The sequence below is a fragment of the Lepeophtheirus salmonis genome, chromosome 10, assembly GCF_016086655.4.
Source record: "Lepeophtheirus salmonis chromosome 10, UVic_Lsal_1.4, whole genome shotgun sequence".
In the NCBI taxonomy this organism is placed as follows: Eukaryota; Metazoa; Arthropoda; class Copepoda; order Siphonostomatoida; family Caligidae; genus Lepeophtheirus; species Lepeophtheirus salmonis.
In genome coordinates this window covers 21,043,310-21,115,398 of record NC_052140.2, presented here as the reverse complement: position 1 = coordinate 21,115,398, position 72,089 = coordinate 21,043,310, and the positions used below count along the sequence as shown (strand labels likewise).

The 72,089-nt window shown below is 32.9% G+C and overlaps 3 protein-coding genes across 6 annotated transcripts; 1 reads left to right on the top strand and 2 right to left on the bottom strand.

The window, feature by feature from the left end:
• Window positions 1-30,297: 30,297 nt before the first annotated feature.
• On the bottom strand, window positions 30,298-41,321 carry LOC121125139 (putative ferric-chelate reductase 1 homolog). 4 transcript variants are annotated; one of them, XM_040720268.2, is made up of 2 exons: window positions 41,082-41,321; window positions 30,298-32,450 (listed from the first exon to the last, which is right to left on the bottom strand). In XM_040720268.2, the coding sequence occupies exon 2, from the start codon at window positions 32,311-32,313 to the stop codon at window positions 30,421-30,423; it is 1,893 nt and encodes a 630-aa protein (XP_040576202.1). In that variant the 5' UTR covers window positions 32,314-32,450; window positions 41,082-41,321; the 3' UTR covers window positions 30,298-30,420. The 4 variants fall into 4 exon arrangements, with proteins under 4 accessions (XP_040576202.1, XP_040576203.1, XP_040576204.1 ...); XM_040720269.2 differs by lacking the exon at window positions 41,082-41,321 and adding an exon at window positions 34,098-34,397; XM_040720270.2 differs by lacking the exon at window positions 41,082-41,321 and adding an exon at window positions 34,048-34,242.
• Window positions 41,322-44,737: 3,416 nt separating this feature from the next.
• LOC121125459 (E3 ubiquitin-protein ligase UBR2) lies at window positions 44,738-51,248 on the bottom strand. The gene is made up of 3 exons (XM_040720660.2): window positions 50,723-51,248; window positions 45,449-50,663; window positions 44,738-45,363 (listed from the first exon to the last, which is right to left on the bottom strand). Exons 1-2 carry the CDS (start codon window positions 50,846-50,848, stop codon window positions 45,456-45,458), a joined length of 5,334 nt encoding a protein of 1,777 aa, XP_040576594.1. The 5' UTR covers window positions 50,849-51,248; the 3' UTR covers window positions 44,738-45,363; window positions 45,449-45,455.
• A 92-nt stretch (window positions 51,249-51,340) lies between these two features.
• LOC121125460 (serine incorporator 1) lies at window positions 51,341-53,462 on the top strand. Its single transcript, XM_040720661.2, has 4 exons — window positions 51,341-51,363; window positions 51,451-52,148; window positions 52,228-52,837; window positions 52,896-53,462. Exons 2-4 carry the CDS (start codon window positions 51,731-51,733, stop codon window positions 53,203-53,205), a joined length of 1,338 nt encoding a protein of 445 aa, XP_040576595.1. The 5' UTR covers window positions 51,341-51,363; window positions 51,451-51,730; the 3' UTR covers window positions 53,206-53,462.
• The last annotated feature ends 18,627 nt before the right edge of the window (window positions 53,463-72,089 follow it).

The window sequence follows — 72,089 nt, the reverse complement described above, 5'->3', positions numbered from 1 at the left end:
TTTTTTATATTAAAGTTTAAAAGATTCTTAATTGTAATTATCAGTAATTACCGACTGCGCCATCATATGTTATTAATTGCAGTGATTAGGTTTTTGCACTTAAGAATAATTCTTCACTTCTCGATTTACTTATTTATTGTGTCACATAAATAAGATTAACATATATATACGAAAATGAATGACTATGCATAAAATGTAAGGCAACTTAATATACATAAACAATCAAAAAAACTCCTGAGTAATCCATTTATCGGCTGGAATAAATCTGTTAAATGTCGTTGGAAAGACTTTGTCATTTTGCTGGTTGAATTTCCGACTTAAACTAAATGACTATTCATCACAATAAATTATGATGAAATTCTCATGTTCTGCATGAGAATTGAGCAAAACTTAGCTTTTATCCTTTGTCTTTGCAATGGCGCCCTTTGACAAAGATGGCGATACTTAATTTTAGTAAGGTTTGACCCCAATGCCATCTTTAACCATCTTGTTCATAGTGGTTCTGCTTACATTGTGATCCTGGGCTAGCTTTTATATGTTTCTTTGTGGATATCGTCGATTTGTTTCACCGCCAGCTTTGAACAACCTTGAAGTTCGCACAGTTGTGTTTGTTCAATTCCCTGACTTCCTATCAGACTTAATTTCATTCTCCAATTACTTTTTGAACTTGGCAATCTTCTGGGTTGACTTTTATGAAATAGAAGTGTTTAAAATGTGCGATATTTTTAAAAAGCAACCTTCTATATATTTATATTGGCCATCTCATTATATCAATGAATATATTTTGACTCTTATATACAAATTTATAGCTACACTTTTAATAAAATACACCAAAGCCACTTTATAATACAGTATCGAATAAAATACTATGTAGTATTTTTATATTAAGAAATATAAAAGGGTTGTTTGGAAAGTTTTTTTCTTATCCCTACTTCTGATTCGTCTAAATATCGTATATGCGCTATTTTCATCTCCTGCGCAGTTCATTGTTATCACGTCTTTTGACTGTGATTCATCTATTGTAATTTAATACAAATCAAGAATATTTACATGTACCATAAGTAGCGTTGTGTCAGGACTTATTTCTTCGGTCAAGTCCAGTCTTAGTACCTGTTTTATCAGTCTTTGGGACTGCTCCTTATGTTTATCGGTCCTTTGGACTTTCGGTACTAAAACTGATTAAAAAAGAAGAAATAAAGTAGAGTTACGTTATCAAAGACTGAAATTGACTTAGGACTGATATGCAGAACCGAACTATACCGGACCGAGAGTGAACCGGATGGGAATGCAGTCTTCAGTCCTGAATAAGGACTGATACAACACTAACTATTGATAAAAACGGGTACATAATTATTCATTAATTAGCGAGGATCGGCAAAGCTGTGACACTTTTTGCTTTTGGCTGCATTACTCGGAGATTGACATTTGACTCAGGCATTCTAAAATTTAACGCAGCATGCCAACAAATGTGTGGTATTGATACAATATATTTAAGGAGTATATCTTTCCATAATTTTTCTAAAAGTTGCATTTGAATGAGACCTATCAAATTTTGCAACTTTCCTTGTTCCAGGGATGCGGACGGTTTAGTCAGTTTAAAAAACAAATTAGCTTACTAAATTAAAACAAGTAAATAAAAAATATTTTATTAGGAATTAATTGACCTTTCAATTTATTGAACTGTTGACTTTCAATGTATGTAATATGATTTTTTTTTAAATTGTTTTCTTTCTTCTTCTAGAAAAGTTGCATCATACATATTTAAATAAACATTTTAGTTTAAAATTACATTTCTAGAGAAAAAAAAAAGAACAATAAAATACTACAATGCACTCCACTAAACGCGTTATATACGATGACTAATCAATAAGCCATGAACAAGTGTCTGAAAACCAACCATAAAATTAACCAAAAATAACTAGAATAACATTAACTGCTAAAAGCAGTAAAGCAAGAATCTGCAGCAATGAGAATCCCTCTCAATTCCCCCACGTTCATACGCTTCCAATGTGTCCGTTTCTCCACCATAAGAGCTTAACCATTTAAAATGGCATACTCTATTGCTTTGGTCTTTTCTGGAGCATTAACTTTTCACCTCGATAATCCAAACAGTAGAATTGAAGGGAAAAAACCTCTATCTGTAAATCTCTTCAAATTGAACAAAACAAACTCTCTCAGTATCCGCAGAGCCTGACAATTACTAAAAGTAGTATGAACCACAGAGTTAAATAGCTTACCCCAGTCTTTACAGGGAGAATTGAAATAAATACATCCCGAGGATATTTGTAAAATTCATACCAGCTGCTATACTAGTAAGAGATTTTGAAATTCGACATTGCCAAGACTCCGATAGCACAAGGACATGTAAAAATCAGTGACATAATTTCTTCACCTCATCTACATCTGCCACTGGGTGTTCCATTATTTTCAAGCGCCTGGGCATTGGCAATCCATGAGATGTTGCTTTATACAAAACTTTAATTTATACATTATAAAAATAATGAAAATTACTCACGAGTCTATAACGAAGAAGTTCTTCAAATTCATCTTCCTCCAATATCCATTTTTGGTATTTTATAGCCTTTACACGATGTTACAATACGTAGTTCTTGATCAATAATTTTTCATCTCAGGCTGAATTAGTATGGTATTTTCTAATATGGGAAAACAGTTTTGGAGATACAAGATGAAAAAGATCTATATTTTTTAATAACTAAACGCCTTTAGAGTGCGTCGATGTGTTAGCCACCTCTCCCTAAGCCCCAAAATCGCCAATTTATTGCAGTAATTCGTGTAACACATACCCTGGGATATATTTTCATCAATTAAAATTCCATTTGTTACAATAAGTACCTCCTTATACTCTCCTGGGCATCACACTCTGCCCATAAATGAATGGGAGTCTCTGTTGTATCTCCACAGAGTCTGCCTGATGCATCTTCAACAATTCCCATGTTTTGTAAACTTCCACTTTATATGCTTTAAGCATGGTTATCTAATACTTGACAAGCACATCAGCTGTGTCATCCTAACAGCCTTTTATCCAAGTTATTGTCACCCTTTTTTTCAATCTCTTTATTATGAACCTTACATGTTGACCCCTGAAGAAGCCATCCGCATCTCCGCTGTCAAGGAATATTTTCATCGACATTTGAACGAAATTTTCTATATGATGGTGAGCTTTTGTAACGCCTTTAAACTACCCTCCAGTTCTGCTTAAAAGGAGGGGTGTTGCCATAGCCCTTCATAATATAAGTATCATCAAATGCATAGATGAATTAGCAGTTTTTATAAATGTCTTCAGTGTAAACAAATTAACCATCTGTATATTCAAAAAAAGTTTATCATTTTTTTTTTAAAGAAAAATAAGAAACTTACTAGTATTGGAAACATGACATTTTCCAATTGTAAGGGTAAATAAAGGTTTTGACTCCTTTAAGACATTAGGATTTGACTCCTTTTTTTTGCAAACTGATGAGTAGGTTAAATCTATATAAAAAAAAGCAAAGTCAAACTTTTGGCATGACTGAAGCACCGTTTTGATTTTATTATTTAGCAATAATTAATTTTCATGGTACTTTTTTGCCCAAGTTCTAACTTTTAATGAAAGTTACATTAAAGCACTTATTCTTGTGAGTATTTTGAAGCAAATATTTGTGAAATCATTTCACTGTGAGTGGAGCTACGTTTCACTGAAGTTCAATGATCCTTCGCAAAGAGCATACTTTGAGGGACTCATACACAGGCTCTCTTTCCAAAAAAGTGTTTACACTTGACAGTGAATGTTTCTTGTATTATACTCTTTCAAAAATTGACCTGAGTTGGTCAAAATAAGAGAAATAAAAAATATGTATGTGTTTTATTAATAGGAGGGTTACTTGAAAAGTCCGAGAGTTGGCACGACTGGCGCGTATAGCGGTTATTTTTAGTTAGTAGCATCTCTTGGAAGAACACACACCAACTTTCAGCTAGATCGATAGATTTCTTTCTCTTCGGCATTCGTTTGAACTGAGGAAGTGGGAGTGATTTTCAAAAAATTGACGAAAAAGAATTTCGAGTGTTGATTAAACATTACTTTGTAAAAGGCAAAACGCCACAGGAGACTAAAAAGAAGCTTAATCAACATTACGGGGACTCTGCACTTTAGAATATAAGAGTTTATAAGTGGTTTCAAAAGTTTTGGAGTGACCACATGGGCACAAGTGACGCTGAACGTTTTGTACGCTCTATTGGGGTGACTTTTCCAGAAATAATTGATAAAATCCATGATATGGTGATGAAGGATAGAGGAGTGAAGGTGCGTGAGATCGCTGGAGCTGGGGGATCTCGAGTTGGAACCCTATTTCCACTAGTTTTGCGACCACAACTGCTGAGGTGTGAGCTGGTGCATTGCCATGATGGAAAAGGACTTTTGTGTGGGCCAACCGTGGGCGTTCTTCTTGCAGCTTGGTTTTCAAACGGTCCAATAACGATGGATAATATGCACCTATAATAGTTTTTCCCTTTTCCAGATATTTGATAAGGGTTATTCCATGCAAATCCAAGAGACGGTCGCCATAATCTTTCCGACCGATTCCTCAATTCAAACGAATGCTAGACCGAAAGAAATAGACTGATCTGGCAACAAGCTAGTGTGTGTTCTTCCAAGAGATGCTACTAAATAAACATAACCCTTCATACCCACCAGCAGTGCCATCTACCGGACTTTGCACGCACTTTTCAAACGACCCTCATATATGAAGAGTATCCCTTGGACTAACTCAATACAACAAAAGTATATAGTACACATTTTTAGGTGATTGAGCTAACACAGTTAACCTTGAGACAATGGCTATTAATTGGAATAATGCAGCCTTTATATTAAAAATTATATTGATACTTATGTATCAAAGGTTACGCATGAGTTAATATCATATTTAAAGTCATTCAATGTTTCACGAATGAGGAAACTTAAATTGTATTTGTATTTAAAACTTTTATAATATGCACCATGTTGTTAATCATTGTGTCTCTCGTAACCTTTCCTCCATAAATAAACAAGCCTGAATTAATATGTTAGTTAGCAAAACGAATCAATGATATCAAGCTTTATATTTAATATGGGACTTAAATTCGGTCATATTCCAAGACTCTGAGTGACCCGTTATCAGTTCTTCAAAAGTATCCCAAATTTTTAGAACATCCTCTAAAAGGCATCAAATTTATGGTCAAGTAACGGTGCCCGGTACTTTGTCCTTAAATTATTTTACCTTAGGACATCTTGCCTGAAAGACATTGTGCCTCAAGGATATTAATGTATAAATAAATGAGGTTTCATTCATTGTTTATTTTTGGTCAGAATTAGTGTTCCCTTTCAATTTCAAAATTCATTGAACAATAGATCCCTAGGTTTGGAAGAATTTGTTAGCTATTAACTGATTTTTGTGTTCTTTTATGCTTCTTCCCATATGAATGATTGTGCGATATAATAACGACATGACTAGGGATCAGTGAGAAAATGGATTCTTGTCCTCTTGGAAACGGAGCGTAAGTAAGATGTAACTAAAGGAATATCAATCTTTATAAGACGATTGAGAACTACAATCCAGTTTAGTTGAGTCCCACTTTTAAAATCCATCCCCCTCGCGACGTTTTGAAGGTTAAATCAGTATGATTGATGCTGAAACTAGACTGGAAAGAAGAAATGGAGATAAACACTAGCTTGGCCGTGATTCTAGGACTCACACACACACAGACATTTGTATTTAATATATAGATAGCCAATTTTGAATTTCTTATTTCTGATAGAATTAAACTGAACAACATAACTATACTTTTTCACCGACTAATTTTTAGTTGAGAAAAACAATTTTTTTTTTCAGAATAAATACTTATAAATTAGATATTTCTTTATGCGTAGTAAATCCAAAGCATTTTTTATTGTGCGAGTTTTTTTGTAGTTGTGAATCTGAAAAGTGTTTTTCTTTTTCCTTATTTTTCAAAGCATTAATCTCTGTCTTTAAGCTCTTGAGGAGATAATATTCTGGGGCTAAGAGACTAATTTAGTCATTTGCAGATTATACAAAAATATTTTGTCTCTTCTAAAAAAGATATACCCTCCACCCCCCCAAAAAAAAATATATATATACTATATCTGTATATTTTTTGGTTTCTTTTTTTTTAACATGTGCATGCCTTTGTCCTATCTTATCATTTCCTGTTTCTCCCACCTCTGTTTTAGCTGCTGCTGATAGATAAATTTCTCTCCTCGGAAGCACTTTGGGCATGTTAAAAAAATAAACCTAAAAACAAAATGGTAAGCCTGACAATTTGAAGATTGTTTAGAGTAAACAGCTTAGCTGTCATGACGGTTCATTAGATCAGCTGTGTGAGGAGGAAGAGAAGGATATAAAGAAGGATATATGCAAGAATTAATTCCTCAATTCGACTCTGAGTCCAACAATGACTTACAATTATAACTCTGCAACATCTTCCCAGGGTTATGCTCCGTCTTTTATGTGTTCACACTAATATTAAATCAAGTTTTGAATATAATTTAATGTAGTAGGAAATGAAGTTAACTACTTAAGAGTTAAATAATAATGACGACAAGTGAAGATAATATAAATCATTCGTCCGATTACCAATTCCATAAAAACGGGAGAGTTAAAAAAATGCACCGAATTATCATCACTCTATACATAATGTATATTGTATCCCCCTAGGAGCAACTTAGGATCGAGCCTAGGCAAACTGAGTGTAATAGAATAATTCCTTGCGACTAAGTTGTCCATTGAGCTACGTTGCTCCATTAGGATGAGTAATTATAACTCCACAACAAATCCTGAGGGGCTCTCTCTATCTTTTATGAGTACACAAAAAAGTTCAATCCAATTTCAGATATGTATATCAATGATAGCTTGTACATAGTAAGACAGAAAACTCACTCCTATGGAATTAAATAATAATGATAAGAGTTTCTGAAAATAAAATTTCACTCTTCAGTTTGCCAGCGAAAAAAAAACAAAAAACAAAAAAAGGTGAGTTAAAAAAGGCTACCGATTAACATCACAACATATTAGGGTCTGTTGGATATATACAACACATTAGAGTGATCGTTTTTTGATAAATAATATAGGTTAAATTATTGGTCCCATTTTACATCCAAATAGACACCAATGGTTTACTATTTCTCTTAATATTTAAATATCTATATATATTAAATATAAATGTCTGTGTGTGTTTGTCCTTCAATCACAGCCAAACTAAAGGATGGATTTTGCTGAAATTTTTTACGTAGGTACTTAAGGCTCCAGAAACGATTCTGGTAACAATTTTTTTGGTCTTTGGGACCATGGGGGCTTAAAGTAGCATTTTTTATCACTTTGTCGGTACAACCTGAGGCCGGGGGTGTATTTTGGATATTAGAAAAGTGCTTTGATGCTCAGGGAAATGACGGTGGAAGAATTTCACACGCCTCTGATACCAACAGCTTTTATGCACAGCCCGTGGACGGTATTCTAGCATATTATAAGGGGTTCTCGGTGCTTAGAAATGCGGGGATAGTAGAGTTTAAATTGCATTGAGACCTATACAATCTCAGAACTGTGGCGTATTTTAGGATATTAAGAATATTCCTTGATACTCAGAGAAGGGGCGCCAGAGAAAATCTACTTGCTTTGAGCCCAGCAGTTCACCTGCATAACCTGTGGGCTGGGTTAGTTGTAAAATATTTGAAGGGTTTCTTGTTGTCTAGAAATATGGCGGAGGTAGAGTTAAAAATGTATTTGGGCCTAGCACTTCATTCATTAATTTCTTAATTTTTTTTTTTTTTTAATGTCCCAGGCAATGCCAGGCAAGCTTATTCTAGTTAGTGATTAAAATAGAGTTATTATTCTCATAAATCTTTGTTATTTAAGTACCCAAAATCGCCGACATCAATAATACTGACTTTATATGGAAACGCTCAATTGAGAGTTGTATTAATTTAATGTTGAAAATCGATTGATTGATTTATTATCATCGACTAATGACTTTGTGTATTATGTACACGTCTGTAGTAAACAAATGTTTTTTTTCTGGTTATCAGTAGTTTTAGTGAGAGTATAGGAAACAAGTCTTTGTATACAAAATGTTATGTACCTTTGAATCGTATGGACATGATTGTTTTATTTTTAACCCACTCCATGTACGTACGTACTACTTGGCATTTACAATCAATGCATGATCCGGCTACTTTAATTCCAACAAGTGGTTCTGGTTATGTAAATACGTAAAAAATATTCCTTTTGAAAGAAATAAATAATCAATTGTTGTTGTTTTTTTAATACAGAAAGATTAATAGTGATGAAGAACATTCAGTAATGCAATTAGCTCCTACAACACATCGTTACCTTTATTGTATCTCGTAACCTTTTCTTCTAAAAGAAATATAAAATAAAAAAATCCCTTGAATGCCCGTTTCTTCGAATTATTCTTCACTCACTATGGGTCTATCACGAGTGATCTTGTGTTTAAGAAGCATGAAATAAGAATGCATGAGAGAATAGATCCATGAAATGAAGTATTAAAACAATCTATATTGGCAAAACATACTATATTGTACAAATATGCTTTAAAATCAATTTCAAATGGGCTTAATTCATTATCCAAGTTGATGAAAAGTAAGATTATCTATACACTTTTGGAAAGAGGAATATTTTTATGGGGACCAAAGAGTTGGTTTAATCAGGAGTTGTTAATACAGATAGAAACATAAAGCTTCATGTAATTACAAATTGAATTATATATATTTTCATTTCATCAATTATACAGGGTGTCCACGATAAATTGGAACTATCTTAAAATTCAACCTGCTTGATAAAAATGGAATTTGGAGTGTATTTGTTAATATGAGAAAGTTAGACATGATATTAAACAGTAAATTTATTCAACATGTCCTCCCTCAGCAGCCACCATCTTCTCCATCCTGCCCCTTAAGGATTTACATACCCTGATGACTTCCGTGGAATCGACAGCATTCCACTCCCTCATAATGGAGCCCTTCAGGGCCGCGATGCTCTTGTGGCTGACCTTACGCACCTCCCTCTCCAACTTCCCAACCAGTAGTAATCACACGGATTTAGGTCGGGTGAGTTGGAGGGCCAAGTGTTGCGATCCCAGAAAGTGATGTCGTGGGAGTTGAAGAGGTTAGTGGTCCTCATGGCGATGTGTGCGGGCGCTGAGTCTTGTTGGAATATGAACTCCCTCCCAGCGCCCGTATCCTTCATCCAGGGGATGACGAACTCCTCCATGACTTTGCAGTACCTTATCGCGTTAACCCTTTCCTTGGGATTGAAGAAGAAAGGAGGCATCACCTCACCGGTGCGGCAGATGACACCCAGGGTCATCACGGAGGCCGGGAAATTTGTGGTGAAGACCTCTTCTCTCTCCTTGGCAAGCCACCTGTCATTCTGGACGTTGTAGCTTTTGTCGACAGTCCAGTTCTTATTGTCGAAGAAGAAGATGATTCTTCCTCCATGGCTCTTCAGGTCATTGAGGAGACGCTTACCGTTGGTGAGCCTGGTGGCCTTCATGGATGTCGTGAGGATGTGTTGTTTGGCCATTCGGTATGACCTGTACCCGAGGTCCTCATTCACAGCCTTGGAGACCAGGTGATTGCTCACTCCACGGTTCTTGGCCGACCTAGACAAGGAAGTCCCCTGCAAAGCCTTGATGGATTTCCGGAGGCCTTCAAAGAAGCGGGGAGTGCCGCTTCGGTCACTTCTCATGTTGTGGGCCTTGCAACAGACCTTCCCACCAACCTCCCAGGCATTGAAGACCCGGTACACCGTGGTCTTGGGGCAGTTAAGAAGCTTGTAGATAGCAGAGGGATTGTGTCCCGCGCACGCCAATTCGAGGATGGCGTCTCTCCTTGCTTGTTCCATGATGACTATTGTTTGTTGTCAAAACAATTGTGGTGGAAGTTATAGTGTATTGTTCACGCAACCTTTTATATTAGTATGATTTAACCCCGAATATCCACATTATGGATCTGGATGAAGTTTAAAGTAGTTCCAATTTATCGTGGACACCCTGTATACAAATTACAACTAAAAAAATCTTCATCATATACTAAACATATTTCTAAGTCAATGGCATCAAACATTACCCCATTTGTCATTAATAAAAAATAAATAAATTGATTGATTAATATCTTAATATCCCAATAATTAAAGTCATTTAAACAAAAGAGAAAATGAAAATTCCATGTAAAAAAATAACTTTTACACATTTGTGATTATTTTTGACTTTTTGTTCTCTCTTCAAAAATAAAAAAAATAATGATGACGGCTTTAGTAAAAAAAAGAGATCACATTTAGGGGTAATATATTTATCACATCCAGTTGTTGACGGAGGGAGAAGGGGGGTACCCATTAAATTAAATAAATAAATCTATGATGGGGGATGGAGGGGTATGAGATATTTGGGAGTTTGTACACGCATGGTAGATGGTGTAACCCACTCTTATTCTTTGAATGTTTGTTTCTTCTGTATTGAAACCCCCTCATACTGAGAAACAATACACGCTAAAGCCTTATTCGTCAAAATTATGGAATTCACGCTAATATAGTATTTATTACATACATATATACTGTAAAATGTTAAATGACGTAAAATAACAACTCTAACATTTAAAAAACACTGTTTATGGACTACATTATCTATTGTGTTGTTGTAGTCGTCTCTGTATAAACATTCAGGGGTAGGAGGAAAGCAGATATTATTTATTTATGTATACTTCCATAAATAACTGTTCCTACATATATATAAATCCGTTGTCCTTCATCAATCGATAATCATTTTTCAACTGGGTCGACGCACAAACAAACTCATTATTACGATACTATTTAAAGGGTCTTCGATGCGTTGGATTAATACTCTTTCCACACAATTAAGATTACCTACGAAGGGGCATTAGGGTCCACGCTCAGCCATAAGGATGTTTGTATCAATGTTATTGTAAGAATGATATACAACAAAGGAAGTCGTGGAGTAAACTAACTTTTTTTATCCACTCGACTGTTTAAAGGAATAGTACAATTTGGAAATAATTAAAAATATTGGTAGATGATAGCTTTCTGTATTTTACTTATTGCCAACTGATAATTATTATTGAGATTTCCCCTTTCTTTTTGTTTAAAAAATTTGTCTGAACAGGTCGTCTAGTCTAGCAGTTTTATTGATTTGTAACGGTCATTTTATCTCAAAAATGAGCTCAAATAAGTCATATTATCCGGGTAAATAATTATGGGTAGGTATCAGGTGAATCGACAGCATTGAAGCAATTCCCATAAATGATTCTGATACTTCAAAAAAGGCCGATTATTTCCGATTCCAATGCATCAGTACACCCCTCATTTTGACACTTTTTCGAAGATGGAATCTGGTTGGGAAGAGTAGGGTTAGAATTACTTATAAGTTTAAAAAATGACCTGTCAATCATTGATTCTTCGATTTCCATGGATTTCATGCTTCATGCTGTGTTCCTAATTAGAGAAATGTGTTGTTTTATTGATGTAAGGAGTATGCATTTGTAAAAAAAATATATTGGTTATCTGATATACTTAATATCGAAAAGGTTTTGTAGATGAGTGAAACTGTGATCAGTTCTCAATGTACTGGACTCCAAAACATCCATTAACCCCCCCCCCCCCCATTTTTTTTAAAATCAGTAATCCCCCTCTGTCAAACTAGATGTCATAAATATATGACGCCTAAACGTGTTCTCTTTTTATTTTTTTACTAAAGCTGTCATCCTTATTCTTTTATTTTAGAAGAGAGAACAATAAGTATAAAATAATCACTAGTGTTTGACAGACGAAGAGTAACTCTGAGGATTTGATGTGCAGTTATAAGTTTCAGTCCTTGTTGGACTCGGAGTAGTATTGTGGATCTACTGCTTATATCATTGCTAGGTACTACTGATGGGACGATTCGGATGCGAATTTTTTAAGTAAAAATTCCCTGTGCCATGCTGATTCTTTAACATTTGCAAAAATATAATTTTGCTCTAAATTTCTAAGAATTACAATAGCAAAAATAAATGACCTTCCTTTATTTAATGTAAAAATTATTTACATTAAAGAAAGTAAGGTGATTTATATTCCCGGCAAGCATTTTCCGAGGCGAATTTTCCTTAGGAGAGTAATTCTATGGCAAAATTTCCGGGGCAAATTTTCTCGAGGCGAGATTTCCTAGATCCAATAATAATACATAAGAATCAGAACCAGAAATTAAACATTATTTTCACGATGTCAATGCCGATTCCGATTACAGAAAAAGCACCCGATTCTACGATTCCTGACTCCGTGTAATTGTCCCATCACTAAGAAATACAGAGTGGGATTATTTTTATTTCTTTTCTAATAGCTGACTGTAGCTAATCTAATGAAATGGCATGACAGCTAAGCTGCTTTCTTCAAGAACATTTTTCAAATTGACAGCATTATTATGTTCATTTTTGGTTTCTTTTATTTTTACATACCGGTGTATAGTATTATTTGAATCTCTGGTTGAAAAATTCCATGACTCACATCCCGATTTAGGAATTTTCATTGTGAGCGAGACATAGTTGGCAGAAGCTGTCAAGATAATACCTCTCACTTCATCTTCCCGAATAGGCTGATAGTTAGTTATTCGGCTGGCGATGAGGGCTTTACAATGAAGAATAGCAAAGTCCAGAGCCCTTGTTACCTCAGAAGTTCCACCCTTCTTCTTTGAAATTCTAAACGGAACAATACATTTGCCATATTTTTCTTCCCAAACCATCAACCCTTTTAGATTTAGAGATACAAATATTTTAGGATATAGATGGCAGGGTAGTCCACAAACGCATGAAGTGTGTTATCATATATTTTTCCACAGTCCTTGCAGGGCCTAGGATATTTAATACAATCTGTGGAAATTTGTAACTGCACGGTAAACTTTTTATCGTCATTTATTCCCCTCAGAGAACATACGATTTTTCTTTTCCAACCCATAGGGAGGCCCAAATGCTTACTATGCAGCTTCCAGAGTCCATTCACAGCTGCATTAAAATGTAGAGGGGCCATCTTAACGTCCCACGGGCATGGCATTGAATAATATTTTGAAGAATTAACAAGTGGAAATTTTATTCAACCATCGTTGAGCAATTCTTCCGAATTTAAATTATGAACTGTTAAAATATCTCGTGTGATTGCGTCATCATTTAAAATTGAGGGGTACTTTAAAATTCTAAAAGAAAAAGTTTAATTTATATTTTGTCGAATTATATCAATGGTTGAGTCATTTCTAAATGCAGGGGCGAACATTCAAATTATTCTCTGAGCAGAGTCCCAAACTGGAGAGATTAAAGACGTAATTTTGTTGCTAAGATTAGTTCCCACCATAAGCCAAAAGTTCATATTTTTCAAGGTTTTACGTATTATGAGATTTCTACGAGTTTTGAACATATTAGGACAATATTGCTAAAAAATACTACTTTAAGTAAGAATGAGAAGTGGGTCACACTTAAACATTAGGTGGGCCGCTTAGTGGCCTGTGGTCCATAGGTCGGACATCCCTACACTAGATTAATCAGTTGCTTACAATAAAATTGTTCATCTTAATGATCAAAATTGCTTGCAATGAATTGTTTGAACATCAAATTACCCATAATCATTTCACCTGACAACGTAAATGAAGTTTAAATCACCATTTACCCCTCTATTAGAAATTTTATAGATTGCCTGGGCATATCGCAAAATGCCCAATTTTCCACATTGCCCGAAATATATGTATAAATAATCTTGCAGACACCCTTGTACCGAGAAAGTGTGGGCAACAACTTAGCATAGCCCTGAAAATGGGCTGTCTAGTAAATCTTGTAGAACTAAAATGACCCTAAATATTGATCCTAAGCAACAAAGGAGTGGCTCAAGAAAAAGCAAATTAAGTTGAAGGAGTTACTTAGCGAGTTGCCAGACCTCCAGTCCACAAAAAATCATTATTAGTAGCAAACATACAAAATCACCAAGGGATCAAATATTTTAATTAACTACGAACTGATTTTTTGTTCTTATTTTATGTTTCTTTTAGAAGAAAAGGTTACAAGAGATAACAATGTGTTGTAGGAGCTAATTGCTTTATTGAATTTTCTTCATTACTATTAATCTTTCTGTATTAAAAAACAAAAATAATTGATTATTTCTTTCTTTCAAAAGGAATATTTTTTACGTAATTACATAACCAGAACCACTTGTTGGAATTAAAGTAGCTGGTTATGTATTGATTGTTAATATCAAGTAGAATGTACTTACTTGAAGTGGCTTAAAAATAGAACAATACGACTCAAAGGTACTTAACATTATGTACACAAAGACTCGCTTCCTGTACTCAGACTAAGACCTCTCATAACAGGGAAAAACATTTATTTACTACAGACGTGTACATAATACACAAAGTCATTAGTCGATGATAATAAATCAATCAATCGATTTTCAACATTAAATTAATCCAACTCTCAATTGAGCGTTTTCATATAAGGTCAGTATTATTGATGTCGGGCATTTAGGTACTGAAATAACAAAGATTTATGAGAATACTAACTCAAATTTAATCACTAATTAGAATAAGCTTGCCTGGCATTGCTTGGGACATTAAGGAATTAAAATTAATTAAGAACTCTTCTACTTAATATATATGTATAAAAGACAATCAAATTTTAAGAATTATTTTAATGTTGTTTTTATAAGTATGAGGATGCTCATATATTGGCATTATATAAGCACTCTTCTTTCTTGCAATGATAAAGTAGTTATTTTATTCTGGGTCAAACGCCTAACATGGAGTCTCGCAGCCGCTTCTCTGAGCCTCAAGGAAACCTCTTAAGAATTCAAAAAACACCGCAGCTCTCAGATTGTACAGGTGAAGTGTTGTGCCAAAATACAGTTAAAATTCTGTTCCTAAACGACAAGAAACCCTTCAAATGTTCTATAATACAACCCAGCCCACAGGTTATGCAGGTGAACTGCTGGGCTCAAAGCAAGTAGATTTTCTCTGGCGAATCTTCTCTGAGTATCAAGGAATATTCTTAATATCCTAAAATACGCCACAGTTCTGAGATTGTATAGGTCTCAATGCAATTTAAACTCTACTATCCCCGCATTTCTAAGCACCGAGAACCCCTTATAATATGCTAGAATACACCCTGTCCACGGGCTGTGCATAAAAGCTACTGGTATCAGAGGCGTGTGAAATTCTTCCACCGTCATTTCCCTGAGCATCAAAGCACTTTTCTAATATCCAAAATACACCCCCGGCCTCAGGTTGTACCGACAAAGTGATAAAAAATGCTACTTTAAGCCCCCATGGTCCCAAAGACCAAAAAAATTGTTACCAGAATCGTTTCTGGAGCCTTAATTACCTACGTAAAAAATTCAGCAAAATCCATCCTTTCATTTGGCTGTGATTGAAGGACAAACACACACAGACATTCATATTTAATATATATAGATATTTAAATATTAAGAGAAATAGTAAACCATTGGTGTCTATTTGGATGTAAAAATGGGACCAATAATTTAACCTATATTATTTATCAAAAAACGATCACTCTAATGTGTTGTATATATCCAACAGACCCTAATATGTTGTGATGTTAATCGGTAGCCTTTTTTAACTCACCTGTTTTTTGTTTTTTTTTTTTTTTTCGCTGGCAAACTAAAGAATGAAATTTTATTTTCAGAAACTCTTATCATTATTATTTAATTCCATAAGAGTGAGTTTTCTTTCTTACTATGTACAAGCTATCATTGATATACATATCTGAAATTGGATTGAACTTTTTCGTGTACTCATAAAAGATAGAGAGAGCCCCTCAGGATTTGTTGTGGAGTTATAATTACTCATCCTAATGGAGCAACGTAGCTCAATGGACAACTTAGTCGCAAGGAATTATTCTATTACACTCAGTTTGTCTAGGCTCGATCCTAAGTTGCTCCTAGGGGGAAACAATATACATTATGTATAGAGTGATGATAATTCGGTGCATTTTTTTAGCTCTCCCGTTTTTATGGAATTGGTAATCGGACGAATGATTTATATTATCTTCACTTGTCGTCATTATTATCAAATTGCCCTTGTACTTAAAATATGTTGTTGCATCGTTATATAATCATATTTCCATAGAGTAGGCAATAAATGAACAATTAATGGTGATAATTATATATTTTTCTCTAATTATCCTACTTTATTCTTCATTAATTGTTCAAGAAAAAAAAAATTGTACGAATATTTCCCATTTAAAGGGATTTTCAATACACATGCTTTGATTTAATTCAATTATCACAGTTTATCATTGTCCCGAGGTTGTATTCTAGGCAAGTTTCAAGCCTTTTTTTTAATGTCAAAGTTGTTTGGTGAAGTTCCATGAAGATTTATTGGAAATTTGTTCATTTTATAAAGTAAAAATATCAACGATGAACCCTTAAGATGACGTTGCCTTTAATTATGATGCAATTTATGGCATCAGTAAAGACGTTCTATTAGTAGAACTTTTCATAAATCTCCCTATTTATGCTTATATCCTTATAATATGCAATTTCCCTAAAAATCCCCGGTTCTTGAAAAATAAGGGAAACCTGAAAATTTCCCGGTTCTAAATTATTGAACAACATTTAGAATTTTGCTGAAGTTATATTTTACTGATGAAAGATGTATGTTTTTTTGAATTTTAAAAACTCCTATATGATTGTTATTAGCCTAAAATACTGGAGAAGATTACACGTACAAAGACTTGGAAGCTCAACCGATTCCTCTATCTTAATTTCACCTTGAAATGTTAAGTAATCCATATTCAAACGGACTTATAATGTATAGTTTTGTACTAGTGAGGTAATCCCGTGGGATATAAGAAAAGGAAGCAAAAAATCGACGTCTGATAACAAAATTTCTTTGTTTTTGTATTTGGGTTTCTACACTAGTTTACATAAAACTATGTTGCCTTTTGATAAATAATCTATTTTTTTACTCAAAGATATATAACAATCATGTCAAAATCCACTTAGTTATAGAAGAAAATAATAATTAGAAAGCCAATTGCGTAGTTCATTTTTTCCTAATGAATACATACAACCACATAAATAGAGCTGGGGAATTGAATTTGAGTCATATGTAGGTCTTATTTGTCCTACGTTCTTTACCCATCAAATAATATCTGGAATATTTTTCTGAAGGTTGTAAATATGAGCATACCGCGCCAATTAGAGCTCCATAAAACAATCATTTCTTGCAATCGATGTTGAATTATGAATAACAAAATCTTTTAAATTTTATCAGCTTTCATACGCTCTATTATTATTGGTTACAATACGTCAACAAACAACGACAATGGAGGTAAAAAAGCAAGAGATTGAAGATCTTCTCTGAATTATTGAGCGGTGTGGCTTGAGGTGGCCCCCAGGAGTACCAAGAGGTAATGAAAGAGGTTGTGAAGCCCAGGTTTGATACCAACTACGCAAAAAGGGATTTCTAATTGCCAAAAGGAATCATCACCTCTTCATTAGGCCATAACAACTCAAGCTTGTTGCAGAGAAAACCTCACCAATTTCTGGCCACCAAACTTGTGGTCCCTCATCACCAAAATGTTCGCCAGTGCAATACAGAATATGGGGCTTTGTGGAGAGCAAGGATTGCAATGTCCCCTACCTCAAAATTCATTCCCTGACGGGATCCGTATAGAAAGAGTGGGCTGGTCCAATGACTACGTCATCAAGGTGTACAAGGCCTTCAGGCCCAGACTGGAGGCCATTGTAACCGCTGAAGGATATAATATTACCTTCATATCATAAGGTAAAATTATAATATAAAAAGATACTACGGGGTTAATCTTATCTTGCGTTACACATTTATTATTTTCAATCCAGAATGATATTCGTTTAAAATCACGGAAGACAACAAGACATTTTATCTCTGAACAGAGCAAGCTGAGAGGATTGGAAAAAGCAAAGAAGATTCCCAATTTTCCTTCAAATTCAATTTTTAATAATTTTTTTCAATATTAAAAAATTAGAGAGCATACCAAACAACGCTGTCCCCTTTCATCTTTCAAAAAAAAACTAATAATCCAAATGTTGTGGACAGGTGTACCAACAGAACAAATACAGTTGAAATCAAAATTGTCATGTTGCCTGAGAAGGTTTTGAAATTAAATATAATTAAGGCAATTATTTAACTATTTGTAAGAAGGAATGAATATTTGTAAGGGAGGAAAAGTTCAGAAATTAAATTAAAACCAAATCACGTATCAAACCAATTCATTCTTGCTGATCAAATTCTAAAGTTTCAAAGTCTGGTTCATTTCTTTTTTCAATGTATCCCAAATTTTCTGGAAAGGGATCATATGTTTATACCGTAATTTCATCAGATTGAGGGATGGGTCTTGTTACTGAAAACATATTTGGATTTGGTATTTCTTCTTACATTTATTTAAAATTTAACATAACTTACAACTGTGAAAATCAGATGATTTAGATGAAAAGAAAATACGATTCAACTCTTCAAATATATTCACAATGAGTTAAGGACCAAAGGCAGATAGAGGGAATCGAAGGAAAATTCATTTGAAGAAAACTACGAGGCTTCATAACAGAGTAGAGTCGACTCCTGCCTTGGGAAGAAGATTCCAGGATTGAAATAATGAAGAGATCCATTTACGATGAGTACTGAATTTCTATATCTCAAATATAATTATTTATTACTTTATTTGAATTTGTACGAAGCGCACGGTATTATATATTGACATTATCTTATTGTGATATTGTTTATTAATTATTATAATTTATTACAAGGTATGACGTCATTTAGGATACATTGAAAATTTTTATTAAGATAATGAATGCTGTATATTTGCTAGTACACCCCTCTCCCCTAAAAATTGATAGCTCAAAAAATACAAAATCGAACCAAAATCCTTGGATATGCATATTTTTAAAATAGGAATTTTTTTAAATAAAGCATGAAATATATTTCTATAACATAAGCTATCTTATTCCTTATCACTATGAATGATGAATAAGTTATAAGGGTCTAAAGAAGAGTGTCGTTTATCAACATTTCCCCGTCTAAAAAAGGAAATATGTCGAGTTCAGAACAAGATACAGAATCAATAAAAACATTTTTATAATAATAAACAACCCTTTTTCATCAGTTCTATTCCTTTTACTTCAATTCGGTAATGGTCTTAATGATGAAAAATGACTTTGCACAACAGTAATAGTCCCAAATTACGATAATCTCAGATATCTCAGGATTCATATAATAAAGAGAAAAAACAGAGATCAGTATTGGATTCTGTGCTCAGAGATAAATTAGATTATTGTCTTCGATTCATTAGTACAAAATTACTATAATCTCATATATTTCTGAGACCTGACGTACTAGATAAAAACTGAGGTCAGTCTTGGATTCTGCGTTAAAAGATAAATTATATTCTTGGCTTCATGTCATTGGTAGAAATTTCGTGTCACTTAGATCAATATTGAGTATAAAATATGTTTAAATTTTAATCCTTCCGCATCTAAAATATTAATTAATTATTACAATTAGTCAATTTTTTAATTTCGATATATTGAATTTCAAAACATTCTCACTCAACCTGACATCAAATATTTATTAAAGTTAAACCGAAAAAAATCAATCAAAACCGAACTTTTTTTTACGGCAAATCTTTTGTCTAAGTAATAGAAGACCTTTCTTTAGTTTTAGCTGTAATACTATGCAATATAAAGGTATATAAAAAAATATTAGCTTATAAATAAAAGCCTTCATTTTACGTAATTTTGTATGATTAGAGAAATTTTGTTGGAAATTTATTCAAGGTAACTTACTAAATATTCAATTTTTCGAATGCTGGAAAGTTTTTAATAGTTTTTATTTTCTTTAATTTTCATCTTTAGAGTCATTTTATTACAAGACATGGCTCTGAATCGAAATTATACTCAAAAACGTTATTTTTAAAACGTATAACAAACGGGGATTGAAAATTTTCATTGTACTTTTGGTGTTCTATACACTAAATAACTGTAGGAAATGTGGGTTTTAGGAGGTGGGGGAACGACATTTTTTAGGGACTTTTTTGCCGCGGATTTAGCTTCTTCCACGAATGCTGTTTTTATAGATTCAATAGACTCAAAAGGGGTTCCACGGAGCTTAATCAGGTGAATATGTGATCGATCGATGGTATTTATTGGGTGTTAGGCTTTGAATCACTCGCTATCGATGGCGGGTTATTGTCGTTATTTTTCCATAATTATCCCTTAAACTGGTATGACGATTTGGCAACACAATTTCCTTCTTTGCGTCGATGTTCAGTTCGGTGGAACAAAACGAAGGTTCTCCATAATGCAGCATGTCTTCGACAATCTCACGGTCCTCTTTGAACACTTTGTACGCACGGTTTTTTTGATAAAACTGATTTATTCAAAACATTTTTGTACATTTTCAACGTTTCATCACATAAAATTTCGTTCGGAACACAAAATTCAAGCCAAACTCCTTGTTCAATATGTTTGTTCATTGTAAAAATCGTGGACCACTAGTGAGGTAGACTGACTTATCCAGCTGCTGTAAGCAAAATGGTCGACAGATCGCGCACAAACTTGGCATCATAATGAAAAACAAACATAAGAAAAAAAAAGTGTTAAAATACATTCAACGCGGGCAATTTAAATGAACAATTCCCCGTACTTTTTTGATAGAATGTAACATATCTTCAAAAACAATCTAGATGATATAGTCCGGTTGGGAGTCCTATTAAATAAAACTATTAAGTAGTCAAACATTTAACAATATTTATCCATTTTGATTCGCTACTCTTTATATAACTCATGGCTGAAAAGTCCCGATATTAGCAGAGAAAAAACGTTTTTTAATTTCAAAATTGGCTCTTAAAAAATATTTATATTTTTTTATTCACTTTATGGACTGGAGTGAGTCCCCATAACACCTTTCAATACATAGTTTAGCTTAAACGGTATTTTTTCCCATCAAGTATAAGGAATTTGTACAAGTTGTAACCAACGAATTAAATGAATAATTTTGGTTCATTAAAATCCGAACGCCTTGAATTTTAAACTTGAACAAGATAATATTTATTAATTAACAATAGAATTTGAACTAAATTATTTAAATAAATAGATGTGTGTCTCAGCTCTCTTAATCATTAATGTAGTCGTCCTTAGCGGCAGTGATGGCTTCCAGGGGGTGGCAGAAGGCCTGTTACCCGTTGCATATGTATTCATCTGTCATGGCGTCCCAGTGCTGGCTGAAAATGGCTTGAGGGCCTTGGTATTTAGATGATGAACATTGCAGGCCTTCCCCTTGACATGCACTCAAAAGGTGTAGTCGAGACAATTGGCATCAGGGCTCTAAGGGGGCCAAAAGAGTCATTCCAAAGAAACCATTAAATAATGTTATTTATTTGAACCAATTCTACATCTCAAATGCCCAAGCCCATATACCTATTACTCTAATATTTTTAAAGAGTCTTGCAACAAATGAAATGGGTTCCTTTCTTTGCTAGTGTCACTTTTTTGATGCCTTCCTGGATGTCTGGTATGAAATCTCGAGATCTCTTGCATGGGCCCTTATGGACTTGAGATATGAGCTGTTTTCTTTAACCCCTTCGGATCCAATTTGGCCTTTTTGACAAAGCCCTTCTTCCTCTACAAACTTTCGGCCTTGCTGAAGGTGTAAACGGTGGTCATGGAGACCCCCAACTGCTTGGAGTGCACGAATGGAAATTCGTTGATCACGTTCATGGGCCATTTTCTCGGCTTGTACGTAAGCTAAAGAGCTCATGTTTCTTTTGTTTTGTAATTAAGTGCTTATGCTTATATATGTCGAAAAATGAATTAATTCCACGTGCTCAACCTTAATTAATAATTGAATTAGTAAGTGTTCAGATTTCAATGGACCAACCCCGTACTTGCTATGAGAATAATACCATAATTGAAAATTCCATGGAATATCTGTAGAGTAATGGTGTCATTTTTGACTATTTTAATACAAATTACTAAGATATCCGTATTTTGTGGCACATTATAAAGTTCAAATGCCTGCAGTTACATTACTCATAAATACATAAAAACATATCAAATCATTCCCTGGTAAGTAATTTGTTTTTTTTATTTAAAATTTATAAATTAAAAGTTTCATCAAAATAATAATTGTAGTTAGAAAAATGTGAACAGCACTAATCTTTGTTGAAATTTCTATTTTAGATATTTTAAAAATGTTAAACACAATATATTCTGCCCCTTTTTACTCTGATATATTTTTGTATATTATTTTTTAAATTTCTGACTCTATAGGCAAATGTTAAAGTCTCCTTACCCGGTAATCATTTAGAGCTGCATTTTTTTGTATGTTTCTCCTGGGAATTGAGAAAAAAACAACAAAAAAAACATAAGGAATATTTTCTTATGTATTTTATTTCTATATGACAACTGTTTCTAAGAAATATAATAAATGCCAACAAAAATTAAGGCCTTTAAAGGGCACGAAAAAGCAAAGGGGATATTGACGTACTAAACACAGCATGGATTAAAATTAAATTTGTCATATACCGATGCTGTGGTGAGCCATTGAGAGTTGACTCACTAAAAAGTGGGGAATCGGAGAAAAAAGGTTAAGAACCACTGCTCTATATAATAATTAAAAGTTGGCAAGAAGAAAAATACAGAATACTAGATACCATATGTTTTTGTTTTTTCGAAGTTGTCCTTTCCCTCTTGACAATCGAGGTTGAGAGGGCATAAAATAGCTAGTCGTGAAAAAAAAATGGCTATTAGCGGAGTGATTAAAAAAACAGTCATGTGTTTTCATGTTTTTCAAAATACTTTATTAATAACTTTTGTCAGTTTATACAATCACTAGTAGAAGAAATAAATAATTTATCATCATTAATTATTTTTATTTATGTTACTGAGAAGGAATAAGATAGAATTCTCCTGATATTAAATTTTGAAGGTCAAAAAATTGACGTTCCAGCACTTGAGGCATAGAAAAAAAAGCAAACATAATAATATATTATCTTCAAAAATGATAAACGCTATTTGTGGACCGTTAACACAAAGCAAGCTAGAATAATTTTACTCCAAATTGTGCGTGGATTACATTTGTATTCCATTATTCGAATCCCCCCTTGGGAGGTTTTTTGCAAAATGTCCAATAGTTTATTCTAACCCAACCAATCTACGTTCAAAGCACTGATAAACACGGTTAGCTTTTTGAAATAAACAAATATGTAATGTAATTTATTTACAGCTGTTTTCATTTATTTTATAAGTTGACTCTTGTACGCTTTAACGTAGCTGACTCTACGTATCAGGCAAGGGCCTTTGTTTAGAATTACCATCATTCTGTGAGTGATACTTATTGCGATAAAATCATCAATTCAATTTGTATAATAATTCATCGATAATATCTGGATGAGAATAATTTACAGTTGGCAACAAGCAAAATGCAGAAGACTACCTTCCATCGTCTGTTTTTTTCCAATTTTTACTTTTCCTTTTAACAGTCGAGGTTGAAAGTGGATATAAAAATGCTGGTCGTGAAACGAAGAAGTAACCGCAAAATCAACAACTGACCAAAAAATATATACTTGATGTTTTTGATATCTCATTCGTTGTTACGAATGTTACTAGGACAAGGCTAGGCAACAAGAAAATGGATGTGAGAAAGCACAGCAGATTTATTAAATAAATTTCTCTCTTTCTATGTCTGGTAACGTCATCTCAACGATCCTTGCTTATTAATACAACATACATTTAAAAAGAAAAAATTTAGATTAATGATATAATTATCATTAAAGTAGTTATTCTAAATTTCTTAAGCGATACTTTACTAAATATAATTTCAAAAGTAAGCTTATAAATTTAACAAATTATCAAACACTAAGAATCAAAATGATGATTACAAACACTGGCTTCATCACAAAATAGTTAGTACAAACTCCAGCTTCATCAGTATTGAATTTCTATTTTCTTCGACAAGCCAAAATCCAAGCCTTTCCTCTTGAAAGGTCTTGAGGGAATCGATTTTATGAAACGCCTCTTGGTGTTCAACAAATAAAAACTCGTTTATATTTCCTTTTTAGTCATTAAATATATGAAAAATAAAAAATAAGTATAATATATTATTCATCAACGGGTGTTACGTCCATGTCTTAATAATTTATAAAAGATGATTTAGAGAATACAGAATATTATCCAGGACTCTCGAGGTTGCTTCTAAGTATTTAGATGACGAAAGGGGAATTTGCTTCTTCTGTCAATGTTCAAAAGAGACAACCAATCATATTTTGTGGGAATGTAAATCTTTATCTAAAATTTATGGGAACGTTATTAAAAGGGTTAGTACATTATTTTTCAATAAACAACTCGGTAAAGAAGATATCTCTCTAATTCAAATAATGAGAGAGTTGATGCAATTATTATTAAAACGCAATATATAGTCTATAAATTACAGGCAGTAAAAGAAAACAACCTTGATGGAATTTTACATATGCCAATCTTTATGAGAATGTTTTATTGAAGATTTAAACTCTTTTATTTTTTTTAGTTCATTGTCACGTTAATGTTATTTATATTTTTTTTTATTTTAAACACTCTTCATTGTGCCATATTTTATAATGGTATTTTTAATTTTCGTTTGTACACATGTTTTAACGAATTATTTTTCGAGTGTTATATCATAATAAGATTGTAAAACTTTCAATTCGTGCCCATAAAAGCCAATAAAATAAAAAATCATAAGTTATGAAATTTAAAAACTTACTTCTAGGATTATATTTAGTAAAAAATCGCTAGAGAAATATCAAGTCAAACAATTTTTTTTACCTTTTAAATTTATGTCGTATTAATAACCAGGGCGCGTCCCAATGACGTACCCAGAAATAGAAAGAGAGAGATGTATTAATAAATCTGCTGTGGTTCATTTGTTGTGAATTGTTTCTAGCTTAACATGAAGAACTAATGACCCTCTAGTTGGAACCCCAGAGGTAAAAATAGGTCTTCCTAATAAGATCAGAGAGGAGCTGGGTCTTAACAACATAAATGATGGTATTACCGAGGATATAATCAACCATCCGATCGTGAGTATGCTACGCGATTCCCTCCCAAGGGTCATCAAACCAACAAAAAACCCCACTTTATCTAAGAGTAGCACTAAATATTAATAATAAAGCAGCAATTAAGGAGGGAGGGAGAAAAAGGCAACCTCCAAAGGATCTCTGCAACACTTTAAATTGCAAAATAAAGGATAGAATGATCGAAAAACAATATGTGAGGTCATTATTTGATCCATATCTCACTCCTAGGCAGTCCTAGCTGAGGTACCAGCTCGCCTTTGGAGTGTATTATATAGAGAGAGACACGCCCTGAAAAGACTGCAGCATAAATAAAACGCTCGCCCATGTTTTTCGTGACTCTAATTATCTAAAAGGAATATGGTTTATAATGGCTGAACGACTCACTCACTACCTAGGGAGAGGGCCCATCCCAGGAAAAAAAAATTCTGGTTTTAATAACATGGCTCTGCCCTTCAGAATTGGATCCAAATCCATTGCAAAACATGATTGCAATGTCCAATTATGAAAGCATTAAACTTCACAAAAATATTGCCAACGCTGCTCTTAATGTATTTGGCTTTTTATCATGTGTACTGTGATTATATTTTTAATTAGATATTTATTTACTAATTTGTAAGACGCCATTTTTATTATTATTATTATGTTTTATAGGTGAGGTTGTTGCTTTTTTATTTTTTGTCTCGCCTCACTTTTTTCGTTTTCTTTTTAAGATTGTTTAATTTCTAATATGAAGGGTTTTATTTACTATCTTGACCCCGAATCAGATGAGAGGTTTATTCTTTTCCCTGCAGCACCTCTGGTTGGGGTTGTTGGTGGGGTGGGGGAAAAAAATTTGATACTAGTGATAGATTTTTATATACATAACATTGTCACTTATTATATTTATTATATATTGGTATGTACACAACTCTAATGTTTGTATATATGTTTATAAGTACGAGTAATAGTCACCTTTAGGTAATTATTAAATAAAATAAAGAAAATATATATAGAAAAAAAACATGAAAAACTAATTAATATTCAACCAAGCAACGTTCTGAACACTGATTCGAGTAAAAGAACCAGAAACATCGACACTCAACAACAAAATGCATACCTGATATTGTGATATCTCACATTGTTGCCTTTATTGTATGTCTCAATCTTTATTGCCAAAAATAGAGGTGTAAAGGCCCAAAATCAGTTGGTAGTTAGCCAGTTTTCCCCCGACTATGAAATTATTATTTAATAATATTTGTAGGAAATTGTTCCCAGTCGTAAAGATAAATAATGATGTAAATCCGGCGTGCTTTTTAGGAGGCTCGCTAATTTGGTAGTATAAAGGAGAACTTTTCTTATCCTTAGCAGTTATCATTATTATTTTTCATTCCTGAGTAGTGAATATCCTTTCCTAAATAGATTCAATTATATTCCAAACCTGTTGGAACGTTCGTGTGTGCTCATATAAGACGGAACATAACCCTGAGGAGTTGTCGAAGAGTTATAATTGTAAGTCTTTTTAGTCCATGTCCCTGTTTATTTCATACTCGCTCTCTTCTTCTCTTGTCACTTGAAAACTTGAGGATCCCTGTGCTCAAGTTCAAACTAATTATCGGGCTTACCCTAATGATAGTCAAGGAATACTAAAAACAACTGGAAGTGAGTCTTAAAATCGCACTCACTTTTTTTCTACAAGAGGAGGCTGACACATTCTTCCTTTGTTTAATAAATTATAATAAAGGAAAGCGTAGTTTACCAAAGTTAATTAACCTTTTTTTGTTATTACTTATTAATTAATTAATAATGGTGTACAAATGTTCTGCTCCTAGATACAAGCAGGTCTATGGCGGCATTACTAAGGATCCGGATGTGAGCTTTCACAAATTCCCCATGAAGGACTCCAAAATTCTAACCAAATGGCTTAGGGCCATCCCAAGAGATACCATTTACTAGACACCAACAGCGAATTCAAGACCATACGGTCTGCATTTTAAAGTGACTGATTTTATTACTGAATCTTTAGATCAATCCCGTGATAAATCAATTTAAGATATCTGCCTCTAAAATAACAAAATGATTCTAGATAGTGCAAAAAAGTGAATTCTTCTCGTCTTATCAATCTGTGATGCCTATATCAGCAAAAAATAAATTAGTGAGTATACTTACTTGTACTTTAGTGAAAAATTGTTTATTTAACAAATATCGAAAGGAAGCTACTGAAACGTAAATAGTTTCCTTATTTGATACAAGTCAACTTGTTCAAGTCGATCCATACAAAGCCGAAGAAAGAATCATTTCTAAAATCTTATCCCATAAAGTATATCAATATGATATACAAATGGAGAACATTATGGGGAAATCTCCCTGCTATATAACTTTCTCTAGAGGATCTTATACGCCAGCAAGGAATAGTATTTATATTGTCGGATAGTTATCACAATCATTATCCAAAAACTTGCTATGTCTGTACATCTCTAAAAATATATAACTATGGCATGACCTTAAATGAGGAAAATAATAAAAGTTAATACTCAACTACCTTTAGTTATCATAATACCTTCAACTAGAAATGAACTTCTTAGAAACTTATGTAGAAGTGAGATACGTTAAAGTCTTTTAGCAATTATCAGAGATTCCTATTATGTCTACAGTTTTGTTTACACTATGTGTAGTCATATTCTTGAATCACTCTACTTTGTGTTGAGGGTATTATTATAGTTTTTAATATTGAGTATTTACCCTGTATTTTATCCAAATTAAATATATATATGCTGAAGATTAAAAGTAAAATAATGTTGTTTACTCTTTATCTATCTTAAGGCAATATATATTTTTGTATGGCTTATACATAGGTAAATGGAATTTTGTTGTCGACAGATTTTAATTTATCCTTTTTTTTTATCATACAATACTCAAAAGATAATGAAATTGTTTTAATTAGTCATTATATTTGTATCAATATATGTACTTAAAGTAATATTATGAAATAAAGGGTGACCCATCTAACGGTTTCATTTTGCACTACCACTTTTTTGACGTCTGACAGCTGTAATAACATTCTCATTGTGTCTAATATTTTGTAAAAAGTATCCAGTTTACAAAATACTTAAGTTTACGCTCAAAGAAAATTGGGAAATACTGAAGACTTACTTCCAAAATGGAGAGTCTTCAAACGAAACTGCAAGAAAATTACGGACGAAATTCGATCGAAATAAAGCGCTTTCCAGGCTGTTTGTGGATAAATTTGCGAAGCGTGTGCGCGAAACTGGTTCGTTAATGGATAAAACAACGCATTCACATGTTCGTCCAGTGCGCTCAATCGAAAACATTGCTGATGTTGCTGAAAGTGTAAGTCAATGGTTACGGTCAATAGTGAGCGCTATCAGGCCATGTTGGAAGGTTTTTTTGTTTCCCCAAATGGAAAAGGAAAACATCGATGACATTTGGTTCCAACAAAATGGCGCTTCGTGCCACACAGCCAACGTTACAGTGGATCTTTTGCGCACTGTCTTCGACAATCGAGAAGCTGCGATTTGACTCCGTTGGACATTATTTTGTGGGAAGCCGTCAAGGATAAATGTTACACCAACCATTCAGAGAATATCAAAAACCATCAACAACTTGCAAATCTGGTCACTGTTTTCTACCTATATTCCTAAAATATCGATAAACTTTTGAACGTTGTGGTGAAAAATTCTGTGTTGCTTACTGAAGACACAATATTTGTCATCATGAATACAACAACAACAACATTGCCAAACTCCAATCGAACTAACAAATGATTGTACCTCCAATATTACATTTTTATTATTACATACGAAATAAAAACTATTTTCATACTTATGTAAAAAAAAGTATATGCTAAATGAATGTCGAAAGTAATATAAATTAAGTTTTAATTTGTCGGGGTATCAAATGAAATTATTAGGTTGAAGGATAAGTATAATTTAGGATAAGTTAAGAAACTGATTAATTTAAGATTGTGATAAATTGCTACGAGTCAGATAAATTTAGCAACTAGTCATTTCTGTTTTTTGCCTTGTGAGCGTGCACGAAACCTCGTAATTACATATTCCCTTAGACAGTAGTTCCCAAACTTCTAGTGGCCATGGCACACCAAAAGACGAATAAAAATTAATTGACACACCTATTTTAATTAAACCAATTATTTGGATTATTATAAGCATTTGCAAATAATGTATGGCTGTCACAAGTCGTACGGCACTCTTGAACTTGCCTCAAGACACGCTGTTTGGGAACCAATACCCCTAAGGACTTAATACGTTCTGATTTGCATTTAGTAATGTCAGTTCTATCAATTTAATTATGTTACTAAAAGTAATTTGAATATTGGGCAGAATTGCCGTTAGATCTAATCAAACATATGTTATATGAAAAATAAATATAAAAATCCATTGGATTGACACCCCTGCACATATTGCATTGTTCCGTACGTAAACAACTTGAGCATGAATAAAATACTTTCGTCAATAATTACGATAGGTATCTTATATTTGAGTAATACATAATAATTAATGGCTATGACCCGTGTATCATCTTAGTGGCCTGTGACAAATAAAAAAAATATTTTCTATGTCCCAGCACGAACATGGGGAAATGAAAAGGAGTGATTAATACAGGGTGGTCTAAAAAGTTTTCGACCTCAACGTGAAGATGGAAGTACTCGTAAATAAAAGCTACTTCCCCATCTAGCATCCGTTGACAGTTAATCACCAAAGTTTAAGCCCGACGCTCAGTTGTTATGTGACAATCGTTTGAGAGAGTGAGTGGATGTGAGTATTTTTTGTGAAATTGACTATCAAGCTGTCATTCTATATTTGTTTTAGAAAGTGTAAACTTTTAAATAAATTCAAACAATAGTAGACCTATAAAAGGTTTTTTGGGTTAAAATTTGACGCGTCTTAGTCAATCCAACTCGGAGTAATTGAGTCAAAAACTAAAAGTGTCTAGTGAACAATTAAAAAACGCAGAATCCTATTTGGACAGATTACAGAGATGATAATATCACAATGAGACATTGTTGAAAAATAAAAATTTAGAAAAAATGTATTGTATCTTCATTAGGTTTGAAACTTTTCAGACCCCCTCGTAGTTAGGGAATGTACACTCCTTAAAGAAAGGTTTTTATTATTCCAAGTAGGAGTACGCAATTGATAAATATATTTGAGGATAATTATACAAATTTATTTCCTGCAAAATTAACACATGATATGCACGTCTAAAATTAAGTAAAACACGTATTGATAGGATAATTAATTAATATAGAATATTGCGAAGGAATGTTTTTAATTAAACTTCCCAGGACCAGCTATGACAAAACCAATAATCACCCCGGAGAGCGCCAGGTTAAGAACTATATAAACAGCCAAGAGAATTTGACGAAACTTGGAAAATGAATCTCCATCCTCCTGACGTTCCTCTTCAAAATCATAGCTTTTACGTGAACTATGAGGATTGACACGATTTGAGACTTCTGGATTCATTTGAGTATAGATTAATTCAAAAGAGAGCAATAAGTGAGTGAGGAAACTGATGATAACAAATGCTGTGATTACATAGTTAGCTTCATCGGGGAGTTTGGCCTTTGTCAAATCAATTGAGAGGAAAATTGTTGCAATAGCTAAAATTTGTGCAGAATTTCCTACAAACCAGTGAGCCCAGTTAAATATCCAACGGTTCTCTGTTCCAGGATGAGGCCTCACTTGAGCCATAAGGGGTTGAACGAGACACAAAATAAATGTGACGATGCCGATAATGGGATGGGGGTTTTCCTGTAGGAATTTCGAACTGTAGTTCCATCCACCAATTTCAATCATTATTACGACCAAAGCAATGATGGTTAGGAGCACTGCACTTATCATTACTGTACGATGACCCAAAAACCAAAAAGGCATGCCTAGAAGCTTCTTATTTTTCCAAGTTTCTTTATAGTAGCGAGCCAAAATAATCCCGATAAAGGAGCATATCATCCATGAGATGATCATCAGAACACCGTGAACCTTTATTAAAATATCACTCTTTTCACCAATTGGAGTGAATTCTCTGAGATTAACAGGGGCAGATGACACAGTTTTAATTGAGTGATATGATATTTTCGAAGGATTTGCTGGCCCCTCCGCCACCAGAAGATGATAACTGTCAGTGTTAAAATCATAGGATATGACATCAGTCTTTCCTGGAATCGTTATATCCACTTTTGAATCAATATCAAAAGAGCAAGTCAATTTATCGTTGATACTTGATATCTTTTCATTTGATACTTTAGGGATATTTTTGTCCAAGTTTGCGCTTTCTGATTTACCGAAATTCCAACTAAATGCTATTTTGGGTTTATCCCCAACATTTCGACAAGAGATCACCAAATCCTCTCCCATTCCACCGTCTTTGGAAAATCCCACAGCTAAATATCTATTTTGATTATCTTTTCCGTCAAGGGAAAGTCTAAACTTTTTATCACCGATTGGAGCATAGCTTGCCATAACAGTACAGCTAGAGCTGTCAATACATTTAGCAGGTACTCCTATACAACCCTTTAATAGAGCACAGTCTTTATATTCTCCAACTTTTTTTACTAATTTACTCCCAGATCCAGCGCTTCCTGATTCACTTTCAGCTTCAGACTCTGATTCACTTTCAGATTCGGACTCAGACTCAGACTCTGATTCACTTTCAGCTTCCGACTCTGATTCAGCTTCTGACTCAGCCTCTGATTCACTTTCTGCTTCAGACTCTGGTTCTGAGTAGGCAGGACTTTTTTTTAAATCGGTAACGGATCGTACTACACGAATATTTCCCATAGGCTCATCCGTCCAAAAAGTTCTTATGGTCTTAAGTACAGTGGCGTAAAAAGTGACGTCAGTGTCCAATTGTACTCCGTTAGTGGCCTTCCACTGTAGTGTTACTTTTTTTTTATCATCTGCATTGATGTGTCCGATCGAACCATTGGATACAGGGCAAGGAACAACCTTTGATCCAGTCCCATCACTAAATACACCAACAACATCCCCATTGGAGTTCCTTGCTTGTACCATAAAACCCTTATAGAACTCTTTAGGATTCTCTGACTTAAGAGTCACGTAAAGTTTACCCCCAAGGACGATTTCAGAAGATTCAAATTCCATTGAATATGGGACTTTGTCTGTTTGAGGCTGCCCATGCGTATTTTTACTGGGTTTCATTCCATCACAAACATTTTTTTATCGGCTGGAGGCCCTATTCCGTATGAGCAGACATGTTGTATTAAAAGGAATGTCACGTAGATTGAGAAAACTTGAATTGTTAGCTTCATGGTGTCAATGACTCATTTGAAGACTATCTGGAATAGATAAAAAGAATAGGAAATTAGTTTTGAAATATCTTAAAAACAACATTACATTTAATGAACTACAGACGTATATTGAGATGAATAGGAATGCTTTAGATTTAGCACTATTAAGAATTAAAAGAATGTACATTTGGCTTATTACAAGCTCAGAGAGAAACGCGAGAAGGAAATCAAGTTAATGATAGTAAGAATTAATTATATTAATATAACTCCTTTATGTTGAAACATTAACATGATGCTATGAATTATAAACTATGCGAGAAGTAGTTAAGTGATACTCAAAGTCATTGTATGAGTGATTTTTCATTGATAAAAAATGGTTCATGTACATTTAGACATTCAAAACATGTGACAAAATTATACAACATATAATATATTTGCGGGATATTGTGCCCATAAAATCAACCAAATAAACAATATATATATTTATGACAATTATTATGTATTTGGGAACAACATTCTTTGGAACACGAAGCGGAAATATGAGACAATTTTATTACACATAAATCTTTGGCTGATATGCCAGGTTTTATGAATAATTGAAACGTATCGATGGCTAAATCATGTAGGAAAGCATTTAAAACAAAGACATTATTCAAGACAAATCTATAGGGAAATTATATCAAGAATATTTTTATAAAAAATGATTTTTGAAAGGAACATTTCATTGACATTCAAAGGAACAAAGAAAGTATTTGTTCATTTCTATCAAAACGTTCACATTTTCAATCTCTATAACATTTAACTCCTTCAAGACAAAGGGAAACTAAGATAATCTTTCTCAAGTATGATTATGAAACAGGGACATCTTGAGGAAAGGGGTGATACCCCTGTCCCCTACAGGTTTTTTTATGATCCCAAAATGTTCTTGCGCCAGATTTTATATGATTTATATAGTGACTCCCTTGAGTGGTCCCCTCTAGTTAGTTCATCCTCTCTGATCTGGAGGAATCTTCAAAATTAACTAATTATTATTATCAATAAATAACTAATGAATTAGTCCTCCAAAGAGGCGGCATACTGCACTAAAAGATTGTTCAGTTACAAAGAAAAAAAAGGTATATGACAAATTATGTTTGAAAGGCCATATCACAGTCAAATGAAGACTCTGAAACTCGACAATAATGACTGAGCAAAGGTCAAGTTAGACTATTTCCAATGTATAGGTACATTAACCTGTCATCGGAGACTTCCTGTTATTTAACAATACTTTCTGTTTCTACAGCTAGGAAGGTTCGGATTTGGGTCGCCAGTTGAGTAGCTTTGCTTTAAACTACATTTAATATAATCAAATACAATTCTGGATATTTCCACCTTTCTGAGAAGTTTGAATATTATAAAGATCGTAATTGACGTAAATATTTGTCTTTAGGAAGAATCATTGACTTGGTTATATTATTGTATGGTGTATGAAATAAAAAAATGCATTCCAAATTTCTCATTTTCATTATTTGACTTAAATGATAATGTTAATTGGTAAAATACCACATAATATTTCAATGACCAATTAATATCGGTTATTTTCTTTTAAATAAAATTAAAACATGGAATTGTACAAATAAAAGTAAAATTAATGAGAATCAATTACCAAATAATGATAATTACACAGCACAAGAGTTAATCATTGTAACTAAATACCTTGCTGACAAAACACGACCGACGACTGACTGTCCCTTAGTAATTTTAATATTGATACTATTTAATAATAAGTAAACATGAATAAAGGAATAAAATGGAAGAAGAAGCTAGCGTGTTCCGCTCCTTCGAGGGATAATACTACTGCTTTTAAGAGAAGTGGGAGCTGAGAGACATTCTCCTTCATGAAAAACAAGAATAAAGCGGGTATATCCCCTCTACGACTATATTTTTCTTACAAAATAGTGATAATATCAACTAAAAATAAGTACAAAATAACACCGCTCATAAGTCATTGTTACTGCTAACATAGAATTACTTTTATTACGTCATAATTAAAGTGTGTGTTTAAACTTTGAGTGGTCAAAATATAACAATAAAAAGATGAAAGTTCTAATAAAACTTGTCAGTCCTAGGAACGGTCCTTATCAGTCTTACATATAAACTACAACAGCTGAAATTACGTAGTTAGTACTGACTATGTCATGTGAATCACTAAAGTTACCTCATAATTCATAACTTCTTATAGAGAGACAAGATACCTGTAAGTAAAGGACTCTAGGCAGTCTATCTGTAGCCTTTAGGAGATGCTTGACTAGAACGTATTATTATACGTCCTAGTCCTAGGACTGACACAACACTATTTATCTCTCATATGAATATGTGTTGATTTTGAAACCCATCAAATCCTTTTTAGTGGATTAAAATAGGACATGGACGAACTAAATAAATATATAAATTATCTGCGACGTGGTGTGCCAGTCTGTAGCTTGGAGATGTAGCATAAATTTTACACAGCGGCCTCTATGTGAGTCACATCCCTGCATTTTAAACTAAACAATACTATCATTCACAGAGTTGTACTTATTTTTTTGCTCCAAGGCGGCACCACTCTCTGTAGCATTGTTACAAACTAATATAAATAAATAACGCGCATTCCCCATTGAAATTCAGTATCTTGAATATTGAGCGGGAAATGAGCACCGTTCATTTTTGAACACCTGAACAATTTTTTTTTAATAGCATTCATTTCTGGGATCTTTTTTTTATTATTCCAAACATATATTTTACCCCAAGGCCTAAGCTAAAACCATTTGGCAAATAAAGACAACGTGATAATTATTTATTCAAATTTAGATATCTACAAAAATACTTTTTGAACATTAGAGGACGCTAAGGATATCATTAATTACTTCATAACTAACTACGTAACCTCTGTGAATTCACAAAATGGTCTACTATGAATTCCTCCTTGAGGTAAGGAATGACTTGCGTACATAGTTATATTAGTTTGTAAGCAAAGCGGCAGGAAGTGGTGCCGTCTAGCAGTAAAATAATACAACTGATAAATTACACATAGAGGTGTCTGTGAAAAATTTTCTCACCATGTCCTATTTTAAAAAAAAAATCACTAGACTAGTTTAAATAAAAAGCTACAGACTGCAACAACACCTAGCGGATAATAAAATACATAGTAAAAATAAATCAAATATATGAATATTTTTAATGGATTTTTATTATTTCCCATCCATGTTTATCTTCTTGGCAATCAAAACGGGGCCTACATGAGGAATGGATTCGACGATTTCCATTATTTTATCCACATTTTTGACAATTGCCCTTCCAGAGCATCAAAATTACCAGAACGGAATCGACGAAACCAAAATTGCACATAATTGACTGTTATAGTATCAGGACAATAAACAATATTCACATTTACAGCCACCTGGCTTGCTTTTCGCCTTGTTGGGAATAAACCTCCCAAATATTGCGTATTTCTCGTTGCTGGTGTCCATCTTTGACACGCACTCAAACAATACTGAGTCAAACAGTCACAACACTGTATAAAAAGTAATTTTTAGTACGAAATCTTAAATTTCTTAAAGCCATCTTTTGGAAAAATAATGGATTTATTTTTTCTACAGCTACTATGTATATTTTATTTATTCTATTCGTATTTCGATCAAAAAAAGAAATTTACAAAAAAGAATTTACTAAAAATCGCTTGAGGTCAGCCTCACTTCCCAATTGAGTACATAAGGGGAAGTATACGGATTATACTAAGAAAAAAATGCATCTTTTGCTTGTTACCTCACAATCGTGCCCGAGCAACTTAATAAAACAATTTATATCGCAAGATGGGGCAACCCCTTGAGTCCTGTCCATATAATTGAAATAAAAAAAAACTCTAGTCAAAAGCATTTATATAGGAAATAATTACTAATACTGTTCAACAACCAAAAATTCACGGTATAAAAATAGTTAAGTTTGATCTTCTGATTCCAAATAAGGTCTTAATTTTTCTCTATCCCTCTCAGGGCCTTCAGAAAAGGGATTTTAAGTTATCTTTATTTTTGGCTATTTTTAATACTCAAAGATTTCCTCCAAAGAGTCATCCAAGGTTAATAGAAATACAAGGAATGAGCATCAAGTAATCAGACTTCCTAGAATTTTAAATGTCATGAATATTACCGGCGGCTGGGCAAGAGAGACAGATTTTGAAGAAAAAAACACGCAACCAATTATAGGATATGACGTCACTATTGGTAGAATATTCAATTTGATGTATCGTACTGACTGCTGGGTAAGAAAGACAGATTTTGGCAAAATACGCAACTTCTACGACCTCATTATTAAAAAGCAGCGTGATGGAAGTCAAACATTATTTGGAAGAGCGTTATGGTATAACTTTGTATTTCTATTCATCTTGGAGTCATCTTAGTTTATAGCTCATAGCTCCAAAAAGAATAAATTAGACAGTGTAAAAATATATCATATGATAGCTGAAGGCTTGAACTATGATTTAAAAAAAACAAAAACTTGAAGTATTATTTTTAAAATACTACAGATAAGGACGGAGACTCTCAAAGAACTTTTAATAATGAAATAAAATAATAAAGATTAACTCATGTAAGAATTATAATAAGTAATACTAATATATACATTAGTGATTACAACGAATATCAGAAGCGTCCACAAGGGTTGGGCTGTAGCCCTACCCAAATTATGGATTTTTGTTTCTTGTACATATTTGAAAAAATAAATTCAAAATATTTTTTATTTTATTTTTTTTTTTAAATTATTTGTCTAAAGCTATGGATTTTTAAAATTTTTACTAATTTTTTTATTTTTTGTGAATACCTGTAGATTTTTTCAAAAAAATTAAACATGTGAAATTTTTTTACAAAGAATTTTTTTTGTGAATACTTTTGAATTATTTTTCAACAAAAATTACATAATCAGAATTTAATTTTTGAAAAAAATAAAATATTTTAGATTTAATTTATAAAAAAAAAATATTTTAAATTTAATTTATGAAAAAATTACTATTATGACTTTAATTTTTGGAAAAACTTTAGTATTTGAAATTTATTTTTTGAATTTTTGTTCCAAAAATTTAATATTTAAAATTATATTCCTAAAAATTTTATTTTTTGATATTTTTATCAAAAATATCCATATAATAAATATCTCAAGAAACTATAAAATTTGACTATAAATAGTCATTTGTACGGAAATGCACTATGATGCAGTGCATTTTCGGGATTTTACCGGAGGATTACATATTCATATATATTTTTTTTTTAGGGGGGCCCTAAAAAGGGGCTCGGTTCTTTGGAATTATTTTTAAAAAAGTCAAGTCAAGAAATCAAATTTTTAGGAATAAAATTTCAATTATTAAATTTTTAGGAATAAAATTTCAATTATTAAATTTTTAGGAATAAAATTTCAATTATTAAATTTTTTGGAATAAAATTACATGTACTAATTTTTTTTTAATAAAATTTCAAAAATCTAAAGGTATACACTCAAAAAAAAACTTTTTGTAAAAATATTTTAAATATTACATTTTTTTGAAAAAAAATTTTATAGGTATTCACAAAATATAAAAACTTATTTCTAAAAAGTCAATAATCCATAGCTTTACACAAAAAGTGATTTTTTTGGAAAAAAATTTCAAAAACTAAATTTCAAATATGAAATTTTTTCAAAAAAAAAATTCAAAAATTCATGTCTTTTCACAAAAATAGAATTTTTTTCAAAAAAAAATTAAAATTGTACACAAAAAATTTCAAAAATCACATTTCCAATATATAATTTTTTTTCAAAAAATTATATATTAAATTTTATAGAAATAAATTTCCAAAATCCATAGTTATTCACAGAAAATTAAATTTTTCGTAAAAAAATATTAAAAAAAATCAAAAATCCACAACTTTTCACAAAAAAATTTAAAAATCCTCAGTTGTACACAAAAAATTTCAAAAATAAAATTTCCAATATATAATTTTTTGAAAAAAATTCATATATTTATTAAATTTTATATAAATAAATTTCAAAAATCCATAGTTATTCAGAGAAAATTAAATTTTTCGTAAAGAAATTTGTTAAATTTAATTCAATTTCAAATATTTCAATTTTTGAAAAAAAAAAATGAAATATTATATCTTTTGAAGAAAAGAAAATCAAATATTAAATTTTTAAGTAACAAGCACAAATTCCTTTATTTGGAATAAACTACAGCCCACCTCCTGCGGACGCCCCTGATTTTATCTTTAAGATATATAAATATATTTTCTATATCGTAAAATTATTCAAACCATGTTTCATAATTAAAAAAATACATCATACCATTAATAGAATAAATATTTAAAATCTGTATTTCATATCATTTGAAACAACAAAGCAAATTAACAGAATTATAAACTTAAATGTATTCAGTATTCTAGTCCTCTAACATACAGCCCCATATCATGGAATTTTTTGAATCATGTTATTTAGATCTCACGCCACATTGTCCTCTCGCGAAGTATAAATTTTTTTGATCAGATAGTCAACAAATGAACGGAATTAAATTAACGAATGAGGGCCTGAACATAATTTTTTCAGAAATGAACGGATAAGCGGAAAAGTGTAAAGAGGTCCAAGTCTACCACCATTACATCACTTTGAAAATTTGTTTTTACACTTTATATAACTTCTCAAATGAATACATGTTGATTTTAGACCCATCAAACTCTTATTTAGGGATCAGAATTGAAATCAAGCATCTCTTCTCCACTAACATAATTTGTTATGCTTATATAAAACGAACATATGATCAAGTTATGTATAAGCTCATTAATTCTACAAATATATATATATTTTAAAGTATATTTTTGAAGAGTTCGTTAGTCAGTCAATAATATTCATCTATATTTTTCTTTAAAATCGATTAATCGATTACAATCTGTTCCTTAAAAGTATGATAAACAACTTCAAAAATATTATCCCCCATTAATATTGATGTTAATCCTCTACCTACATTCAATAATACTTCATAATTAAGTATAGTCAGATATTAATGTTAACAAACAGCCAAACTATATTTGGTGAAATTCTATCGTTGCAAAATGTTATTAATTTGATGGTATATTAGTACATATATCAGGATTTAATTTTTTATCACGTTTGTTTAAATGTACGCACTCTTTAAAATGAATAACTGGGATTATTTTTGACACGAGTGAGTCTAAATGGCATTCTTAAACTAATTATCTTACATTCTATTGATAAGTTATCTTAATTAAATAATTCAGAGGCGTCGCAAACTGTACTCAAGGATTTTACAAATTAATTCTCGAACATTAATAGAAAAAAGATAACATTTATTCTATTTGAAAGGCCATATCGGAACTAAAAAAATTAATGTAAATCAAAAGAAGGGACCAGATGATACTACAGGTATACTCCTACGTATCGTAATCCATCTCAGAATTTATAATATGAATCCATAATCAAATCGAAATGAGTCAATTAAGTAATGGGGTATTTATATTTATGAAGAAAAACCAACAATTGGGGATTACCCGAGGTGAGGACTCGAGTCTATATTTTGAAGGCTTGCTACTCAACTTGATCTCACAAGGAGTCGAGACAAAGCTAGAACTCAATAGCAAAAAATCATGCGTCATGACACGACTTGGGCTCAAAAGCTTTAAGAAAATTCTTAACAATTTGAACACTGGATTATAATTATGTAATTAAAATTAGCTCAAAAGAAATCCAAGTATTGGAAGGGGGGGGGGGTCTATGAAAATATTGCAGGATTTGACTTGGATTTATGAGCAAATACTTGAAAATCAACTTGGACTTGTGGTAAAAGGACTTTTTCCCACATCTAGGAATGCCTTAGGACTGATTTCCTTGATTGTGGGCTCGTATTCCTTTTGTGTTGATTCTATTCATAATATTACCTTCTACAGTTTCAAAAGAAATCTCATTCGTTTTTATCAATAGAGAGCAACCTGAAGAAGAAAAATATATAATCTATCACCATTTTTAGGTTCTTGCGCAATTATTAATGTATTTTTTTAAAATTATTCATATCGATGAGCAATGACATGATTCAAGGTGGGGAAAATCCGTGAACTGATAATCTCTATTATCACGTCATATTATATAGTTATAAAAATCCCAAATTATATTTGGGAAATTACAATTATTTAGAATATTTATAGAGATTGGAAGGCTCAGAAGCTGAAGAAGGAAGTGAAAACTTCTGATCCCGCATTTCCACATCATATTTAAGTGTATCAAATAATAAAGCTTAATGAGGAGATATCGCATCATCTGTTAACTTACTCGGAGAGGAGGATTTTACATTTATTTTGCAATAATTGAGAATATATAAACTGAATAATACGTACACAAGGCTTGCTTTACCTCTTCTTCTTATTAATTATTATATAATCAAATTGGGAGGGCCTCTCCCCTGCTCCTCAGCATGATGTTTGAAAATTGTATTCTTAATAACAATACATTTATCTACAGATGATGAGAGTACTCTGTGTATTTTTTCTGGTTTTTCAAAGCCATTCTTTTATTTCATTTGTCATACGCATGATTTGAAATCTTTTAAACATATATTTTTTTAAAACTATCTTTACGTAGTTACACTACTACATAAGGGATAAAAAGTAAAAAAACAGGATACTTTGTTCTTACCGTTATAAATTTACATGAAGGATTCAATATCTGAAATTGCAGTCTCAACGAAGCGTTGCCTTAACGTCTCCACAGTTTATAACTATATAATAACAATACTCTTAGAACTTAACTAAGATCATTAAAAATACCCGCGTGTACGCATTTATAGTACTTATACACTTGCAGGCTTTACACACATACGTGAACCAACCTTAGAATGGTATTTCAAGGTTCTACCTTAAAGGTATAAAAGTACATGACGTCGTTTTGGTCTACATCATTAAAAAAAAATAGATATCTGTCCAATTTCATCTTAAAAATAAGTCATTTATTAAGAGAGGTCCCCCGTCCCTTTTTGTATGTACAGTGGCTCTCAAACTTTTTAAGATTTGTACTATCTGAGAAAATATAATATTATCAAGACCTCCAAGTATCCCCACTATGATGACTTAGTGGTCAAATGGAATACCATCTAGAGAGTGAAATTATAGCATGAATATTGCCTTGTATTTGGGGATGTCTTCAAATGGGACCAACAGGCAAAAGGACTTGAACCTTAGGGTCTATCAAAAATATATCTCTCAAATGACTAGAATATAACGTTGTTTCTGTCTATATTTAAGACTGATGACCGCTGTCCCGCCCAGTTCAGTCTCAGCCTGATCTAGTTCTGTCCTAATGATCATAAATATTGGTTCTTGATGACGTCAATTAACTTTATTACTATCAGGCCCCTAAAATGTATTAAGAATATGTTATTACATCGTTATATATCTTATAAGTTATTAGTAGTTATGAGACGATAAATCGGAATCGGGAATCAGGTGTTTTGTCTGGAATCGGCATCGCCCCCCCCCCCTTTTTGCTTTTTACTAGAAATTTTATTTAATTTTTAATTTTTTTCCAAAAAATGAAATTTTATATAAATAACTTTATATTTTTAAAATTTTCATATTTGATTTTTTTTTCAAAAAATCTTTTGTTAAAAATTTAATTTTTCAATTTTTTCCCCAAATTTTTTAAAGCGGCTGGAGATTTTAGAATAACCATGGGGTTTGAAATTGTTTTCCAAAAATTTTTAAAATCAAATTGTATATTTGGAATTTTTTCTCAAAAAATTTGATTATTGAAACTTATTTTTAAAACATTTAATTTTTCAAAAAATTCCAAAAACCAAGCACATCCCCCACCAATATAATTCTGTGGACGCCCCTGATAACAAAATGGTATTCTTAACTATTATTTAAAATATTAAAGAACCGGCATTGGTAATTTTTATTAGAATTGGCATCGGTATTTCTTTTTTTAATCCTCCCATCACTAGTTATTAGTAATTTTCATAGTGTAAACCAGTGGTTCCCAAACTTTTTTGAGTTCGACTCTTAAAGTATGCTGTTAAACAATGTGCGACCCTTACACCTCTAAATCAGAAATGAATATAAAATTTGGAATTCATTTTATGCAAATAAATGACTAAGGCCTTATTAGTCACATGAAGTTCAACTAAATGCAAAAAATATCAGTTATTTGATTAAATTGATCAAAAATATAGATTTTAATTCTACATAATATAACATCATCGATATAAATATACATCAATTGACTAACTGGACATTGGAATTCCCCACATCAAATTGTCAACTCAATTGTTTACACCTTTGCAAAACAGGACTATGCAATTTATTGATTACACCTTTAGAATGAGGTGTAATAATTATAAATTATTCATTAATCTTGTTAAGTATTATTTCGAGGTTCTTAAATTTTGATTTATCATCGACGTATAAATCCTATCTATATCTTCATTTCTTTTTAAAAGGGCCCATTAAATAAATGTGTTTTGATATGTCTTGAAATTTCTTTTATTTTCGTCAACATTCACTCTGGCCTAGTTGTTTTAAGTAACAAAGTTGGTACAATATATTAAAAAATATAAGAAAAATAACGGAGAAATAATCAAATACATTATAAATATATAATTAATATCTATATACGAATATGTACTCCTTGGGATAATTTATATTCTATCAATTCTCTTTTTTGCAACAGCAACTCCAAGATCCTCCTCCACGTTAAGCTGTGGTCTATTTATTTTTGATACAAGTCAATACGGAAAATATCTTCTCACATAAATAATTTGAAAGTAAATCCAAAAATGCTTTAGCCAACAGTGGGTTCTCATTCATCTCAGAAATCCAGAATTCATCAATCTGTTTTTTGTGTTTGGTCACATAAAAGTTTGATAAGCGCATCTTCCATTGTCAGACGATAGACGATTAGCTGTGGCGGTAAAAGGGGTGTATCCAGGTTATGTTTTTGTGGAGCATTATCTTCTAGAAAATACTTTTTAAAATGTTCCAGAAGATACTTATAAAAAATATGTACCTTCGATCATCATTATTTAAGTTTTGAGGCCCCTCAAAGTAATGTCAATTTAAATTATATTATCCTCTTTTAGAAATCATTTTGCAACCCATCCGTTGTGTCCCTCGACCCCTTCCCCCCCCCCCTTATAGGAACCACTGGTATAGGGAATAAACATGCTATTATATTCTCCAAGGATCCGATATTTTTCTCAAATCAGCCTACTTGTATAATTCCTAATCGACCGAAAACAAAGTTAATCCTTCGAATACCCATTTCAACGAGATTTTTAGTTATCATATATTAATTCGATTTAATTCAAATAACCTATCACTACTTATCATAGGTATCATTATCAAGTAGTATTTAATCAAACTTGTAGAATGTCTTTTCATATGATCAAGTCCATTTGATGAAGTTTCATAGATATTTATTAGAAATGTCTTCATTTTATTTACATCATTAAAACTATGCCTCCCCAAAGATGGATTAAATACTACCTGATGCCAATGATAAACAGTGACATTTGAATTAAATAAAATTAATATGTACGGAAATCCCTACCAAATGACTAGAGTACTACAAGGACTCTTAACACATTTAATATAAGGCACTGATGACCACACACAATTGTTTTCGTAATTTATATCCCACAGATTAATTTAACAATTAGTTTAACTTATTTGAATCATATTGATAAGCGTAATTCAACATTTTATACAGTCAATATTTTACTTTAGTCTGCTTATAACTTGTAACAAAATATGTTTTTAGTGGCACTGATGCTTATTAATAATAATATATCGAAAAATAAAAGTTTTCGGACGACTTAGTAATTCAAAGCAATGTCGAGTAAATTTTACTAATTGTAGTTTTATTCGTAAAAAATTTAACAAATTCTTCTCTTGTTTTAGACTTCAAATTGGATATTGTGACCTACAACTGACAGGAACTGGGAACTTGACATTTTCCCCCAATTATACATTTTTCCTGACACCATCGTACCAACTGCTAGGCAAAACAGGCAGATTTTAACGTCATAGAGTATAATAGCGACACTCTAACAGTAACAGACAAGGAAGGCGATATATAGCTACTCGTGGTAACAGTTATGCTCCAATATGTGACTATTAAAAAGCGTAATGGAAGTCAAGCATCAGTCTGAATAGTTATTTTTTATAACGTTTGTTCCTCAACGTACCACTAGAGGGCGATCACAGTTTCATTGAAATGATTATGAATCCCCCACTCCGACAATTTATATATATATATATATCTATCAGTTTATCAGATTAAAAGTCTTTTACGTCTTTTCTTTTGGATATATAATTATATATTTATGATAAATACCTATTTGTTCGTTTGATCAGAGACTAGCGTGTAAAAGTTAAAGAATATTACAATAATAATAATAATTAATTAAATGTTGAGCCATTTCTTGTATGTTGTTGTTTCAATCAAAAAGTGAATATATTATTAATTCATTAGAAACAACGTTGTTGGATGAAGTACAAAAAAGATGAGTCAATCTATCGTTTTATCCATATGATAATACTTTCATTATCCAGCAAAAGAGCTCAATGATTGAGGATGAGGTGTTGTTAAATGTAAATGAATATATTATATAATAATAGACATGACTCTTAAGTGTTAGAAATCAATATACATACATACCTGTACTAATTTATAAAAAACAGACATAATTAACAACACACGTGACTTAAATATTGATAACAAACTATTTGGTTGGTTTTTTCTCTAAAAAGCTCGCTAAAATAGGTACACTTCATAGATTGCATTCACTTTTTTTGCTAATAATTCGTACAATTAATTCATCATTGTTACCAAATATAAAACTTTTTTTTTCCTTTCTTCATTATTATTCATAGGTAAATCTCTAGATATTATTATCCTTGTTTCCTCGATTCGATACTACCTAAATCATACCAAATATATAAATGTCATTTCAAAGAGGTAATAATAATATACAAAATCTATTTAATTAATGGCCAAAAAATTACCATTTTTTTACAAGTCTTGCCATGGGTGCTCATAGAAATTATGAGACGTTTCCAAACTGTATGAAATTTCTTCTGGAATACCGTGATTTAGCCATATTTTGTTGACTTCTTTATATCTCCGAGGACAAAGTGATAGGGGATTCCTCCTTCGAAATCCCATGTCTGTTTCTCCATATTGATCTACATAAGGTGGATCAATGATGCATCCTCTTGACATACCAGAAATGATAATAACCTTGCACTCGCGGACACGAAGAAAGATGCCAAAGCCAGCAGAGCACTTTTGTGCGTGAGCATTGCAGGCTCCAACCCGAATTCCGTCGATATTAGTCTGACAACAGTAAGATTGAGAACAGAGGACCGTTCCACATATGAGACACATTGCTGGATAACGTGATTCCTCACATAATGACTTTGGACATTTGAATGATGAAACAGCGTTAATAAATTCGCTATAGTCTGAAGGTAAATCTACTAGATGATTAATTTGAATGGGATAAGTAAGAGGATGAATATTTGAAGTTGAGGACAAGTAGTCCTTAACTCCTGGATGACTAGCCCATTGCACAGCCAAAGAAAGAGTATTCTGAGAATTAAACAGCTCACAAAGATCAGAGGGTAAGCCTAGATACTTTGAGAGTCCATCAAATTCTGAAATAGGATCTAAATTGTCCTTAAGCTCAGTAGGAGCAGGAACACATGACAAGTTATGATAGAATAAGGCTGAGCATCGTAAGAAGGGAAGGGATGCAATTTTCAAGTCATAAAGAACACTTTCTTCACTAAGGCCTTCAAGACCATCCGCATTAGATACAAACCCAACAGTTTCTCTTATGTTTCTTAAAAACTTGATCAGAGATCCTTGTACATTATTATCAACAGTAGAGGGAGAAGAAGGAGGCGAGAATCTGTCAGTCGTGAGAAATATTTGAACAGTATGAAAAATGAACATAAGCTTAAGTACATTCAAGTCTTGAGCATTTGCAGATGGTAAAGGGGGTGAGTCATTTTCCCTAAACAAACTAGGGAGTGCATAGCTTAATGACACGAGAATTCCAAATGCATCCAGCTCCAGAATACAGTAATTTTCAGGATTCCAACTCTCCAAAAGAATTGTTAAAATCTTCAATGTGTGACTACGAACCACCTTAGTGAGTCCAGGAGATGATCCAATTATACCCCCAAAGCAAACTAATGACTTTAAACAGTCGCCAAGTCTTGAGCTCATGGATCCAAAAATAGATTTACCTTGATCAAGAAGGGACCAGACAGAAGAGTGAATAGTATAAGCACATGACAACCAGACCATTAAGGGTTTGCGTTCGTCAAACTGATCAGAGGATGAATCTAACGACATAGTAGAACTAGTAAATTGAGAAAATAGATTTGCCATTTCACTTATGGTAGATGAGTGTATCTTCATTAATTTGGGATCTCTTTCGTCACAAAAGAAATGTGCAAAATTAGTCGCATAGTCCGTCGGCATTTCTTGAAGAACTTGATCCATTGGACACGTGTAGTATATTTTGAATGAAAATCCCCCCTTGTCTTCACCCTCAAGTTCTTTTTTGTATTTTAGAGTGATTTTAAGAGCTTGGATCCAAGAACTAAAATCCAGTTCTACTGTATCTGGATGTTCCGTACCAAGTAAGTATGACTGGGGTGCAATAGGTATGACTGTATTGTTAATACACCGACAAAGAGGACAGATAAATTCTCCTTTTTCGACATCGAAACCTCGAAGATTGCGCATTCTGCTACGTAATCGCTCCTGAGTGACAATGTCATTGTGATATTTTTGCCAACAAGAAGCATGCATGATATGCCCACAACTTGAAACATGTGGAGCACAAGCTAAATCTGACGTAAGAAGTGGAAAACCTTTAAATTTATCCTGTTGCTTGTCGTTGACGAAGTGATTATTGTCAGAGTTAAGTCTAGGCTTCCTTCTTTTCCAGAGGACTGTTGACTTTTGAACGAGGGCTGCCATAACTAGGGGTGCATCCTCATTGAACGAAACTTCTTCTTCTTGACAAAGAATACAAGTAAATGAATTCTCATCATATGTTGATGGGGATTTTGAAGGACCAAGACAGCACATTGTCGCAGTTGGGGGAGTGGAGTCCTCTACAACCAACGATGATTCATCCTTTACACTAACAGTGGCATTAACTGTATTTTGTAATAAATCCACATTATCCTTCATAAACTTGACCTGAGCGGATTTCATCTGTTCCATTAGCTTCATCCGCCTAGCTTTTGCCATTTCTGCACGTTTACGTTTGGACTCATCTTCACTATTCACCCTCTCTGTTTTTGCATCAGACTCTGAATTCGTACACTCCTCCGATCCTTCAATCTTTTTCCAAAGTTTGATCGTCCAATTCAGAAGATCTTTATGACTTGAAATTCGTTGATTACCAATCAATGTTTCCATGAGCCCAAATAAATTAAATTCCGAGGCTTTTACAGTAAAGTACTCGGCCATAGGAACATCACTGGACTTAGAATATCTTTCTTGCTCATATAAACATATACCTATTAGATGTAAAACTCGGTGAACTTGATTTTCCGAAAAACATCTTGACTTGAGGTTATCAGCCCTTTTAAGAATAAGTGCCATGAGATATATAAGCAAACGTGACCGTAGAACACCGGCAGCCTTGGAGAAAAACTTAGTAAAAGGAGGAGGTCTGGGAGGTGGATTGCACTCTGGTTCCCCATTGTTACTTTTCCGCTTCCTTTGAGCTTCTTCAGACTTGGAATGTTCTTCCCGAGTATAATGATAATAAAAGACGTTATACTCAGAGAAATACTCGGGTTTTAACTCAAAGTAGCCTTTCCCAGTAACTAAGGTAGGTTTTTTGAAAGTTGCAATAGATTTAATGATCTTTTCAGCTGCGACTTCCCGATGATGTCCATCAGGTAGTGATTTCATAATAGCTGAGAACGACATGGGTCCAACACAGAGTAATTGAATGATTTCTCTTTCAAGAGCCTTTTCCTTGGTAATTTCTCCTACACCAGGCTTATATCTCTCTCCCAAAATGAATATTAAAGTAATAAACAAATCTTCAACCAATGTAATGATTTGATGAATACTATCGTCTTCAGAGAAATTAAAATTAGGACTTGCCCAATTGATGAGCTGATACTTACTAACAAGGTTAACAATAAAATGATCCGGATAAAGAAGAGAGGCACCCCATTGTAGCATGATGATATCTTTGTCAAACATTTCCCCACAACAATTAGGTAAATGATAAGTACGTAGCTGATCCGCAACGGAGTCACCATTTAAGCGCCACATTCCAGCTTGAACTTGAGCAATGAGTGCTACAGTCCTTACAGGAAGCTCAATCAATGTCAATGGGTCTGGACGCGCATCGATTTGAAAAAAGCTAGTATCATAATCTAAATCATATTTCTGCATTGATAAAGAGAGTCCGGCTAGTACTCGAGTAACAGGGAAGTGAATACTAATTGGTCGAGTGCTCACTTGATAATCAATTACATCAAATGTTTGATCTAATATAGTTTTTTGCACAATAGGATCGGGTAATTGTGCATGCTGTTGAAGTCCATAGAGAGTCTTAAAAACAAGGCGTACAGTTTTTATAAACACAATGCGATCACTTTCAGCCCAAGAATATAGTGAGCTTATAATAAGATTCAATTTCATTTGTAGATGAAAGGCAGAGTCCCATCGCAGTTCAAACTCAACATGTCGAGTTGTTTGACGAACTTGGGAATCCATGCCTTGCATCCAAGATAGAACTTTGAGTAAATTGTCTAGTCCATGAAGGAACCCTTTGCGAAGATTGTCATTCCAAGTATCTGGAGGAGTGGTGAGCAAATATTTAACGTCTTGTAAAATGAAATGAGATCTCAAAAAACTATTTGGCATTGAACCTCGCGGAAATTCAATTTTTCCTCTATGATTTCTCTTTTGTTCACATTCTGAGATAAAAGTTTGAAGAACATTTGCAAAGACATCATCCTCACCAATGAGTCTATGTGCTAGGCTAGGTATTGAAAATAATTGAATTGTTAAGGATGTAATTGAGAATGAGTGATCTAGGTCATCGTTAATAAAGTCCTTCATCATCATGCCATAGCATCGAGTAAACAATCTTGCGAAGGAACACTTTATTTCATCGTTATACAGCATGCCAGATAGGAGTAAGTGATGAACTTTGGATCGTGCTTGCTTCCACAAAATAGTATCATGGCGAAAAAAAGACTCTGCCAGAGAGGGCTTATTCCCTTCCTTTTTAAGTATAACGGATGCGAAAATGGCTTTGAATGCATCAGAATAACTCAGAATATCCTGAACCCAATCTAAAAGTCTTAAAGCAAATGTCTGGTGTGCAACTGTTTGATTTGGCATGATGATAACCTTTAAGGGTCTACTTTCTCTTCGGGAAGTAATGCGTTCAATTGTTTTCTTCACATCTGAGCAGTCTTGAAACGAGGCAGACTTGACTAAGGCCCGTCCTTCTCTATCAATAATTGTAACAAGGCCCACAGCTGTAGGACGATCACATTCCACAGCCCGTGGTAGTGTATTGATGACATCGTCAAATCCGTGTATTTCATCATTGTAAACAACAACGGTATACAAATCGTTTGGTTTCTTTTTGAATAAAAGATTATCCGAGAGATACGTATCCAGTGTAAGGATGTCGTGAGCATATTTCAGAATACACATAAAAGTTTGAGAAATAATGGGCTGAAGATGGGATGGCAGGTGTTGGAGTGGATCTACGTTGTTATAGGATGCACCCAAGGCATGCGTTTCACAATAAGGCTCTGCAGTCCAGGCCTGTGTGTCTCCACAATCACAATAACCACCCCCATTCGACGTCCCCATTTTGTACTTGTGAAAGCGATGCTCACTTTTCTGGAAACATTCTACACAAAGGACACAGGAGTGATCAATCCCACAATCGCAGCATGTGTAGGCTGCCTCTCCCATTCGAAATCGCTTTCCACAGGTGGACGGAGGATCACTCAGAGACGAAAGCTTCTCCAATACTTCTTCCGGATCACTTTGGCAAATAAATTGGCTCAGGGGATACAAAAGCATTTCACGAATGGCCTCTTCGTCGAAATGGGCCTGAGGGGACAGATAGTCCATTTCAGGACCAGGACTCATATACTTTGACACGTGGCGACTCCATATTTCACGGAAATCCTCGCATTGAACACAGCCCTGAAATTCAATCATCGGTATTGTTTTTTAATATCATTCATAAACATCTGGATTCTCACCCTTTTTAACTTTAAATTCAAGTAATTCAAGCAATCCTTTGGCTCTTTAAGGAATCCACATTCTCGAATGTCATCCTCTTCTTCCGATTCCATCGTTTCCTCGTGGTTCTCGCCTCGTCCTATCATTAGTATCAATTAATTCTAAAGGAATAGCGAATCGTACAAAATCTCTTGTTATTTCTTTGTCTTTCTTTCTCTCTTTGTCTCTCTTTCTTTCTAGCTCTATATATATGTCATGTCTCCTTCTTTCTCTCTCCCTCTCTTCCTTGGAGTGAATTTCAGCCTAGCTAGCAGTTATTAATAAATAATAATAGCTTCATATTGCCTAGTAACTCTATTTACTTGACAAAAAACTCATGATATTTCTTCTCATTGAAGATAAACTCTAGGTAACGATCCACTCGGCTTCACCCCTAGCTAGCGATGTATGATTTTGATTAACTTTAACATGGTAGGAATTGTCGTATGATTGATGGTATAGCCATCTAAAAGATGGATAAGCCAATGATCCTTGTTTTTGAACATTGACCGGCCTTCTTTCTAGCTTTAATGAGAATAACGTAATAATCATAAATAGCAATGCCCATTTTAACGATCCGAACAAAGAGATTTTATGCGTATGAGGATGTCGAGGTTTCTAGGTAGACCCTTGAATGTCTTTGTTTAATTGTATGTACGGAGTTGAATTCCAATGTATTAATAACGTCTATTTTATATTGATCATCTAGGCCTTCCAAATAAGTTAATGAAGAGGCTTAAAATAAATATTTAAGAGTGTGCCTAGACTCTACAGGGGGAGAGAATATGAAGCAAGTCTTTCTTTTAAATTACCTTTATACAGACAGCATATTGACTGTAATATTGTGGTGGATTTAATGTGATAGCTAGAAGAAGTAAAACATAAAAGGCAACTGCGCAATAGTTGAAACTCTTTATTTCATCTTCGTATTATTTCGTTATCAACATTGAAAAAGTCCCTTTGTTTGTGCAAATCTAGAAATCTCGGATATGGGAGGAGTATTGAGCTTAAGTGGCTTGGGCTGTTGCCTCTCTTCCGCAATTTGCTCAGCAACGTGTGCTGCATGTCCCAAATCTGGAGGATCCTCCCTATGCACTAAAATCCTTTATTCTGGACTTCTTATCATACTTTTGATCATTTCATCCATTCTACTTACTCCAAAATTACATCATGCCATTGAGGCACTTCCCTTTTGTCATGGTGTTATTCCTTGTGATGAATTCGTGGGCTACTCCGCAGTGTATCGACTCTCATTTGTTCTCACACTTTTCTTTTTCCTCATGTCTCTCCTCACCATTGGTGTCAAGTATAATACGGATCCTAGGGCACCTATACAAAATGATTTTTGGGCATTAAAATATCTTTTAGTTCTTGTTGGATGGATCGGAGCGTTTTTCATACCTAAGGGTAAGTCAAATTGAGGAGAATTCATAATATTATGTCAAAATGGTCTTGATTTTATTATTTTTTATAAATATTTTTAAAGGTACTTTTGGAACTACTTGGATGTATTTTGGTCTCATAGGAGCATTTGCTTTTATTCTGGTACAGCTTATACTCCTCATAGATGTAGCACATCTATGGGCTGAAGGATGGCGTCAAAATTATTTGAGAACGGATAATCCAAATTGGTTTAGAGCTCTAGTTTTTGCAACTGTAGTTATGTACTCTCTCACCTTTGCTTTGGTTATATGTTGCTACAAATATTTTACGGGGCTGGAAGTCGGTGACTGTAAGCTGAATGAGTTCTTTATCACCGTCAATTTCTTACTCTGCATAATACAAAGTGTCATTTCAATATCTCCCTATGTGCAAAAGCACCAAGAGAACTCTGGACTCTTGCAAGCTGCATTCGTTTCTTTGTATATGATGTATTTGACTTGGTCTGCTATGAGCAATCAACCGGATACTTTGTGCAAACCTGGAATAGTTGACATTATTTTTGGATCTTCTAAAAATGTAACAGATTTTCACACTGATCACGAGCACAATGAGGCTCCTATGATGGATACAACTTCTATCGTTGGTTTAGTGATTTGGTTTGTGTGTCTTCTTTATTCCTCTATTCGAACCTCGGACCCTTCTAAAGCTGCTAAGTAAGGAGAGTTATAATATTTTGTAAACTATAGCCTTATTCATTTTTCCCTCCTACAGATTGACGTTGGATCGAAAAACTCTGACTGAAGAAGATGAGTGCGAAATAGGAAATACAAGAAACTATGATTCAACACCCGTGGATTATAATTGGTCAGTCTTTCATCTCATGCTTGGATTAGCTACTTTGTATGTGATGATGACACTTACGAATTGGTACTCTCCAAATACAAATGTAAGCATTGCTTCTGTGTCCGCAAATTTATCAGCCGTTTGGATAAAGATGATATCCTCTTGGTTTTGTTGTGGTATTTATCTTTGGACCCTCCTGGCACCCATCATTTTACCGGATCGGGATTTCTCAATCTAAACTACATATATGTGCAATATAAATATTTATTTAGTAAATTAGGTTACATTCGTTCTTTATTCTTGTTTTTCTTCCTATAATTCAATGTCAAACATTATATATAGTAAATATTATATATCCTTCAGTCAATCCTAAATATTATCTCACTGTATCTACTGGTACATTTATGAATTTAAACATGATATTTGTACTACGTATAAACTTAATATAATATCTCATTGTTTCAATCCAAAATATAGTATGTTCATTACAAGTTATGTAAGTATGTTATTTCATTTCTTGTGAAAAAGTAACAATTCGGAGGTTTAAAGTAGGACTGCTAATGAATGTTTGAGCAAAACTCCAGACGTAGCTATTTAAAACCCAAGATTTAAAAAACAAAACAAAAGAAACAAGGCTGCAAGAAGATGAATATAATGATTAATTTTTTTATCTTTACACCGGAAATTTTTGTAAATATTTGCAAATGGTCGACTGCAGATAAATGGTAAAACCGCTACTGATCATAGATAGTTTTCTGTATGTGCAAGTATAGTGAAATGGAGAGATAATGCAATAATAGATGGTGCTGAAATACTGGGGTTTTGGGATACTTTTGGATCTGGTAACCTTAGCATTGAAATCATCCTATTTATATCCAAATTAAATTTATCTTTCAAATTTGATTACATAGCTCTACTAAGAACTCTAAACTCTGTTTCTAATTTTCTATAAGTAATTTCATTAAATGTGCTATTCGTCAAATGTGTTGATGTCGTTCCTGATGAACTTCATATATAAAAGTATATATATCCCGCGATATAATTATATACAAAACGTAGACTTAAATATTCTAACTGAAATTAAATATTGAGCTTGTTTACCCTTTACAACAGTTATTGCAGAAATAGTAAAATAGGTGTGGTTCTACAATTGCTTAACGTTTTGAAAATTCTTCTTGCACCGTGATTGGTCCATATTTTTGTGAAATTTTAAAAATCCATTTTAGCTATTCTCAAAAAATATCAAAAATCGAGAGCTGTTCCGAAAAAACAAAAATTTTATGAAAAAAAAATTCTAAAATTAAATTTTAAATATAAAATTTTCTAGTAAGAATAAAAAATTTCTTTATTTTTTGGGAGGAGGGGGCTAAAGCCCCGTCCAGCCCTCCCTCTGCGGAGGCCCCCAAAGAAACATAAAGGATTCCCACAAAATTCGAGAAAGTTGGAGAATGTGTAACATCTGGACATTAGAAAAAATAACCGAAATATTATTCTGCAAAATCAGTCAATGAAAGGAGTAACTTGCTCCCAATATGTGCTTCTTTTTCGTACCGATAGTATTTTCATTTTATATATGTTTGTCAGAAGATAGATCTTCTATTTAGCGATTGTTATTACGTAATATTTCGTCTTGTCTATGTCGTGGTTTTTCTAGTAAATTAGTGAAAAACTAACGAAGAAATAAAATCATATAATAAATCTCTCTCTCTCTCTATATATATATACATAATATTTTATATTAATAAGTAATATCACAATGTAGCCCATTGCCTTAGATTTCATTTTAAAGATAAAATATTCATTTATGTTCAATATCTGGGTCTGTCAATCATAATTCATACTAACTCCCAGATAATTTTCACTATTTGGATGACTATATCTTCGTAAATATTGTAGGTAGGAGATTCAAATTTTGCTATCATCATGAGCATGATCTAGTCTCGAGATTTTTTAAATTATGTAAAATGTCTATTATAAATACCAAATTTATCAAAAGCCTGATAATACATTTTTGCAGGTAAGTACTAAACTGTAGTAATCTGATTTGGATTGTTTAATAAAGTTAACATTTCAAGGATATATACACTGTCAATAAATTTAAAATGTAAATTTATCTAACCATCCGGTTCTTATACAATTGTATGTCTTCTTTTGTTTATCAAATCAACATAAAACTAATGTTTACATTTATAGAGAATTTCTACATATAAATTTTTGAGACGAGAAGTAAACATATTAGATAAGTGTTTGTTGAGATATATTTCTATTATAAAACATGAAACTTTAATTTAATTTTATTAAATGGCATAGTCTAGCATGTTGTTCAATTAATTAACATGCTTGTAATATATTATTAGTTTCAATATTCAGTTCACATCACTTATTCTGATTCCAACACTATGGAGGAGACTTGTTACACCCACTTTTTATTATAAATATAAAAATATATTATAGGATTAAACTAAACATTTGGATTTAAACTTTTTATTTGTTAAAGTATGTTTTTATTCAATGAATTCTTAGATATATAACATTGGTTTATTATAAGAAATTAAATAAAAAACTAACGGACAATATTGTAACAACGAAAATAATAATAAGCAAGAAAACAAAATCAAAGAAACAGACTCCAAAATATGATCTCAAGTACTATGAATAAATGATAATTTATACATAGTGCTTGTAAATAGAATAATCATTCCAGGAGCGTCTGCAGAGGGAGAGCTGGTGGGACTGTAGAGCGAACCCCAACTGAATGAATTTCTTATTCTTGCTAGAATTTTTTCTAATTTTTTTTTTTTCAAAAATTTTATATTTGAAATTGTCTGTAAATAGTTATGAATTTTAGGAACTTTTTGGCTAAAAAATTTATATTTGAATTTTTTTTTTCAAAAAATTTATATTTGCAATTTAATTTTGTCATTTTTTTTTCAGAAAATTTTATATTTAATTTTAAATTTTGAATTATTTTTTTTTTCAAAAATATATCTGTTTTTTCTGAACAACTCTGGATTTTTGAATTTTTTGTGAATAGCTATGGATTTTTGAAATTTTTCTCCGAGAAATTTAATATTTGTAACTTAATTTTAGAATTTTTTTCCCCAAAAAAATTAATTTTTTGTGAACAGCTCTGAATCTTTGAATTTTTTTCCCAAAAAATATAATTTTTTGATAATAACCAGATTTTTGAAATCATTTGTCTGAAAAATTAAATTTTTTATATTTTTCCCCAAAAAATTCCAACCTCCATTAATTAGGAAATTAGTCCTTCACCCTATAAGAAATAAAGTGTAAACCCTGATACTCATACCGCCTAATAAACCAAATCAGGAGATCCCTCAAGGCCTGAGTCTTATTTCTAAAGGGTAAAGTTTCCAAATCAATAGGTCTACCCCCAAGCCAATTACAGAAGAAATTCAATAAACAGCGTAATTGACAAACCTGAATCTTCCCACTTTTTTTTAAAGAGCTTAATTGCATCAGAAAAAGGTTGTTGTAAGACTCCCAAAAAGTTAAAAAGACCTCTACTAGTATTAGTATAACTCTGAGGGTTGAGCTGATTAATTTGCCCCCCCAAAAAAAAAAAAAAAAGATATATATAATCCTGCGTATGCCCCTGTATTCTATTTACAAGCACCACAGCTATTGAAGTAAAATATTGTTATAATTATATATGTTAAAAGCTTATAATAAAACTTGCACATCATTGCAGCTAATAGTCTATTTAAAATAGTCACCAATTTCTGTCAAGGAATACAACACTATATTCCAGACATAATTGTTACAGTCACATAGTAAGGTTTCGCACTGAATAGACTAACATCACATTGCAGTTACCATATCCTTCCTTCCTGAAGTATGGAAAAATATTGACTTGGGCTAAAAATAAAAAAAATACAGAATCTAAATCTCCATCTATGATTACCCCAAAAGTTATTAAACTCATTTTTATGTGTTGCTAGTTGCTATGTTTTTACACTGGGTCTGGTAAGAGCATATCTAAAAGATATATTTGCAAACTTATTTTGTATTATGTTAGTACACGTCATGCCCACAACGGATGTTGACAATATCAGATATTTTGTAATTTTTGTGTATTTTTGACAGACAAAAAGACAGGACTTTGTTTTCGTGTGCTCCGCAATTTTCTACTATTAAGAAATTAGAGATGTCCCACGAGCAAAACTCGTAAATTGGTACTCGAGTTTTATGAAGTAAATAAAAAAAGACTCAAAAACTCGTCTCGAGGGCATAAAAAGCAAAGTATTACTCAGAACTCGTCAAAACATGGGATTCATTTTTTTCTTTTTCAAGCCCATTATAACATGTATATCTTGATAGACTTACTTCCTTTCATTGTCAAATTTAGAATTTATGTTTTCCCACAGATAGAAATGTGTTGACTTTTCAATCATGTGTACTCATAATCCCGGTTCGTTTGAAAAATAATCCTTGTTTGATTTTTTTGAAGACTAGCGGGAGTACTCGACAATGCATGGAATTACTTAGTCGTCCATTTTTCTATTAATTATCGTTAATAGGCATTTATATTAAGTAGCATCTGTGCCCCTAAAAACATATTTATTACAAGTTATAAACAGACTATTATAAAATATTGATTGATTGACTATATAAACTGTTAAACTACCCTTATGATCACAATTCAAATAAGTTCAACTAATTCTTTGATTAATCTGTGGAACATTAATTACGAACGCTATATTGTGTGTTCATCAGTACCTTATATTAAACGTATTATAGTCCTTTTGGTATACTATTATTATTTTTATCAAAAATCATTTTATATGTACGTATATAATAGATACAAATTCAGAGTCCTCTAGAGAATTAACAAATTATTAAAAGACAAGTTTCAACAATTCTTTAAAAAATATGATTTTTATGACTGACGAGTTTTTCAGGGAGTAAAAAGTGTAAGGGTGATTATTAAATGTTCATGCAAGTAACGAGTATTCTGGCGAGTAACGAGTAAATCTCGTAATTTGCGGCAATTCACTAAATAAATGGAAAGGAAAATCAAATTAAGGAAACATTCTTTCAATAGTTTTGGAAGATTGTTTATTCATTCTTCTAAAATAGTTATTTTGTACAAAATGCCAAATTTTGTACAAAATTAATATTAATTATATTATACATTTTTAAAACAATTTACATCAAAGATACGCAAGAATTCTTCTTTCAGAAGGAAATGCTAACACTGTGACGACCTATTAAATAATGAAAAAAAAGAAAAGAAAAAAGAGCACACGCAATAACTGTTTTTCCTTTTCTAATTTTAAAGGTAGTCTTTCTATCACAATCGATCCTAGGACTAATTGCCTAATCAATCTCCCCCCTTCCTTTCCGTTTTTTTTAATCAGTCTGATCTTTTTTACCATTCATCTTGGAGTCCTACGGCTGAAGCTATTTTTTTTATTTTATTAACTCATATCTAAAAAACGAAGAAAATAATGAATTATGGTTAGAATGTATTATTATAATTTTTAGACACACACTTCCTTATTTGAACTTCAACTTTTAGTCTCTCAAAAGAGGTTATTTAAACAGCTGAAATGATATATTTAGTATTACATCATTTAACTGTTTATATTTACCATTAAAGATCGATAAGAACCAGTAATTGATTACAAATAAAGTAAGATAAATATATTTTTGGATGAAAAACATAATTACGAACGATCCATTAAGGTTACCTGTTCTTTTTGTGAAGAATTGCATTATGGAAATTTCCCTAAAATAACACATATATTTTTTAAAGAGTTCTGCTCTGCTTCTAAATATCAAGACTTTAAAAAGCTTATCCGTTGTCTTGTTGATAGGAATACTCAAATAGAAGAACTGTGTCAAGAGAAATCGACTCTACACCAAATCAATAAGATATATTGAAGAATTGACTTGTAATATTATACTGACGAGGAAAAAATCAATCTAAGAAGGCATCCCTATATCTAATTCAAATGATATAATCGATAACAATGAACGAATATAATTTTTTTGGATTACATGAACATTATTTTATATTTAGCTATGAATTTTATTAAAACCTTTCTAAATACATATAAATTTTTTCCAATCAAGTAATGATATCAATCCAGTAGAGTTATTTTAATAAAATTTACTATAAAAGTTATTAGCAATCTAAAATTTTCAATATTACAAGTTCATTAAAAATAACATATTTTATTTTAAATCTATTAAGGAAGTCTTTTTTCAGAAAAAACATATTTTACTGTCAAATCTGGATCAAGGAAACTGATTTTTTTTTCAGATTAAAAGTCGACTCCATCCGTATTTTTCTTATACCTCAAGTATATGAAAAACCAGAATTTTTGAATGCTTATGTAAATAATTAGTTTGGAAACTCCCATTTAGAGGAAACCATTGTGGGTTTAGATCCTGTTTTTGACGGATCATTGAGGATTTTAACTTTAATTGTTTTTCGGGGACACTCATGATATACATCCAAATTGATTGAAAAGTGATGCAGTAAAAAAATATTGGCCTAGTTGGACTCAGAGTAGAATTGGGGATTAAAATCGGAGTAATTCTAGCAAATGTCCTATTTTATAATCTTTTTTCCTTCCTCTCTTGTCACAGCTGAGGAAGCTGATCTAATGCAACGTCATGAGCATTAATCTTTCTCTCCTCCAAAACATTCTTCAAATTGTCTGGGTTACTATGATGATTTTGGTTTCTTTTTTTAAATTGCCCATTCTACACTGGATTTTCATCTTTGAGTATAAGCATATATTTATTATATCTGGATTTGACTCTAGTTGTATCTAATTATCTCCGCAACGAAGTTGAACGGAATTTATATTTTTTTCCCCTGTTTGTTTGTTTTTTTAGTCACCAGGATTAGGGCAAATTTACGGATTGATTTTCATCAAACTTGGTACGAAGTTTATATACGGTCACAGTAAGAGGCCATTACATTTTGAGAAGTCAAGGTCAAGGGTCAAGGTAACACAAGACATAAATAATACATAATCGACCTTTACTATGGAACAAATTGAGATACGTAACTCAATTTGATTTTAGGTGAAGTTTTTGCACTCTACTGAGTGCTCATTCTAGTTAATAATAATAATTTTTGCAGGGATGACAAGTTTTTTTTTTGTTGTTGAAAGGAGCAATATAGTTCATTCTCCTTATCCACAATCACGTCAATCCATGTCATATTGACATAATTACCAGGTCCAAAATTAGGATACTTTTGCCAAAACTACCAGTACCGCTATAGGTGTATACAATATATCCTATGAAGAGGGTACAACTTTTTGTAGTTGCAACCTCAACAGGAGTTTTTATTTTATAAAGCTATTATCGTTACTTTTTAATTCTTGAGACGGGAAAATCTAAGTATAAAGTAAGAATTAGTGCAAGTGTATTGCAGTAAATCGTTTGAATTTTTTAGTTAGCCCGTTTTTTTAGAATTGGCAATCTGCCACATCTTTAACTTGATTGTATTACGCAACCTCATTTTCAATAAGAAAAAGAAAATAGGCCCGAAATCATCTGGTAGTTAGCCAAACACGGTCTTTCTCACAGACTATTGCTGTCATATCATTTTTTCACGATTTTAAAAATATATTACATATCATTTAAATATATATAGTTTTTATTTGAAACTATATTATAATTTGCTTAGTACTATTTTATTAGACGAGTAGTTATACATTTGTATTTTTGTATGATGGTCAAAATTTCTTCATAGGAATAATAAAATGACCAATATACCGGTAGTCCCATCAATATGTGGACTATTTGTGGCAAATAATTAAATGTGTAATCAAAGTCATATGACGTATTTCTTTTGAGAATTTTCAATAAAGAATTTATACTGGTATAACATTTAATATAATTACTGAATATAACCGCCATCAGCTGCTATGACACCCTCCAAGCGCTCGCTGAAGGCCTTACACACATTGATGATGTAATGGTCTTCCATGGCTGCCCATTGCTCATTGACGCTGGCCTTCAATGAGTCCAAATTCGGGTGGTGGGTAGCACAGGCATTCTTCTCAATTTGCAACTACACACTGTAGTCAAGGGGATTCAAATCAGGTGATTGAGGTGACCAAATGTTTTTTCCAAAATGGAAGGCCTCCTTCACCTCATTCACTACATTGATTTTCCATGGTCTGCCGGTCCGAACACCCTCCTTCAGATCTTTTCCCTCCTTGACAAGCTTCTGGACCTTGAACACAGTAGTCCTGGATAGTCCAGTCTCCTTGATTATCTCCTTGATAGACCTATTGGTGCGGAGGAGAGTGGCGGCCATATGACGTTTGGCCTCGTCATTCATCGTAAACGACTTTGTTTGATGCGAGTAAGAAAAACAAAAACAAAGCCAAAAGATTTACCGAGTTACTTGTGCTGAAATGTTTTATTTCCAGTCACGGAACGTCGAGATATAAGCGTTTAAAAATTAGTCTGCGTATTTATGAAACTACCGCTATATATTATATAAAAGACGAGGGATCACCAAGAAATTGTATTCCTGTTCTTTTGGAAACAGAGCATAATTATAAAATAACTTATTACGTTCTTTATTTATCAAAAAGAATAAATTATGAAATAGCCGTGACGTATCAGGCGAGAGGAGGGAATCGACAGCTGACAACAAAAATTCATAGGGTAGCTCTAAAATTATGCTCCGTTTCAAAAGGAGAGGAATATATAAAATTTCTTTTCTTCAGCGGTTCTCATTATTATTTAGATACAGAGTAGTAAACTACCTTTCCTAATGCATTCTAATATACTCAAAACTTGATTGAACATTCGTGTGTGCTCATGAAAGACGGAGAGTAATCTTGAAGATTTGCTCCGAAGTTATAATTGTAAGTCCTTGTTGGACTCGGTGTAGAATTGGGGATCGAGATCAGAGTAATTCTTAACAATGTTCTTGTTTATTTCCTGGCTCTCATTTTTCCGTCTGAATGCCACAGTTGATAGAGGATAACTATGTATAGATAAAAAGCTAATATTGACACTAAAGTACATTTAAATCTTGTATAAATCTGTGCAAATATTGACATTTTTTAAATAGTTTATTGATGTTTAATTTTATCTTTTAAAAGGGAAATATGGAATGAATAACTATTCATATATAAGTATGATAATATTTTCTTCGAGAAAATAAATGGGGAGGGGGCCGGGGAACACGCCGTTTTAAACAATGAAGATTTTGCATAATGCAGTGTTTTGAATTATGCCAACTCCCCTTAGAGTTGGATGTATTCCCAGTGATGCTTATTGGCAAAGACATCTTTTGATGTCTTTAGATAATTGGTAGCATTTTGGGGCATGTTAAAGAAAAGAAACCAAAGATCAACGTGGTAAGCCTGACAATTTGAAGAATGTTTTGAACAGGTCAGCTGTCATGGAGTAAGCTGTGACAGGGGAGGAGGGGGAGAATGAAATAAACAAACATATGGACGACAAGAATTACTCCGATGTTTATCCTCTATTTTTTTCCTAGTCCAACTGTAATGTACTCGTGTATCCTTTGATTCCCTCTTGTTCCTATTAAACAAGCATTGCCTTATTCCTCCACGTCTTTCCTCTTCTCATTTCTCTCGGTCTTCCTGGATTCCTTTATATAAATAGTTGTTACCTCATCAACCTTCGTCAATACACAACAGTGGACACGAGGATGGGACCAAGATCACGTGACTTTCCTGCTGTGGGATCGTCAGCGAAGCTAGGCCTGCTGGAGTTGGGTAGCCTTTTTTCGTCGACAGGGAGAACACTTCTTCGTCTACAGAAGGCGGAGAAATATGGTCTGTGCCTCAGTTTGGGCCTTGTGGAGGAAGGAAGAGAACCATGGCCACTTACAAGAGATGAAATGTGTGTACGAGTGGGTTAATCAACGTGTAATGGTTTCTCCCCTGGATCATTCAGAGTTTGATGAGGGTACATCGAGGGAGATTGATATTTCTCCTGGGACGAGCAGGGTACTCATATCTCTTTAATCTCTGTAAGGGTGATTGTTGTTTCTCCCAGGGACGAGCAGGTTGCTCGTGTCCATTTAACCTCTCGAAGGGTGAATGATATTTCTCCCAGGGACGAGCAGGGTTCTCGTGTCCCTTTAACTTCTGCGAGAGTGATAGTTATTTCTCCCAGGAACGGGTAGGGTGCTCGTGTTTCTAAAACCTCTATGAGGAGTAGTTTTCTCCTTTCTCCGGTGCGTGTGCTGAGAGCACGGCACGTCTACGGAGATAAAAAGTATTGTAAACATAATAATAAATGGTTTGTCCGCACCTGGTTATGGATGGAGGGGATAAACCATTTATTTTAAGAGTTACAATTATAACTCTGGAACAAATCCTCAGTGTACCTCTCTGTCTTTTATGAGGACACGCAAATGTTCAATCTGGTTCCATAAGTATCCATGATAGCTCGTATGTAGTAGGAAATGAAATTCACTTTTGGAATTATATAACAATGATAGCAACTTGGAAAAGAAAAAATAACTTTTCAGGTTGCCAAATTAAAAAAAATAAATAAAACTAAAAACCGGTAATTCTAAGATGAGATAGTAAATACGGTAAAATTTAAATAATGTTTTGTAGGCATTCCCGAAAAATGGAAGTGTTACTTCTGGAAAACATATTTCTTACATAAGAAGGTGAAGTTATAATTCAATATTGATTTTGTTGGTTAATGAATTTTTATAAGTGCTTGATTGGGTTTCATCAAGGATAATAGAAATACAAGGTTAGACTAAAACATTTAATTTAATGTATTGTACTGATTGCTGGGCAAGACAGACAGATTTTGACAAAACACGACCCCAATCATAGTTTATGACGTCACTATTGCTAGAATTTTCAATTTAATGTATCGTATCGACCGCTGGGCAAGAAAAACAGATTTTTACAAAACACACAACCACTCATGGTCTACGACGTCAATATTAAAAGCATGGTGGAAATCAAACATCAGTCGTACACGTGTTATGGTATAACCTTGTATTTCTATTAGCCTTGGGTTTCATTTTTTTTAGTTAATGCACATAATTGGGGTATAAATTGTTAAAAACATATTTATGTACCTCCTCGAATGAAGAAGAGCTGAGGTTATGTTTTGACCTCATCTATTTTTTTGGAACCAGTATTAATGAAACATTTAGTGATCGATTTTGGTTAAACATTGTAGGAAGGCTATATTTGTTAACAGTACGACACTATTAAATTTAGAGAGTTCAACATGACACAAAACGTTTGAATTTAAATTAGATCTTGTTAATCTATGAACAATTCTCTAAAATTATTATTAATTCCAATGCTTAACTAATTAATTATCAACTAATTTTTGAGGCTTTTTCCCCTGGTTATTTTTCAAAGAAGGGTTGCAATATTCTATAAAGATGAGGACGTGATACAAAAATACATAGTTTTATCTTGCCGTTGCTCTACGAAAAATCAACCTTTTAACTCTGATATATACTTTATATATATAACTTTTAATAGTTAATTATTTAGAAAGACCAGAAAATAGCATTTTTAGCACCCATAAGAATTAAACAACACAACATTTGAATGCAAAAGTATGTATCGTATTCTTCCCATTTGGAGAGAATCCACCAGGGTTTCCTTCATAATCCCTCAGTCTCCCTTAAATACTCCCATGTTTTTTTCAAATATACTCTAATATTAAAAAATATTAAGAACCATAAATGATGAATTTAAAAAACTGCATCTTAAGTGATTCAAAAGACTATAAAGTACATATAATATATTAAACCTGGGATAGATCCCAGATTAAACAAAACTAAAACGACTCCATATTTCGGAGAATTTAGTGTTATAGTCGAAACATTCCCATTGTATCTTTCGCGCAACCTCAATTAGTACTTAAATACGATATTTTTCGTACAGTTTTAATAAATATCCTTTATTATAATTGATATAGTATGTTGTGTTCCATTTGTGATTAACTTGTAAACCTACACACACAAAATAACCGTATAAAGATATAATATTATTTTCAGAAAAAATGGAAAAATGGGACAACAACAGTTGGTTGCAAGCTAATTGTTCCCAATTGAAATTGCATTTCTATATCCAATATAGAATAACCATTAATGTATATAATTGTGCCCATTAAAATAATTGTGGTAAAAAGGTTGCAGACTCAATAGTTGGGATAATATCGTTGCGTGGTAGAAACGTGGTGTACATTATCATTGTGAGACAAAATTACTGTGGGTAGTATAATTGCGAAGCAAAATCACTTTAAGCAATAAGATTGTGAGTAATTTCATTGCAAGACAATATTATATTACAAATTATAATATATTCGGGAAATCAAACTATGGAATGATTAGAAAAATTTCACCAGCATCCGCTTCCATGAGCATATTGGACCCCTTCTAATATCCGAAAATACACCTCGTCCCTCAAGTTGTACAAGTGAAGTGCAGGGCCAAAGAAGTTTAAACTTCACCATCGCCATGTTTCTAAGCATAAAGTACTCATACTAATATCCTACAATACACCCCGGCCCACATATTGGAACTACTAGGCTCCCAAATAGGTTACACTTATCCTTCCCCGCTTCCTTGGACATAAAAGAACACTTATAATATCCAAAAATACAACATGTCCCACAAATAGTACAAGTAAACTGCTGGGCCCTGAAGCAGGTTAAATTTCTTGACCGCAGCTTTCCTGATTATCAAGGAATCGATGAATATTTCAAAGTACATATTGGCTCACGGGCAGTTCAGGTGAACTGCCCCCTTGAAATATCCCAAAATACACACTGACTGACGTAAATAGCTGAGAGTGCATAATGGGATATTTTAAGGGGTTATTGCTCCTCAAAGAAGGGGGGGGGGAAAAAAGACTTTAACATGCCTTAGTATCCAGCAAGCCATTTGCATTACGCGTTGGTCGATATGTACTTTAAAATATTAAAAGGGTTCCTTTAGGATCAGGACAATGGCGAAGAAGAAATTTAACCTGATTGGGGAACAGAATTGAACCTACAGAATCCGTGAATCGGGCTGTAAAATAAGTGCAGTTATTGAAAGGATATTTTTTTTTACGTCATATATAAACACAGTCCAATATTTCATCAATATATTTTGGTCAATTATAGGGCTATTATTCAAATGTATGGAATGAGTTGAAATCTTTTTTCAGTTATGTACCACAATTTGTAAAATATAACCAGCGCAAATCATTTTTTTATTGAAAAAAAAAAAAAAACAGCAACAAAAAAACCCGACCTAGAACACTCACTGTCTTTTTAAACTTTGAAAATTTATTCATGAGTCATACCATTTCTTATTCTTTCTCTTACACGGTGTTACCTCGCTTACACAAAATACCTTCTGTATTTTGATGTCAGCTGTTCTCTTCTCACTCGAACCGTCAAAAACATAAAAACAAAGTATTAAGTTATTTTATATTTATGCTCCGTTTCCAAAAGAACAGGAATACAATTTCCTGGTGATCCCTCGTATTTTATATTATATATATAAGCCTTTTTATTATTTATATGAAGAAATTTTGGCTATCATACACAAATACAAATGTATCACAACCATTTTAATAAAATATTATTAAGCAAACTTATAATAGAGTTTCGAATAAAAGACTATATAGATTTTAATAATATATAAATCATTTTAAAAATTAGTGAAGAATTAATATGGAAAAAGTTTTAAAATTGAATTTCAAATATAAAATTTTTTAAATTAAACGTTAAATATTAAATCATCCGGAGAAACATTTAAAAAATACATAGTTATTCACAAAAAATCAAATTATTGGGAAAAAAAGTCAAAAATCCAGAGCTGTACAGAAAAACTTTAATTTTTTGGAAAAAAATTTTAAACTTATTTTAAAATATAAAATTTTTCGAAAAAAATTGAAAAGATTAAATTTTTTGGCCGAAAAATTTCAAAATACATAGCTATTCACAGGCATTTAACTATTTGGAAAAAAAAAAAAAATTTTAATATTTAATATTTTGAAAAACAATATAAAATATTACATTTTCTAGTAAAAATACAAAAATCCTTATTTTTTTTTTTTTTTTTTCCCTCCTCCACGGGGGCACAGTCTTACTGTTGCAGGGACTCCACTCTATCAGAAAGAACAATTAAACATTGGATTGCTTACTTCAAACGTGGTCGTAGAGACACCAATGATACAAAACCCAGTGGACATCCAAATGAGGGATTAACAATCGAAAACATAAAAAAAAATGAAAATCCTTATTCACTATTAATGCGATAACCTTGGGAAACCAAATTAGAGACATGTTATTATTTTTGATGTTGGGAGGGTCAAAATACCTGTTTATTCCTTTTGTTCTTTACTGGGTCGACTTTCTATATCTTTTTATCAGAAAAGATGAATACTTGGCCAGATGATGAGTTGAGGTTTAAGATTGGGTTCCTTCATGGTTAGGTTCAGAAAGATGTATCTACAGCCTCATAATCCCTGACCTTTTTGTACTTTTTCTAATTGAGACAGTTGGGAGCGTCTTATTGGCCTTTCAGCCTTACAGTGTCGATTTCGCTTCCTATCCAGACTCTTAGTGTAGGTCTTCAACGTTTTTAACAAGTTTTTCGAATCTATAAACAGTCTTAGAGGGTTACATATAACTAATTTGAAATATTGAAGATCCTTAAGTCTTCAACTAGGAAATCTAAGATCTGTAGGCATTTTGAGTGGACATAAAAGACGAAGAGTAACAATGGGGATTTGCACGGGAGCGTAAGTCCTTATTGGACTCGGAGTAGAATTTAGGATCGACATCTGAATAATAATTCTTGCTTATGTCATGACTGTATACGAAGCGGGATTGGTGTTTATTTCTCTCCTTTCATATCTGCTTTCAGCTGATCTAATAAAACGTGTTGACAGCAAAGCTGCTATCCTCCAAAACATTATTTCAAGGGACACCATTTTAAGGGTATACACTTTTATTGCGACACCCTGTACTCTATCCGTACTCAATTTGGAGAAACATCATTCTAGTTTCCTTTGGTATTGACGGGTCACATATATACAATGAAATCAATAAAAACATAATATTTAATGACATCCAACAAAGTCATTTAACCGTGAACATTTACAGGCCACTCCACAGGATCATATTTAGGAGGGGCCGTGGTTCTTCAAAATTTTAAAAAATCCACAGCTATTAACAAAAAAATTAATAAGTAAAAAAATACTCCCCAGAACACAGCCATATTCTCCCTGCAGAAATACTGCACCTTCTTGGACATGTATGCCGGAGTGTCGTTTTATCTAAACACATAGTTGTCCCTGGAGAACGTGCTCTTCAACCATGGCAAGACATGGTACCTAAAGACATGGTAGTAGACGTCCGTGTTGACTTTTTCGTTGGCCTTGAAGAAATAAGGAAGCATCTTGATGCTGTCGGACGCCACGACGCCGAGAACAATGACTTGCAGTGGATGTTCGGTCCTGAAGGATCTCTTGACCTGAGTTTTTGATTATGCGAGGACGCGATCATTTCTTATGCCGAAAACACCCCCCACTGAGAAGATCTTCTTGTCGGAGTAAATTTGGTGCGTGGAGAAGATTGCACACCCTCTGCTGTTTTGCCTGTAGCTCGGAATTTTTCATCGCTCAAAAATTAAACAAACATCAAACTGTAGCTCTTTGTCAGTTCTTTGAAATGGTGCCAAGACCAGAATTGTCAGAATTTTAGAACTCAATCTAGAGAGTCTCGAAGAGAATTCTAATTTTTGAGTCCTCACCCTGTTTATACATTAGAATCAGTAAAAAGGATAATAGTTAATGACATCTAACAATATCGATTAATCGTGTTTAATTATTGACTATGCCATTGCCCTATCCTTTGGAATAAGAATGAAAGAATTTCATACATAAACAACTTATCATAATCTTGAAAATAATACAAAACCCACTTCCAACAGGTGTGAGGTCACACTCACTTTAATTCATCCACTTATTTTAATTTCCCTATATTCCAAGTTAAAATTACTGCCTCAAAGTCAAAACTTGTCAATTAACCATTTTTTAGAGTTGAGAATATAGGAATCCCTGCTCTAATTATGTTTTTTTTACACATCTGTAGGTAGCTCATGCGAAAAATCGTATTTGATTGTTTATTGACGAGTTGTTCTTCTTTGCCATATGGTTGTAAGTGGGTAGCCATTTATTTTTACTCTGTTTGAATGGTATACGCACATACATGCATACTCAATACTCATACATAATATTTGTTCCATGCACGTATTTTTTGTATCACGTATGTAGTTTACCATAGAGAAAGAAATACAAAGTAAAAATAGCTACATAAAATATTTTTTAATTATTTGTCTGTAAATATCCATCTGTTTTGGCCAGTTCTAATGTAATGTTTCTTTTGTCAAGTATGAGAGATTGGGAGTTAATTCCTTCCTAACGGAATCATTATATATATGTTGAAGACATAAAGTTTGTTTTTCAAGAACATAATGACCTAAGAAATACAACCAAGCTCGGCAAAAACTTTTTAGAAAAGAAAAAAACCTCTCAGATCATATCCATTATGCAATGAACAGTTCAACCTCCTGATTTGAACCCAGTAGAGCTATTATGGGAACAGTTCGACCAAAGACAAAAGTCTGTAAAACAGTTATAGCGACAAAGAGAGGATTTTTTGATGATGCTAAAATTTCAACAATAATACTTTGGAAAATTAAATTTTTGGAACAAAATTGCAAAAATCTAATGCTCTTAATAAAAAAATTATATTTATTGGAAAAATAATTCAAATATTAACTAAAATCTATAATTATTCACAGAAAATTATACCGAAAGGAAGAATTATGATTGTCTTTTCTTTTCTTTTTTGAATACATGATCAACTTTATTTACAATCTATTTACTTTGCAAACAGTTCATCCTAAAAACATTTTGAAAAAAATAAAATAAAACCACAACACAATACAATGAATGATGATTAGTTGATTAACCAGGACCGTTCGCATGGGGTGGGCTGGAGGGGCTGTGCCTCCCCCTCCAAATATAGAATTTTTTCTTTTTACTAGAAAATATAAAGTTTAAAGTTTTATTTTAATTGTCAATATTTTTTCCTAGAAATTTAATTTTCTGTCAATCGTTAAAGATTATTGACATTTTTCTTCAAAAAGTTTAATATTTGAAATTTTTTTCCTATGACTATAATTTTTGGTGAAGAGCTATGGATTTTTGAATTTATTTTGCCCAATCGGTGGTTACTATGGAAGTAATTCTCCAGCAGAAATCCAGAATGGTCAACCGTTGCGTTCATTGATATCTTTTATTAAAAATGTTTTTGTTTTTTTGAGTCATTCGGTATAATTAAGAGCTTCTGGGGTCGCAGCCATTTTGACTTTTTTTCAGCAAGTGAATGACTGGTTGATTTTTGCAGTGTATAAAGTAGCTCCATCTTACTGGAAGATTATATTGTAGGGGGGCCTGCAGGATGAGATATATATATATATATATACGAAAAGTTTTGTTAAATGTTTATGTAAGTACTAATGACTTAACTAATTTGAATAATTTGCATATACAGGGATCAAATTATCGCCTACTTTAAACCTTGATAACTTGAAGACGACATTATCAAATAAAAAACCGGTTACCAAATAGGAAAGCTATTCTCGTGAGCTGGCGATACGTAGTTCAGTTAGCATCATGCCGTCATCATATGAGGAGATAAAGAGCTATAAGTGGAACGAGGAGCTTTCGAGGTCCGCCGTAGTCATGGCATTGGTTAATGATGGAGGTGAAATCTCCAATTCAACGATTGCTTCAACCTTAGGAGTGAATTTACGGACTGTTCAGAGTATCCGTAAGAAGCTAGAGGATACCTGGGAAGTTGATGCCACCATAATGAGGGCACCCAAGGAGGAGGGCGCCGACGGGAAGGTCCGGGACACAGACTTTGTCGACAAGGTGAAGAAAATGGTTGAGGATGACCCTACCAGGTCCATGAAGGCCATCCATCCGAAAAGGGGAGGCCGGAGACAGACCCTGGGCGTGGCAACAGGACTCAGCACCCTGCCATGTGTCCAAAATCTCCATGCAGTGGCTGCACGCACCATGTCCACGGAGATGGAATCGCAGGCAGCCACCAGTTTGACCCACAGGTCATCCAAATTCTAGCTTGGGATCACACAGGCTCTGCTCTCAAGAATGAACCATATGGAGTGATCCCTGACGTGTAGGTCGGGACTCAAGGGGACCAGACTGTCTTGTGCCAGAACCCATTCAAATCGAATTCACACCACTGCTGCGTCTCTCTGGGTGTGTAGATGGGGGCATCATCCTGTTGGAAGGTCTATGAGTCATAATGTTGGGTACAGGGAACTAGCCCTTCATCTAGGTGCTGATGTACTCCTTGGTGTTGATCTTCACATCAGCAGGCACAAACACCAAGGGGACAGCCTTGTCTCAGTCAGGGGCTCCAAACCATCATAGACAGTGGCTTTTGCACTCTGTTGACTCCTTGTTCTCCCACCTCACCTTTTTTTTTTGCAAGAATACGATCATTTTGGGGGTTAAAAGCCTGTTTTACAGTGAAAATCTTTTGATCACTGAACACAATGTTGGTTCTTCAAGATGGTGTGTCGAGATTTGCCCTTTAGATACTCTTTGATTATAGCCTCTTTCTTGGCTTCCATTGTGGTTAACAAAACTGTTATTTTATTGAAAACTGTTTCTTTTGATCTAGTTTTGACGCAATTAGAGTTTAAACATAATATCTTGCAACCTTACATATAATTATATTATATAAAGTAAAGGTTAATATAAATAGAAAGTTAAACCATTATTTAATCGTACTTGCTAGAATTTTCCATTTGATGTATCGTATCGACTGCTGGTAAATAGACAGATTACGAAAAAACACGCAACTACTCATACACTATGACGTCTCTAAAAATTACCTGAAATTAAAAAAATCCTTTATCATTATTATTATTTTCTTTGCAGACACCCTTAGATAAATTATTTTTCAGGGCTACTGCAAATAATTTCAGAGTAGAGGGGGGAAATTCATTGTTAACTCAACCTATCTATATTCACAACATGTTTAGGAGGCCCTATTTTG

What these genes read in the sequence shown, in the direction of transcription:
- LOC121125139 (XM_040720268.2), bottom strand. Translation starts at nt 32,313, where the DNA reads ATGAAACCCAGTAAAAATACGCATGGGCAGCCTCAAACAGACAAAGTC.
- LOC121125459 (XM_040720660.2), bottom strand. Translation starts at nt 50,848, where the DNA reads ATGATAGGACGAGGCGAGAACCACGAGGAAACGATGGAATCGGAAGAA. An exon ending in TGAATTTAAAGTTAAAAAGG is followed by an intron (nt 50,664 to 50,722) that starts GTGAGAATCCAG and finishes ATTGAATTTCAG; the next exon opens with GGCTGTGTTCAATGCGAGGA.
- LOC121125460 (XM_040720661.2), top strand. Translation starts at nt 51,731, where the DNA reads ATGGGAGGAGTATTGAGCTTAAGTGGCTTGGGCTGTTGCCTCTCTTCC. An exon ending in AGCGTTTTTCATACCTAAGG is followed by an intron (nt 52,149 to 52,227) that starts GTAAGTCAAATT and finishes ATATTTTTAAAG; the next exon opens with GTACTTTTGGAACTACTTGG. An exon ending in GACCCTTCTAAAGCTGCTAA is followed by an intron (nt 52,838 to 52,895) that starts GTAAGGAGAGTT and finishes TCCCTCCTACAG; the next exon opens with ATTGACGTTGGATCGAAAAA.